Source organism: Lathyrus oleraceus, chromosome 5 (assembly GCF_024323335.1).
Source record: "Lathyrus oleraceus cultivar Zhongwan6 chromosome 5, CAAS_Psat_ZW6_1.0, whole genome shotgun sequence".
NCBI lineage: Eukaryota > Viridiplantae > Streptophyta > Magnoliopsida > Fabales > Fabaceae > Lathyrus > Lathyrus oleraceus.
Genome location: NC_066583.1, coordinates 239,604,115 through 239,676,203, shown reverse-complemented (window position 1 = coordinate 239,676,203; position 72,089 = coordinate 239,604,115). Strand labels below are relative to the sequence as shown.

The 72,089-nt window shown below is 37.7% G+C and overlaps 2 protein-coding genes and 1 non-coding gene across 3 annotated transcripts; all 3 read left to right on the top strand.

Moving 5' to 3' along the window:
• The first annotated feature begins 21,487 nt into the window (after window positions 1-21,487).
• Window positions 21,488-22,390, top strand: LOC127079957 (uncharacterized). Its single transcript, XM_051020304.1, has 4 exons — window positions 21,488-21,670; window positions 21,734-22,108; window positions 22,166-22,259; window positions 22,305-22,390. The coding sequence occupies exons 1-4, from the start codon at window positions 21,488-21,490 to the stop codon at window positions 22,388-22,390; spliced, it is 738 nt and encodes a 245-aa protein (XP_050876261.1).
• A 13,289-nt stretch (window positions 22,391-35,679) lies between these two features.
• LOC127089745 (small nucleolar RNA R71) lies at window positions 35,680-35,786 on the top strand. The gene has a single exon (XR_007791300.1). It is a non-coding gene; the product is annotated as a small nucleolar RNA R71 (small nucleolar RNA).
• Window positions 35,787-50,137: 14,351 nt separating this feature from the next.
• On the top strand, window positions 50,138-51,248 carry LOC127083372 (VQ motif-containing protein 22). The gene has a single exon (XM_051023686.1). It carries the CDS (start codon window positions 50,236-50,238, stop codon window positions 50,872-50,874), a length of 639 nt encoding a protein of 212 aa, XP_050879643.1. The 5' UTR covers window positions 50,138-50,235; the 3' UTR covers window positions 50,875-51,248.
• Window positions 51,249-72,089: the final 20,841 nt, after the last annotated feature.

Here is a 72,089-nt window from a genome sequence, read left to right as displayed (position 1 = left end):
TGCTGGGGAAATGATCACCATTTTCTGGACCCTGGCAAGGCTGTTGGAGATGCACAGCGCAAAGAACTCTGTGGGGAAATGACCCGCCACACGGTGTTCTAGCAATAACGAAATACCGAGACTCTGATTGGGGAGAGAACGGCACTGAAAACCTGTTGTTGGGGAAAGCGATAGTGGTTCTGGAAACCATAATCTGCGAGAGAGGCGAGTTAGTAGGGGAAGCAAACACTGATACGGTACCGAGATTCTGCTTCAAGGAAAGAGACCATGGATCTGGCGTCGAGATCATCGATCTGGCATCGAACCCTGAGGAGCAGTCGCGTCTGCTGGGAAGATACAGTCTGGCACTGTTAACTCCGCTGGGGATATATATTCTGAAACAACCGCTTGGGGGGGGGGGGGGGGGTACCGCAGTGAGAGCCTGCTGGGGATCGAAGAATCCAATGCTCTGATCAGCTCTGCAGGGATAAGATACCAACTTCGACTGTTGGGGGAAAACATTCGCGATCATCGGCTGGGAACCTTAAGGAAATGCCCCGAGGGTACCTGTTCTGAATAGACGATTTAAAGCACTTAACATTTACAGCAATTTTAAATGTTTATTAAGCATGTACCTGTAAAGCTCTTATGTTTCATGATGCAATGTTTATCAAAAATTCGGACGTCATTTTTGCAAACAAAACAGTAAAATGAAAATGAAAACAGAGATATACTGAATAACATGATTTTATTGATTGAATGGCCTCTGAATAGGCATTTACATCAGGAAGCAATCCCTGGAAAGAGGTAATCGCACAAAAGATAAAAACAGAAATTAATCTAATGGCAATGTGAAATGGATTTCTATTGAGTTCCAATTCTGCTATGACTTGCTCGTCTTCAAGATCCTCTAGATGATCAGCTTTCTGAAAAGAGTGATTGGACTGTTTCATATCCTTCAAAAGTTTCCAGTCATTGACACGAGATGAGATTCAGAACTACTCAGAACGCAGTCATTCGTTTAATCCCTAACTTTTGCCTGGATCTCCCTTTTCGGGTTTTCAATCCACCGGGATACCCATTTTTGCCTAAGTTGCCTTTTCAGGTTTTCAACTTACCGGGTGTACGATCTTTTCATTTTTAATCCCTAATTTTTGCCCGAACCTTTTCATTTTCTTGGTTCGTCGGGATGCCCATTTTTGCCTGGACTATTCTTTTTACTGTCCAGCGGGTCTATTTTATGCGAAGTATTTTTTAACTGCGTCTGAGTTCACAGGGGAAGTGAAGTTTTCACCGTCCATAGTTGCAAGCATTAAGGCCCCACCATCAAAAACCTTGGTGACAATATACGGTCCATCATAGTTAGGAGTCCACTTGCCCTTGTGATCTGTCTGAGGAGGAAGGATCCTTTTCAACACTAAATCTCCAACTTGGAAACATCGAGGACGCACTTTCCGATCAAAGGCTCTCTTCATCCGACTTTGATACAACTGCCCATGACAAATGGCTGCCATTCGCTTCTCTTCGATAAGACTCAACTCATTGAACCTTGTCCGAATCCATTCAGCTTCGTCTAACTTGACATCCAATAGGACTCTTAGAGAAGGAATCTCCACTTCAACAGGTAGGATTGCTTCATACCATACACAAGGGAGTAAGGGGTTGCCCCGGTCGACGTACGTACTGAAGTACGGTACCCATGCAAGGCGAAGGGTAGCATCTCATGCCAATCTATGTACGTAACAACCATCCTCTGCACAATCTTCTTTATGTTCTTATTTACTGCCTCAACAGCGCCGTTCATCTTAGGGCGATAAGGGGAAGAATTGTGATGCTGAATGTTGAAGTTCTGGCACAACTCCTTCATCATTTTGTTATTGAGATTAGAACCATTATCAGTAATGATTCTTTCGGGAATCCCATAACGATAAATGATTTATTTCTTAATGAGTCGGGCAACCACATGTCTGGTGAAATTCGCAAACGACGCTGCTTCGACCCACTTGGTGAAATAGTCGATGGCAACAAGGATGAAGCGATGCCCATTGGAGGCGGTCGGCTCAATCTTTCCAATCATATCGATGCCCCACATAGCAAAAGGCCACGGCGAAGATATCACATTCAAAGGATTTGGCGGCACATGTACCTTATCAGCATAAATCTGGCATTTATGACACTTCCGAGCATATTTGAAACAATCAGATTCCATGGTCATCCAGTAATAACCCGCTCTCAACAATTTCTTAGCCATTGCATGTCCTCCGGCATGAGTACCGAAGGAGCCTTCATGAACTTCCTGCATTAACATGTCTGCTTCGTGTCTATCCACGCATCTGAGCAAAACCAAGTCGAAGTTCCTCTTATACAGCACATCGTCTTTGTTCAAGAAGAAACTGCCTGCCAATCTTCTCAAAGTCTTTCTATCATTGTTGGATGCCCCTGCAGGGTACTCTTGATTCTTCAGAAAGCGCTTGATGTCGTGATACCAGGGCTTGTCGTCAACTACCTGTTCAGCAGCAAACACATACGCGGCCCTGTCGAGGCGCATCACATCGATCCTGGGAGTGTGGTTCCACCGAATCACGTTGATCATGGAGGATAGAGTGGCAAGAGCATCTGCCATCTGGTTCTCATCACGAGGTATGTGATACAGCTTTACTGTTATGAAGAAAGTCAATAGTCTTCTCGTGTAATCTCTGTAAGGGACCAGATTGGGCTGGAGGGTGTTCCAATCACCATTCACTTGATTGATCACTAGAGTTGAATCTCCGAAGATGTCCAGAGTCTTGATTCTCAAATCAATGGCTTGCTCAATACCCAAGATACAGGCTTCATACTCAGCTTCATTATTTATGCACTCAAAAGTCAGACGAGCGGTGAAAGGCATGTGGGCACCTTTCGGAGTAGTAATGACAGCGCCAATTCCACTTCCGATGGCATTGACAGCCCCATCAAACAACAAAGTCCACTTTTCGTCTGGATCAGGTCCCTCCTCAAAAACTGGCTCTTCACAGTCTTTCATCTTGAGGAACATGATGTCTTCATCTGGAAAATCAAACTTCATCGGCTCATAATCATCAATCGGCTGCTGAGCAAGATAGTCTGACAGAATACTCCCTTTGATGGCTTTCTGGGATGTATACTGGATATCGTACTCTGTCAGTACCATTTGCCAACGAGCAACCCTTCCGGTGAGAGCTGGCTTCTCGAATATGTATTTGACTGGATCTATCTTGGAGATCAGAAAGGTTGTGTGAGACAACATGTATTGTCTCAAACGCTTAGCAGCCCATGCAAGTGCACAACATGTCTTTTCAAGCATCGAGTATCTCGACTCGCAATCTGTGAATTTCTTACTCAGGTAGTAGATGGCATGCTCTTTCCTACCTGTCACGTTGTGTTGACCGAGAACACAACCCATGGAATTGTCTAGTACTGTCAAATACATAATCAGCGGTCTCCCTGGGACTGGAGGCACAAGGATAGGAGGATTCTGCAAATACTCTTTTATTTTCTCGAAAGCCTTTTGACAATCTTCATTTCACCTGATAGCCTAATCTTTCCTCAACAACTTGAATATTGGCTCACACGTGGCTGTTAGGTGAGAGATGAACCTTGCAATGTAGTTCAACCTCCCTAAGAAACCACGAACTTGTTTCTCTGTTATTGGCTCAGGCATTTCCTGTATCGCTTTCACTTTGGCCGGATCCACCTCAATCCCTTTTTCACTAACAATAAAACCCAGCAGTTTCCTAGATCTCACCCCGAAAGTACACTTGTTCGGATTAAGCCTCAGCTTGAATTTCCTCAAACGCTCAAACAGTTTTTGCAGATTCACCAAATGTTCTTCTTCTGTCTGAGATTTTGCAATCATATCATCAACATAAACCTCGATTTCATGATGAATCATATCATGGAACAGAGTCACCATCGCTCGTTGATATGTTGCTCCGGCATTCTTCAGACCAAACGGCATCACCTTGTAGCAGAAGGTGCCCCATGGGGTTATGAATGTTGTCTTCTCCATATCTTCTGGTGCCATCTTGATTTGATTATAGCCAGAAAAGCCATCCATGAAGGAGAATATCGAGAACTGGGCCGTGTTATCCACAAACATCAATGTGAGGTAATGGGAAATCATCCTTAGGGCTAGCTCTGTTCAGATCCCGGCAGTCGACACACATCCGTACCTTTCCATCCTTCTTAGGTACTGGAACAATGTTTGCAACCCATGGCGGATAGTTTGTAACTGCTAGGAACCCTGCATCCAACTGTTTCTGCACTTCTTCTTTTATCTTGACAACCATCTCTGGTCTTGTTCTTCTGAGCTTCTGCTTGACCGGAGGACAACCTTCTTTGAGAGGCAAACGGTGTACCACAATATCTGTGTCAAGCCCTGGCATGTCCTGATAAGACCAAGCGAAGATGTCAACATATTCTTGCAGCAATTCAATCAACCCCTTCTTCATATTATCTTCCAAAGCAACCCCTATCTTGATTTCTCTCTTGGCGTCCTCGATGCTGAGATTAATCACTTCAACAGGCTCTTGATGCGGTTGAATGGCCCTTTCCTCCTGTTTTAATAACCTGGTAAGTTCTTCAGGGAGTTCACAGTCTTCATCACCCTCTTCTTCAGCTTGAAAGATTGGATTTTCAAAGTCGAAGCGAGCCATAGCAGAACTATTATCAATAGGACCCGGTGATGTGCATCTGTATGAGTGATGGTATGTGCTTATGAGTGTGAACAAGGAAAGAAAACTAAACAAAACATTGCCAAATATTTTTTGATTTTTGAAAACTACAAAAATTGAAAGACAGTGAACAAAATATTTGAATGCAAAAAGAAGTCCTTTATTTATGATAAAAAATGCAAGTATCCACATAGATGAGCCCTACAATGAGTCATTACGCCCTGGGCGGAACGTAAGACTTGGATATGCATGAATAAACAAGAAAAATTACTCCTCCGGAAAAGTGACTTGGACAATCTCCTCAGAAGACCAATTGTTGATGACTTCACCCGGGATCCTCGGACGCACCCAGTTACCGATGTCGCAATCACTATCCCCATCTTCATCATTGACCGCAGAGACCTAGCCATATTGGATGACGCCAGCGCTGGAGGAAGTAATCGGCCCCTGACGAGTCTGAAGTGTTGAAGTACACACATCCGAAACATCGGAATTAAGTTCAATTACATCAGAATCAACCACATTGGAAAAAATAAATACATCATCATGGATTACATAATCAGTAGGAACAACATCTGCGAATTCATCAGTAGCATCTTCAAACACTTCTTCCTCAACCCCTTCCGCAGACTCTTGGACAGACAAATCTTTAACCTGGAGGATACCTTTGTCGAGCAAGACCTGGATACCCTGCTGTAGCTTCAAACAACCTCCACTCTGAGTAGCACAATCCAAACAACCCTTCCCACAACCGGGGAAAACATCGGCCTTCAACAAGTATCCCTTGATATCCGACAACGGAGTCTTCAGCTTCAACGTATCTTTGACGGATCTGGCTTCCCCTTCCGTCATATTAACATTTGCACCACCATGCTGGGGCATGGGATTGTTTACGACATTCGGAGCCGGTGCAAGGTCGATGGCCTTTGAATCTATGAGGTCCTGAACTACGTGCTTAAAAGCTTTGCAGTTCTCAATATTGTGGCCAGGTGCCCCAGAGTGGAAGCTACACCTAACGTTGGCGTCGTAACCCATCGGAAGTCTACCAACGGGAGAAGCCAGAGTGTGTAATTGCACAAGTTGTAGTTGTTGAAGACTAGAAAGTAGCTGAGCGTACGACATTGGAAGAGTGTCGAAACGCCGGTCCATCGTCCTTGGCCTCTGTTGATAAGCGGGTCTGTTACCCGGTTGTTGTGGTTGGTACTGAGCTGGTTGACGCTGGGGTTGTTGTTGTTGTAGTGGTGCTGCAGTTGGAATGGTCACAGCCGCAACATACGGTTGCTGATGATAGTTCTGAAAGTTATTCCTCCGGTTATCCCTGTTCTGATAAGAAGATATGGCACTTGCATCCCCTTCTCTCCTCTTCTGTCCTTGAATGAACGGCTTCTTCACCCCTGATGAAGATCCACCTCCACTCTGGGTCTTGTATGTCTTCAGGTAATTCTCCACCCTCTCTCCGGTAGAGACTACATCAGCAAAGTTGGAGGCATTGCAACCCACCAGGCGCTCCAAATAAGGTCCGGGAAAAGTGTTCATGAACATGTTAGCCATTTCCTTCTCCAACATAGGAGGTTGAACACGGGAAGCTATCTCCATCCAGCGTTGAGCGTATTCCCTGAAGCACTCATTGCTTTTAAGAGACAGATTTTGAAGTTGAGTTCTGTCTGGAGCCATGTCTGCATTATACTGATACTGCTTCACGAAAGCCTCAGCCAAATCCCTCCAGCAGCGGATGTGGGCTCTGTCCAGCCTCATATACCATTCCAGGGATGCCCCAGCTAGGCTATCCTGGAAAAAGTACATAAGCAACTTTTCATCGTCAGAGTATGCAACCATCTTTTGAAAGTAGGCTTGCACATGGGTCTTCGGGCAAGAGTTGCCACTGTATTTGTCAAATATCGGGACCTTGAATTTCGGTGGCACCCTTACGCCTGGGACCAATCCCAAGTCAGCAATGTCTACTCCCAGAGGATTCTGTCCTTCCACTGCCTTCAACCTCTCTTCCAGTCTCCGAAACATAGGGTTCATACCATGACTCATACCAAAGTCCTCATGAAGCAAGGGGAACTGATCCTCCTGATCATCATGGACGGGTTGCTGACCGGAGTTGACAAGTAGGATCGGGGTAGGCCCCGGTCCACTGGGTTCATTAATCTCTCCAGCTGGAGGATCAATCAACGTCTCTGGTTGAGTAGTGGTGGGATTCCTCTGCATCATCTGCCTGAGCTCTTGTTGTCCCTGAGCCACCCCTTGAACCACATCCATGAACTGATTCATGTGAATCTTCATCTCGGCGAGCTCTGCTTGTAGGCTTTCCATTACTCTCTGGTGGTTTCTGCGTGTACCGTACCGGTGAATGCCTGAGTCAGCTATCCTGCTAGTGGAACACCAAACAACTGAGAACACTGTGGCGGTACCTGTTATGCAAGAGATGCTGACGGATATGCCAATGCAATGACATGTTTATCAGTTCCAAAGGGTATTCTAACCCCTTGATTCCAGTCTCACATTTGATAAACGGTGTAAGAAGAAAACCCCGACTAGAATCAAGAAGAAGATATAAACCCCTGGGAATAGATAAACATGTGTTAGACGATATGAATGCAAAATGATGTGATGCAATGATGTGAATGCAAAACGATGTGATGCAGTGCAGTGACATGGGAATCAGGATTGCTGGATCCGCTTGAACATCTGTCAGGTTGCACTGTCTGAAGAGAAACCCACTGAAGAATGTAATACAAGATCAGAACTCTGCTCCAGAAAACCGGGTTAGTTGGAGGTTAAGGTTTCCTGAATTTAGCCCGCCCCTCACTGGTAGGTTCTAAGAACAGAAGTTCGTCAACTTCAGCCCTTCAGTCGCGAATAATACGTTTACCACTGAAGGTTTGGCATTATTACGGGATAAAAGACCTCCACTGACTCCCCTCAACAGGACATCCTAATACCAAGTTCTCAATCTCGGGGTCCTCGGATTGATCAGCGAGAATGCGCCCACCAGAGCTAACATAATCACGTCTCGGACGAGAGGCCTCGACTGAGTTCTCGGGAAATGGTCACCAGAGTCGACGATTTCTAGAGGAACATCTGCCGTTATGGAACACCCATAGGACAGAATATATCCAAAAGAAACCTCGTCTGGATGTGGGTCTTCATGAACGACTTAACGTAGCAACACACCATGCAAGCCTCATGATTATCCACTCTAAAACCTGTGTGTACACTCAAGCCTGGGTAATGGGCTTATCTCTTATAGAACACCCCATCCCAACAAACAAACAAACCAACAGCAGAGCCAACAGATACAGTAATGATATGTACACAATGTAATGAAGCAGGTAAATGCTGAAAAATAAATAACTGTACAAAAGAATGAACACCCAATAAACAAACAACCTACAAAAGCTAGGAGGGACTCGCTCAGGGAAACCAGGGTCCCCAACAGAGTCGCCAGCTGTCGCAACCTGAAAAAGGAGATGCGAAAAAAACAACCGGCGAGAAAAGAAATGACAGAAGAGTCGCCACCGCGTGTTATTCATCCCTAAGGAGGGAAAGGAAATGCTCGAAGTAAACCTGGAAAAAGGAAAGGAAAAGACAAGGTCTCGCAACCAAATCTTGGGTTCGGGAGTCGATTATGCGAAGGGAAGGGATTAGCACCCCTAAACACCCGTAGTACTCTACCGGATCCACTCTTGTTGTTCTTGTCTAAAGGGTGTGGGTTCATCTAATGTACTATTTATTAAAATAGGGGTCAAAAGAAAATGACTCGCACGGATGTCGCATCCACTGCATACGTATCTCATCTGAATATGAGAATCAGAGTCTTCGTAGCTCGGCTACCTATGGGTTAAAGAGGAGTGTGCTCGCTAAGACATCGCGTCTTATGCCTACGTATCTCATCTGGAATGAGAATCAGAGCAAACCGTAGTTCGGCTAACTACGGGTTAAGGGTTGTGTTTTTTAGATGAACGGCGTTACTACGCAATCTACCGGATGCTCGACCTTTGGAGACTTACTCGCCTGTAGTAGAAGAAGTTAACGTGTTCTTAGGAGAAGAAAAATCAATGAGTTTGTTTGGGTTTTAGGAATGCTCATGCAAAAAAGGAAGTCCTAGACGAAGGAACAGTGCTACCTTAATTGACATGCAAACGATAGACTATACGAAGCCTAGCAATCCTATGGGGAGACGATCACACCATACAAAATAAACATGCATAAAGTAAAATGCCACCAAGGGGGCTCAAACCTACATGGGTAGGGCTTTAGTCAAGAGGGGTCATATCAACCTCGACAAACAAGCCATGGAATAGGTAATCAAATGGGCTCTTAACCACTGACATTGAACGTCAGGGTGAGAAGATCAAAAGGGTAATGAGGATAAGACCTCATAGTTCTTAACCCTGGACAGGGTGAGCTCATGACAAAAAATGGGGATTCAGAAAGGTGGAACCCTCTCCACTGACTGACCGGACAAAAGATCTTGGGCTTTTGTTCTGAAGCATCAGCACGTAGTGCGAGCATAAAGAACGACACACTGAATAACGGGGGATTGATTACTAATCCCTTTTATCCGTCAATTGCCTCTTCGTGGAGGTCTTTAGCACTGGTGCCTCCTTTTGGAGGTCTTTGGGCACAAAAGTAAACAAACAAAAGAAAACATTGCCTCCTATCGAGGTCTTCCAGCTAAGAAAGCGGTAAAATGCGGGAAAGATAAAGGGATCAAGAGGTCTACCACACGGATAAAGATCCGAAGTAATAACAGCTAAAGAAATAAGAAACCCAGAGATCTCTCGAGCTGGCACCATCAAAGAAAGCAAGTCAATATAGGTAATCGGAATAAATATCCAAATGGTATCCCACAAATAAAGTGGAATGTCAAGCAAGCTATCCTTTTAGGGTTCATGTGAGCCCTCACAAAAAACTCAACAAACAGGTTAGAGAAACAAGATGGAGTGCAATCAAGAATTGCACCAAACAGAGAATCACATGAATCATGCCATTAAAGTTCACAAAAAGCTCACAAAAAGCAACCAAGGGTAGGAGGCCTAAACCTCTTGTCAAACAAATGCATTAAAAGGGTATCAAAACTCAAAGTCAGGGGGCAAGTATCCACACATCAAGACATGACATACATACTAAAACATGTGCCCACATGCAAAACCTAACGATACCCACTCTTCCAAATTCACCCATAATACCTCCTACATTCAGAAATTTCAGGTTGAAAGTATAAAGTAGTGGAAATAGGGCATACATGATTGGGGAGGATCGATTGAAATTGAATTGCACCGTTGGCTTTGTAGAACAATCTTAGGGTTTATATGAGAGGGAATTGGCTCTTTGCAGATGAGTTCCCTTCAGTCTCTGGAGGTTGTTCTGAATTAGTTCGAATCTCTCTAGGGTTTTGTTCCAAGGAAACTTCATAGTGTTTTCAGCTTTCACCAATTCTCTCTCTTTCTTTTTCCTTTACTGAAATTTCAGGATTTATAACTTGATTTTCGTGGCTTTGTGGGCTCAAATGAGAGAGGTCCAAGTCCAAGATTTTTCTGTTATATTTTATTTATTTATTTATTTATTTATTTATTTATTTATTTATTTATTTTTTTATTTTATTTTTTTATTTTATTTTATTTTCTTTTTTCTTTCTTATTTTTTTATTATTTTTTTTCAAACGCGTGGGCTTCGCCTAGCGAGCATGACAGTTCAAGAAATTCCTCTGAGCGTAGGTGATTCTGGTGGCTTTTCTTGGGACTCGCTAGGCGACCCATTCTGCTCGCCTAGCGAGCATGACAGCTCATGAACAAACTTTTGCTCCTTCAAGATTAACGTTTTGACTGATGAATAGACCCCATTTGAACATGTTGGAAGTATCTCAAGCCATTCCCTTGTGTTGGCTGATCACCCAGATAGGACCCACAAAGTGTCTTGGATGATATTCAAGCTTCTTGGATCTAATTCCGATTGACATGATGAAATGCAATATGAAATGTTAAATGACCTAAAAATGAATGCATGAATGAGGGGGGCAAATTTTGAGGTATTACACTTTTCATCTGACATCTTCTTACCCAGGGCTCCTGAGACATTAGCAATTTCAAGGATATTCATATGGAAGTCATGAATACTTTCATCTTCTTTCATCCTCAAATTCTCAAACTTAGTATTAAGCAGCTGCAATCTGGACATCTTGACTCAAGAGGTACCTTCATGAGTGGTTTTGAGAATATTCCAAGCATCTTTAGCCACCTCACAGTTGTTCACCAGTCTGAAGATGTTCTTATCAACCCCATTGAATATAGCATTCAATGCTTTAGAGTTTCCAAGAGCTAGTTCATCCTCCTCCTTGGTCCATTCTTCCTCAGGCTTCTTATCAGTTGTAACTTCTCCTTCCTTCACAGTGAAGGGATATTCCTAGCCTGTTAGAATAGCCTTCAAAGCCTTATTATCCAAAGATTTCAAGAAGGCTACCATTCGAGGTTTCCAGTAGTCATAGTCAGATCCATCCATAATTGGTGGTCTGTGTACAGATCCTCCGTCTCTATCCATAGTACCAAAAAGTAACGTCCCAAGATCTCACCCAGAACTAGAGCAGGATGCCTGCTCTGATACCAATTGAAATTCTGGTATCAGATATGAGATGTCGAAGGTAATGTCACGACACTAATATCTGAACAACAAGTAAAATATAAACAGGATAAAAACAAAGAAACAATTGAACAAGCGACACAAGCAATTGTTAATGCAGTTCGGTGCAAACTCACCTACGTCTGGGGGATACCAAGCCAGGAAGGAAATCCACTAAACAGAATTAGTTCAAAGACTCTCAGTAAACAACTTCAAGTTATAGTCTTTTCACCTAATCTCTACCTATGTGACTTCCATCTAAGAACTCTTAGATATGAGACCCTACTCACTCCCCCTCAATCGCAGCAGTGATATAAGAACAAATACAAAAAGAAAGAAGACACGCTTCAAGGACACATACTTGATCTTGCTTAAAATCTTCAACCAAGTAAACAAACACTCGTACTTCAAAGCTTAGAGTGGACAAATTACAACACAAAAGTCAGTCCAATTCATACATCAACACGATGAATGAATGGCTCACAATACAAACGTTCACACAAGACTAAAACCCTAAAACTGTCTCACTTCATTGTTCGTTTCTTGTGTATCTAAAACAGGTTTTACATGGCCTTTAAATAAAACTTTTTGAATGGGCCTGGGCAGCATGAAACCCTAATTCTATTTTAATTGCGTATCTCCTAAGAAACAGCAGCTAATCATTCCTTTTTGGAAAATAGATCATTCTGGTTTTAAATAGAATTACTCCTTGAATAGCGCATGCAATCTCCACATAAGCACACAAAGAATTGCATGAAAAACGCAACAACAAAACACATAACATTCAAACTGAATGTTCTGTGTGCACATGTCTTAACATCGGGTCTGACATTTTGACTAAATCCTGCACAACCATATTTAAACATCCTGCAGGAAGATGATATGACATGTCAAGACAACACACATGATAACTTGTGATAACTCTAAGTTTTACCAAAATTGATGCCAACACATAGAACCAACAGTAAGGCTCCAAAGTTATACAATTCTTCAATCCAAGCTCACCATTTCCTTTCTTATGAATATTGTGCCAAGCACATATATCCTAGGTTTCAACCCTTGAGTGTCTTTCCCTTTTTGGAAAAATAAACCTTCTAACAAAGTGTTATTAGGTTTGTCTTTCATAACTAACCCAAGTTGACGTCTTGTCAAAGTTGGATTGTAGTTGATTCCCCCTTGTGTAACAAGAAGAGGTACATTAGAGAATTCCCCACAACTATCAATAATCTTGACATCATCGTAAACAGGAGAATAACAAGCTATGTCATCATTGGTAAGGTACATAAGTCTTTGAGACCACCTTAAATAATCCTTGTTTTCTTCGAAGATAGGAGATTGTTGCAAGTGCGAAATAAACCACTTGTATAGTAAAGATGCACAACAGACAATAGTTCAACCCCCTTTAGAAGTCCTATGATGAATGGAGAAATAAGTATCACTGAGCAGAGTTGGAATTGGATTCCTAATCAAGAAGATCCTTATAGCATTATCGTCAACAAAATCATCAATATTGGGAAACAAGACCAAACTGTAGATGAGTAAGCAAGAATAGTTTCAAATCCCACCATGCTACCAGCATTAGAAAAAGAAAAGGCTTTTTCAATCAAAGTTTTCAAAGTCAATCCTCCGATACCTCCTTTGATAGTTAGATTGCCATCTATGCCAGACTTCCTCAGATGAATGGCTTCGGTATTAACTCGGGACTCAAGAATTCCTTCCACCCACTAAAAGGAACTCTATTAGAAACTGGTATACCCAAAAGGTAAGCATACTCCTCCATGGTGGGACACAACTGATAATCGGGGAAAGTGAAACACTGATTAACAGGATCATAGAACTGAATCATAGTACAAAGAAGGCCATCCTTAACATTAGTAGATACAATAGATAAAAGTCTCCTAAAACGGTCTCTAAAACCCTTAGGATTATCCAAAAAATATGATAGCTTCCTTAATTCCATGAGATCGAGACATCTGAAACTGTATTTCCAAGTATTCCTCCTTCAAATATCCATGATCAAAATATATGCGACGTTTGAAAAAAGAGTCTCTAAGTTCCTTGAATTTTTTTTATAAATTCCATGAGTGCATGATGCAACAATCACTAACAAGATCACACAAAGCATACAAATAAGGTTCAAAGGTTCGGAGTCACGAGCATGAAGCCAAGGGTAAGAATCAACCCACAATGTATGTACTAAGGGTATAATACACTGTAGAACAAGGTTCTAAAAAGTTCCCAGAGTCATGATTCTATCTTTTAGATATTACCGACTTAAATGACTACTCGTCAACCAATAATATTCTCAAGAGAAACTCGTCTAAGTGTAGTATCGCGTAACAACTAATTCAAGTATACACCTGAATAGCCACTGCACCACATCCTAAAAGGCCAATATGGGTTAAGGGTTCTAAGGTCATCAGCTTCTCGGGCTCCCATGTCAGAAAAAGTAATACCAACTATGACTACTCGTGTGACATCAGCAATCCCAAAGGGGCCTCCACTGAGTGGGGGATCTCAAGTTAGCTTATTAAGGAATAACTCCACATAAGAAATACATGACTATACCACCCTCCTATCATAAGATCTCTCAAGTTCGGGTATAAGACTTATCTTACCACACAGAGATCACCAAGAACCGGACAGAACAAACAATAACAAACAACATCAAACATAATATACACAAAAAACAAAGATGGGCTTAACCCACTAGGTCCTACTCCCCAACAGAGTTGCCACTTTTCTGTAGTAGTAAAAATTTTGAGATTAAGATATTGATTAACTTAACTCATAAAGAAAGAGTCGCCACCACGCTTTTATTGTTTCAAAAGGAAAAGGGAAAAAGTACGAACAAAACCCGAAGAAGTTTTAAATTAAAACTAACAAAAGAGATAAGGATATGGGGGTTGGTTATGCAAAGGGAATGTATTAGCACCCTAACCATCCATGGTACTCCATGGGAACCTCTTTGAAAATATGTATATTTTGGTTTGAAATGGGTGTTGTTTGCAAAAGATTGGAGAGATGGGAAAGGAAGTATATTTTTCTTATATTTGTGTTTGCCAAGACTTTTGAAGTCTCATGCCTACGTACCAACAAAGTGCAATGGAGGATCAAAACCTCGTAGTTCGTGGTAAAAGTAACAAAGGTGTTTTTTTTAATGAAAGTAAATTTTTTCATTTTAAGGAGAATACTCAACTAGTCACCCACAAGTATGAGAACTTTGCATCATCATGAGAAGGGCTCCAACTTGGATAAGGATCAATAAGTATGCCACTAACTATCTTGGATGGAAAAGAATTATCATCAACACTATGGAGATAGGAGAATTATATCTCAACTATGGAAATTACTTATGTCTAATTCCTTGAGAAAAAATTTAAAAGGAAAAGGGCACAAAATGATTTGAGTGAGTTATGCATTTTTTAAGACTTTTGAACTGAATATACTTAAGATGAATTAGCACTTATTAAGAAAAAGGTTTTGAAAATCACTTGACATAAGTCAAGGTTTACTGAGAAAAATGATCCAAGTTGAAAAAATAAGAAGGTTTTGAAAAAAAAGGAGAGATTTTGAAAATTAAAGAAGGAGGGAAGAAAAAGAGATTATCCAAAAGCGTAAAGTAAAAGCTAGGGAGGAAAGATCTAACCAAGAAATAGCAAGTTTTGTGACATAAGTCAAGCAAGAATTCCATCCTTTGGGTTAAGCCTTTAGTAAGCCAAAATAAGCAAATAATAATCCAGGTATCAGATGAAACCTGAGTAACTCAACCAAGTCTCCAAAAGAAATTCTATAGTCAAAGGTACCGGATGAACTCTAAGATCTCAAATTACAAGTCCCAAAACAAAGGTCAAGATCCTAATTTTAAGTCCATAACTCCATAATAATGCCAAGGATAGTAAGTTTTGGTTCTTTGTGTTGGCACCAATTTTGGTAAAACTTAGTGTTATCACAAGTTATCACGCGTGTTGTCTTGACATGTGATATCAGCTTCCTGCAAGATGTTTAAATATGGTTGTGCAGGATTTAGCTAAGATGTCAGACCTGATGTTAAGATATGTGTATACAGAACATTCAGTATGAATGTTATGTATCTTAATATTGCGCTTTTCATGCAAAGTTGTGTGTGATTATGTGAAGATTGAATGTGCTATTCAAGGAGTAATTTGATTTAAAACCAGATTGTTCTATTTTGCAATAAGGGATGATTAGTTGTTGTTTCTTAGAAGATACGCAAGGAAAATAGAATTAGGGTTTTATGCGGCCTAGGCCCATTCAAAAACTTCTATTTAAAGGCCATGTAAAACCTGGTTTAAACACACAAGAGACGAACGATAAAGAGAGATAGTTTTAGGGTTTTAGCCTTGTGTGAGCTTGTGTATTGTGAGCCATTCATTCATCTTAGTGATGTTTGAATTGGACTGACTTTGGTGTTGTGATTTGTCCACTCTAAGCTTTGAAGCACGAGTGTTTGTTTACTTGGTTGAAGCTTTTAAGCAAGATCAAGTATGTGTCCTTGAAGAGTGTCTTCTTTCTTTGTAATATTTGTTTTTATATCACTGCTGTGATTGAGGGGGAGTGAGTAGGGTCTGATATCTAAGAGTTCTTAGATAGAAGTCACACGGGTAGAGATTAGGTGAAAAGACTGTAACTTGAAATTGTTTACTGAGAGTCTTTGAACTAATTATGTTTAGTAGATTTCCTTCCTGGCTTGGTTGCTCCCAGACGCAGGTGAGTTTGCACCAAACTGGGTTAACAATTGCTTGTGTCGCTTGTTCAATTATTTCTTTGTTTTTATCCTGATTATATTTTAGTTGTTGTTCAGATATTAGTATCGTGACATTACCTTCGATATCTCATATCTAATACCAGAATTTCAATTGGTATCAGAGCAGGCATCATGCTCTGGTTCTGGGTGAGATCTTGGGACGTTACTTTCTGGTACTATGGATAGAGACGGAGGATCCGTACATAGACCACCAATTATGAATGGATCTAACTATGACTACTGGAAACCTCGAATGGTAGCCTTCTTGAAATCTTTGGATAATAAGGCTTGGAATGATGTTCTAACAGGCTGGGAACAAACCTTCACTCCTAAGGAAGGAGAAGTTACAATTGATAAGAAGCCTGAGGAAGAATGGACCAAGGAGGAGGATGAACTAGCTCTTGGAAACTCTAAAGCATTGAATGCTATATTCAATGGGGTTGATAAGAACATCTTCAGACTGGTGAACAACTGTGAGGTGGCTAAAGATGCTTGGAATATTCTCAAAACCACTCATGAAGGTACCTCTAGAGTGAAGATGTCTAGATTGCAGCTGCTTACTACTAAGTTTGAGAATTTAAGGATGAAAGAAGATGAAAGTATTCATTATTTCCATATGAATATCCTTGAAATTGCTAATGCCTCAGGAGCCCTGGGTAAGAAGATGTCAGATGAAAAGCTTGTGAGGAAAATTCTCAGGTCACTTCCCAAGAGATTTGCCATGAAAGTGACAGCCATAGAAGAATCTCAAAATATCTGCAAGATGAGAGTGGATGAGCTAATTGGATCCCTCCAAACATTCGAGTTGGGAATGAGTGATGGATCTAAAAAGAAAGTCAAAAGCATAGCCTTTATGTCAAACACTGAATAGAAAGAGGAAGACAGTAGTCAGGATACTGATGAAGATCTGACAAATGATGTAGCATTACTTGGGAGACAATTCAACAAACTCCTGAAGAGGATGGATGTAAGGTCAAAGTCTAATGTCAAGAACAACTCATTTGACATCAGTAGGTCCAATGATGCTGGAAGAAGAACAAAATCTGAGGAAAAATCCAAACAGGGCAAAGGAATTCAGTGCCATGAATGTGAAGGGCATGGACACATTAGAGTTGAATGTGGGACCTATCTCAAGAAACTGAAGAAGAGTCTTATTGCTACTTGGTCTGATGACAATTCTGAAAGTGAAACATAAGGAGAGTCTGCCAATCTTGTGCTTGCCTTGACTGGAAGATGGGATTCTGATGAAGACTCCAGTGATGATGAATTAACCTTTGATGAATTAGCTACTACCTATAAGAAGTTGTGTTTCAGAAGTGAAGAAGTGTGTCAACAAGTGGAGAATCAGAAGAAATTGATAACCCAACTAGAGGATGAGAAGACAGAACACTTAGAAACCATTTCTAAGTTGAAGATTGAAGTCGTGTTCCTGAAATCCAAACTGAATGAGATGACGAAGTATGTCAGAATGCTAAATAGTGGATCTGACACCTTAGACAAAATCCTCTAGACTGGAAAGATGGCAGGAGACATGACTGACCTTGGGTTCAATGAATCCTCCTAATTGTAGTCCCCCTGGTAGCAAACCAAAGATGTCACATCAGGTGTCTCAACATCACAAGGAAAGACAACATAAAGGAAAACACCAAAGATGGAGATGTCATTACTATGGGAAATTTGGCCACATAAAACCATTCTTCTTTAGGCTGTATGGTTATCCTAGTCCTACTCATCATCAACCTAGACCCAAACAACACATTCCTGTTAACATAAAACAGTGGGTTCCTAGGGCTGGTGCTACTAACTTAATAGCTCACACCTCCTTCAGAGTCTCAGCCAAAGAAGATTGGTACTTTGACAGTAGATGCTCCAGACACATGACTGGAAGCAAAAACCTGCTAATTGACCTCCAACCTCATGCCACCAGCCATGTAACTTTTGGTGATGGAGCAAAGGGTGAAATCAAGGGGATTGGAAAGTTGAACTGTCCTGGAGTCCCTAACCTTGATAATGTGTTGCTTGTTAAAGGATTGACTACAAACCTGATCAGTATCAGTTAACTATGCGACCAAGGTCTAAATGTGAACTTCACAAAAACTGAATGCTTGATTACTAATGCAAAAAATGAGGTGATCATGAAAGGAGTCAGGTCTAAGAACAACTGCTATATGTGAAATTCTCAAGAAACTAGCTATTCATCAATGTGTGTTCTAGCTAAAGAAGAAGAAGTGAAACTATGGCATCAAAAACTGGGTCATCTGCATCTTAAAGGAATGAAGAGGATTATATTTGTTGAAGTTGTCAGAGGAATCCCCAAATTAAAGATTGACGAAGCAAGAGTTTATGGTGAATGTCAGATTGGAAAGCAGACAAAGATGTCACATCAGAAGATCAAACATGACACCACATCTAAAGTGCTGGAACTTCTCCACATGGACTTGATGGGACCTATGCAGGTGGAAAGTCTTGGTGGGAAAAGGTATGCTTATGTTGTAGTGGACGACTTCTCCAGATATACCTGGGTGAATTTTATAAGGGAAAAATCTGATGTGTTTGATGTGTTCAAAGATCTTTGCCAAAGACTTCAAAGAGAAAGAGAGAGTCGTGTTATCAGAATCAGAAGTGATCATGGGAAAGAATTTGAGAACAGTAAATTTGCTGAATTTTGTTCATCTGAAGGAATTGGTCATGAGTTCTCTTCTCCCATTATTCCTCAGAAAAATGGTGTGGTGGAAAGGAAGAATAGAACTCTCCAAGAATCTGCTAGAGCTATGATTCATGCTAAGAAGTTGCCTTACCACTTCTGGGTCGAAGCTATGAACACGACCTGTTATGTTCACAACAGAGTAACCTTGAGGAAAGGGACCCCAACCACTTTATATGAAGTCTGGAAGGGAAGAAGACCTACTGTCAAATACTTCCATATGTTTGGTAGTAAATGTTATATCTTGGTTGATCGTGAACAAAGAAGGAAAATGGACCCCAAGAGTGATGAAGGAATATTTTTGGGCTACTCAACAAACAGCAGAGCCTTTAGAGTTTTTAATTCCAGAAAAAAAGTTATGATGGAATCTATCAATGTTGTTGTTTATGATCAAGAGATTGATGTCACAGACGATGTTGAAACATTTCTGAATGATGCCCCAGTTGATCTCCTGGACAAAAGTAATGAGAGTGATTCCATTCAAGCTGAACCTGAAGCTGATAAAGTTAATAAGGGACCCTCTATCAGAATTCAGAAGGATCATCCTAAAGATCTCATTATCGGAGACCCAAATAAACGGGTCACCACTAGATCAAGGGAAGTGATCTCTCATGCCTGTTTTGTGTCCAAGATTAAGCATAAGAATGTCAAAGAAGCCTTAACTGGTGAATTTTGGATCAATGCCATTCAAGAAGAGTTAGGCCAATTCAAGAGAAATGAAGTGTGGGAATTGGTTCCAAGACCTGAAGGGATAAATATTATTGGTATAAAGTGGGTTTACAAGAATAAATTTGATGAAAAAGGTGTGGTTACTAAAAATAAAGCAAGATTGGTAGCACAAGGATACACTCAAGTTGAAGGAGTTGACTTTGATGAAACATTTGATCTTGTAGCTCGCTTGGAGTCCATCAGATTATTGCTAGGAGTGGCATGTATTCTGAAGTTTAAACTGTTCCAAATGGATCTGAAAAGTGCCTTCTTAAATGGCTACTTAAATAAGGAAGTGTATGTTGAACAACCTAAAGAGTTCACAAACCCAAATCTTCAAAATCCTGTGTATAAATTGAGGAAAGCCCTTTATGGGTTGAAACAAGCTCCTAGAGCTTGGTATGAGAGACTCGCCGTGTTTCTCATTGACAATGGATACAGGAAGGGAGACATTGATAAGACTTTGTTTGTCATAAATGAAGGAGGAAAGCTCATGGTGGCTCAGATATATGTGGATGATATTGTGTTCGGTGGGATGTCAAGTAAGATGGTTCAACATTTTGTTGAGCAAATGCAGTCTGAATTTGAAATGAGCCTTGTTGGAGAACTAACCTATTTTCTTGGCTTGCAAGTCAAGCAGATGGAAGATTCTATCTTTCTATCTCAAAGTAAATATGCCAAAAATATTGTTAAGAAGTTTGACATGGAGAATGCAAGCCACAAGATGACACCTGCTCCTACTCATCTGAAAGTGTCTAAAGATGAAAATGGTGTCAGTGTGGATCAAAGTCTCTACAGAAGCATGATAGGGAGTCTGCTATATCTCACAGCAAGCAGACCTGACATTGCTTTTGTTGTAGGTGTATGTGCTAGATATCAAGTTGAACCAAAGGTGAGCCACATAAACCAAGTGAAAAGGATCCTGAAATATGTCAATGGCACTAGTAACAATGGGATGCTATACACTCATGGATTTGAATCTATGTTGTCTGGATATTGTGATGTTGATTAGGATGGAAGTCCTGATGATAGGAAAAGCACATCAGGAGGATGCTTCTTCTTGGGGAACAATTTAATATCATGGTTTAGTAAGAAGCAAAATTGTGCGTCTCTGTCTACTGCTGAAGTTGAATACATAGCAGCTGGAAGTAGTTGTTCTCAACTGGTGTAGATGAAACAAATGCTGACTGAATACAATGTCACGCAAGATGTCATGACATTGTACTGTGACAACCTGAGTTCTATAAACATTTCTAAGAATCCTATTCAGCACAGCAGGATAAAACATATTGATATCCATCACCATTTTATTAGAGAACTCGTGGAGGATAAGATTGTAGCCTTAGAGCATGTTGCTACTGAGATGCAGTTAGTTGATATTTTTACAAAGGCATTAGATGCAAATCAGTTTGAAGTCCTGAGAGGAAAATTAGGGCTTTGCATTTATGAAGACTTGTAGCAATTAATATGGAGTGGGAAAAGTAAGCAAAGTAGTGTCTATGTGGCTAAAATAAAGCGCCCCCATTATGGTAAATCATCACCTAGTTTTGGAAATACCATCTATTACCTTTTCACACGCAACCCCCACAACCTCACTACATACTCCAACTCTTCCAACTTCCTGCTACTTCCTCACACTCCTCTGTTAGGGCAATTTAATTTTTCCACAGAAACGTCAAAATGTCACAACATCAAACTACTTCTACTTCAAAAACTACTAAGTCCACTCAAAAGGTTAGCGCTCCTTCCATGGACTTTCACGATGATGAGATTTTGGATGTGGTTCCTCTATCAGTTATTCCCTATGAGGCCCTTGATTTGAACCATCCCATGGATGCATCAGCTTCTGCATGCCCCAATCAAGGTAACATCTCTAGTATCCCTTCTAGCTCAACTAATGCCACTAGTTCTAAGGAAGATATACACCACACTGATCGTGTCATAAGAAACCTAGTCACTAGAATCCTTAATGAAGGACATTCTGTGAAGGGAGTCTCTACTCCCCTGTCTAAAATGTACCCCTCTCCTGAGGTTGAACAACATAGTGAGAAGAATTACGATTCTTCCAGTTTTGAGAAGGACATGGCTGCTGAAGGTTTGTGCTCCCTAGGGCAAACTGTGTCTGGTAAAGGAAAATCTATGGCATCTAAAACTGCCAATGCTTCCCATTCTGAGAAGCATGATGTTGCAAACAATGTGATTGACCTAGAGGATGATAAGTCTGATGATCAAGAGGATAACTTACTTCATCACTTAAAGCCAAGCGTGGCTAAGCATATGAAGACTAGAAAAGGAAGATATGTGGCTGAACTGATGTCATCTAGAACAACTAAGAAGGCTGTTGGTGTTGGTCCTTCCAAATCTGGGAGCAAGGTTGAAGTGAAGAAGAGGAAGGTTAGAGAAGTTTCTGAGTCTGAAGAGGATGTCGAGGAAGATGTCTCTGACATCTCTTCTGTGAAGAAGACCCCTGTGAAGAAGACCCCTGTGAAGAAGTCCCCTGTGGAAGTTGTTGTTGTGCATTTGGATAATATTTCTTTCCATCTTGAGGATGGAGCTGCCAAATGGAAATTTGTGATCCAAAGAAGGGTGGTTGTGGAAAGGGAGTTAGGAAAGGATGTTGTTGAAGTCAAGGAGGTCATGGACCTAATAAAGACTATTGGGTTAATGAAGAATGTGGCTGGGTTCTCCTAGTGCTATAAGGGTTTAGTTAAGGAATTCATTGTCGACATTCCTGAGGATATTGCTGATAAAAACAGCAAGGAATTTTGCAAAGTGTTTGTGAGAGGTAAGTGTATCACATTCTCTCCCACTGTCATTAACAATTTTCTAGGAAGAAGAGTTAAGGGTGCAGGTGAATTGGAAGCTATAGACAATGAGGTCTGTAGAGAAATTGCAGCAAGACAGGTGAAAGGGTAGCCTATTAAAAAGCATCTTCCTGCTGGGAAGTTGACTGTCAAGTATGCAATATTGCATAAAATAGGAGCTGCAAATTGGGTGCCTAACAACCATATTTCGGCAATTGCTAATACCCTTGGAAGATTTATTTTTGCTGTTGGAACCAAAATGAATTTTGACTATGGTAGATTTATGTTTGAACAAATTATCAAGCATGCATCTACTAATTCAGTTAAGCTGCCTATTGCCTTTCCCTCTATGATTTGTGGGATTATCCTGAATCAACACCCTGGTATTTTGAGTTCTAATGACTTACCAAGTAGAAGAAAACCTGCTCTATTAGTGCACTATAAATTGTTTGAAGGAAGTCATTTCGAAGACATTGTCATGACATCTGATATGAAAAAGTCAGCCTCAAAAGTTGGAACTATTGCTGAGCTGAAGGAGACTTGTAAAGAGTTGGGTGAAGGGATAAGGGTAGCAACATCTAGGAAAGAGTCGTTGGAAGCCCTGATTGCAAGCTTGGAGCAAGCTGAAGGTGAGAATATTGAACATGCTAAGGAAGCTGAAGCCCACACCTCTAGTGAGAGGTCTGCAAATAATTATGCGACAAGTGGCAATTCTGTTTTTGATGCTGATGAAGCTGCAAGCTCAAGCTCCTCTGATTAGCTCCTTTGACTTTGGTCCCTAGTGATGTGATGGTGTTTATTGATGTGATGGTTTTTGTTGCTGTTTTGATGGATTTCCTTGATTTTGGCAATTTTGTTTTGATGTATTCATGTTTTGTTGGTTTGTATCTCAGCTTGCTTACAGCTGAATATATCCTTGGTTTTGTAACCCTTAACTTTTGACATTTTGGTTTATGACTGAATAGACATTTATTTTGTCTCTGTGGTCTCTTTTGACTAAAAAGGGGGAGAAGTAGCTATAGCTATAGATGATGTTGGATGTTTGATACAAAGAGGGAGAAGAGGGGGAAGTGTTCTGTCTGTGTGAAGCAGATTGGTGCTTGGTGTGGACTAGCTGAAGGGGCGGTGTATTGTGTTCTGAGCACAAGCGCATGTGTGTTTACTAGTTGCTATTTTTGCTATCAATGTGTGTATGTTTACTTCTGCTGCTACTAAACTGATACTTTGATTGATTTCTTGTGAACATATGATCTAATGTATGTTTTAGCCAAAAATTTCCAAAGGGGGAGTTTGTTAGTTCTTTGTGTTGACACCAATTTTGGTAAAACTTAGTGTTATCACAAGTTGTCACGCGTGTTGTCTTGACATGTGATATCATCTTTCTGCAGGATGTTTAAATATGGTTGTGCCGAATTTAGCTAAGATGTCAGACCCGATGTTAAGACATGTGTATACAGAACATTCAGTCTGAATGTTATGTATCTTAATATTGCGTTTTTCATGCAAAGTTGTGTGTGATTATGTGAAGATTGAATGCGTTATTCAAGGAGTAGTTTGATTTAAAACCAGATTGTTCTATTTTCCAATAAGGGATGATTAGCTGGTGTTTCTTAGAAGATACGCAAGGAAAATAGAATTAGGGTTTTATGCTGCCCAGACCCATTCAAAAGCTTCTATTTAAAGGCCATGTAAAACCTGGTTTAAACACACAAGAGACGAACGATAAAGAGAGAGAGTTTTTGGGTTTTAGCCTTGTGTGAGCTTGTGTATTGTGAGTCATTCATTCATCTTAGTGATGTTTGAATTGGACTGACTTTTGTGATGTAATTTGTCCACTCTAAGCTTTGAAGCACGAGTGTTTGTTTACTTGGTTGAAGCTTTTAAGCAAGATCAAGTATGTGTCCTTAAAGAGTGTCTTCTTTCTTTGTAATATTTTTTTATATCACTGCTGTGATTGAGGGGGAGTGAGTAGGGTCTCATATCTAAGATTTCTTAGATAGAAGTCACACGGGTAGAGATTAGGTGAAAAGATTGTAACTTGAAGTTGTTTACTGAGAGTCTTTGAACTAATTATGTTTAGTGGATTTCCTTCCTGGCTTGGTAGCCCCCAGACGTAGGTGAGTCTGCACCAAACTGGGTTAACAATTGCTTGTGTCACTTGTTCAATTGTTTCTTTGTTTTTATCCTGTTTATATTTTAGTTGTTGTTCAGATATTAGTGTCGTGACATTACCTTCAACATCTCATATCTGATACCAGAATTTCAATAAGCACAAGTCCATGGATCAGGATAATCAAGTTTCCTTTTTATGTTTTTTCCTTTATTAATGTATTATTTATAATGATGTGTATAAAGTCCAAATGGACAAAGAACAAATGAAAAAATCACAAATAATATGATATGGAATGCTAACATAAAGTATAAAGTAAATGGAATAAAGATAAAAGCATAAAATAAATGACATTTGAGGTAAAAGTTCATACAATAAAGTGTTAGTAAAGGATGTTAGTCATCAAAGATGAAAGATGGTTTGGCCATTTTTTGGAGAACACCATACTATCCACTCACAAGCATGAAAATATGAGCCTATACATCATTTATGAGAAAAGCTCCAACTTGGATAAAATCAACAAGTATGCCACTAGCTCTCACAAATGGAAAAGGAGCAACATTTTCACACAATACCATGAGGAATAGAAGACTTACAATCTCACTTATAAAAAGGCCTTTGCTTTTGGGACACATTTAGCGCTATGTTAAGCAATCGTAATTAGACTTATGTAGAAGTCACAACTATCTGAGGTCGGTACATAATAATGTTTGTTTTAATACATGCTATAGATATGATATGCAAATCATTCTCCTAAAGTCATGCCACTCAAAAAAAGAAAGAAAGGGGGTGATCAAGCATAAAGGCTAAGAGAATAGTCCATTACTTCAATCCACACTTCATGACACTTAGGACAAACTTATGCATCAATCCAAAGTACCTTACATAATCCATGATCAATTAGGAGGTAGATTTGAAATGATGAAAGTTTATCAAGTACCAGTCCATACATCATGAATAAGATGGACACAAGTCATTCAATTGATCAAAGGGAAAAGAAGGAGATGAAGAAGAAAGAATCAAGAGAAGTCACATCCAAATTGGACCAAAAGTTTGATCAAGTCATCATCAAAATCAATCATTCATTTTGATGGATTAGGGTTTTCACCATTCAACACCCAAGATCCATTGAGTTTGATGAGACTTGAAGTCCACACCATCATGATCCAAGGACAATAGAAGTTCACAAGTGTTCACAAATATAAAATGCAATTAAATGAAATAAAAAATACACCAAAAGTATTTTTAAATGAATTTTAAAATAGAAATAAAATAAAAAATCCATAAAGTCCTTCAAGACACTAAATAAATGGCCAATAAAATTACGAAAGGTTGGAAATGAAATAAGAAGCATATAATAAATTTTTCAAAATTCAAAAATGCAAAAAAGTATTTTTAAACCAATTAAAACAAAGGAGAAAAGAAAAAATTCATGAAAAATAGAAAATCAGTTAAATAAAATGTGAAAAAATAAAAATCAGTTGACGAAAAATAAAAAAGAATTTTAGAAATTATTTTGGGATTTTTTTGATAAAAAATGAAGTTACTATGAATTTTAAAAGAAAAAGAAATTAAAAATAATAAAAGAAAAAGAATTAAAACCAGAAAAAACACGAAGCGTTGGATCACGCATCATTAATTAATGTGGTTGATCCAACACTCCATATGTTAGAGAACACGATGGAATACGCTGCAAGTCAAACATATGATCCAGTTTAAATCCAACCAATCAGAACATTTTGTTCCTCCAACGTGTCTGGCTAAACTCAAACAACCTAAGAAAACTCCGGTGAGCTCTCACCGGAGTTTCATCATTTGGTAAACTCTGATCGTCTTCTCCGGTGAGCTCTCATCGGAGTTTCATTGTTTGGTAAATTCAGAACACGAGACCACCACCATTGTGATCCTCTTCTCATCCTATATTCAACCTCATGCTCCAAATTCATTTATATAAACTGAGCAAATGGAATTCCAGATAAGTTTTAGAAACAAGCAAGCCACGAAAAATAAAATTAAATGATGAGCACGATCAATTAACACTAGAAATTGGATGCCGAAGGTGCCAATGGAATCAAGAAATTGGATTGAAACAAGCTGAAACTCAAAACACGATAGTTGAATTTTCTAGATAAATTTCAAGTTGCAGTAGGGATTTCTTGGCTCTCCAAATCTTGGAAATGAATGCATTAGCTCCTTCTGTTTATAAGGAATGTGATTGGATCCAAATACGTGTGAAATGATGCAGAATTCGTGCAAAATGAATTTGATCAGAATGTGAGAAAACTGTGACTTGAAAATCCTTAAAACTAAGCCAAATGATGTGTTTTAAGGGTCAATTAACTTCTAGAGACTTGGTTAAACATGTTTAGGTCCAAAATTCATGCTAATTTGGCTTGGAATTGAGGTTAGTGAAGTTCAAAACTCTGGCAATGGCAATTTCTTCAAATACAAGTCACCATGTTCAACCCAATGGGGCACCCTACTCAGAAGGCTTTTTGATTCCATTATTTTTGCAATGTATTAACATCATGGAAAAGATTATAATGTGCCAAGGAGGATTTCATTTGGAATCTTTAGCACAAAGTTATATCATGTTGAAGTTGGCATGAAAATTTGATCATATAACTTAGAAACATTTGAGTGCTTCATGGCTAAAAATGACTCGTAATGTCTCAATTAATTCAATATCATTTTTTATTCTTTGGACCAAACACTTATTTTCATAAATCTCCTACATAAAGCATGACCAAGATGGTGTTAACCGCCTGAACTATCTCATTAGGTAAGAATACAAGGTTTTCGACATAATGAGTATTCAAATTAACTCGCATGTTTAGGAGACTCAAGGCGTTAAAACGATATTGATCTTGCACACAAATTTCCAAAGATTTTACAATCAAACCTCAATGTCATTCCTAACTTAGAACTTTATAATCATGAAATGATTTTCATGAAAGAAAAAAAAATTGTTATGGCTCAAGAATCGGGAAGATCAATAAATAGTGAAACCACGCATAAAGACTCGACAACACATGCATTGACTCAATTAACACTAAACAATTAGATAAAAATGGAAATGAATGAAATAGTAAATCTACCTAAGAAAGATGTAAATAAAAGCGATAAAGTTCCTCCCCACACTTAAACTGAACATTGTCCCCAATGTTTCGATAAAAGGTGAAAAAGGAAGATAGAACCTGGATGGAGTGCTCAATGACGGTCTCGGCCTTGTGCTCATCCATACATACCATGTTAAGGAGATGGTATACCTATGTGCCTCATGTACTCAACTAGGTACTCTGTACCCACATGCATGCCCTGCATTTCTTCAATCAGGACCGATAAGTTTTGCTCGGTCCTTCCCGCATAGTCGTGTTGTTGCTCCTGTATCTGCTAGATCTGTGCCATCATGTCAACCTATTATCTCTGTATATCTCACAACAACTGGTCGTGTTTGGCATCTACATTGTTACGGTTCCACGGCTCACAGAGGACATCGTCAAGTGCGGTCCTGATACCGACATAATCATATTCCTCTTGGGACTGTTGTCGAGGAGAGGTACCTGCAAAAGTGTTAAAAGGGTTGGGTGCGGTGTGTGCACGTGTAGGTGTGTCAGAAAAAAGTGGGAGCATCTTGCTCCATCTCATCATATTCATTATCGATCTGACCACCTTGGTTATCCTGCACAGGTATATCGTTAGGGGCAGGATGACCGGGTTCAGGGGCGGTCAGATCATAAAGCCAATTGTTCCTGTTATGCACATTTGTGCGCGTGTGGCAGGGTAAGAAGACACTTCTAATCTCGTGGTTGCCAACCATGAGAGAGTATCTTCCGTCCTACCTGGCCTTAATTAAGTGTTAGGCTCGACAGGAATCGATATCCAGGGAGGGCGTCGGTAGGGGTTGTAGAGTTGCAAGCTCACTATCTAAGCCTAGTGTGCAGGCTATGAAGGTAACTATACCTCCTATACAAAAAGGGGTGGCCCCTCTTGCACAAAGAAACTACAAATGATCCAGCATGAAAGGAGTCTCATTGACTTGTGTCGGTGCGAATGTGGCGTATAAAAAGAAAAGCTCTTTGGAATTCACCCTACCATTGTTTATTCGGCCAAAAATTATGTTGGCTAACATGCAATGCACATAGCGTATGGTCGGGTTATGGATATGTGAAGCTTTTAGCCCTTACCAATCGAAAGTCCTCTCACATGTCAATTGTTCCCAAAAACGGCACGCTTCATACTGCCATTCTTCTGCCAAGGGGCAGGCATAAGTTATACCGTCCCCATGGGGAAAATGCAGCATGTCCCCAAGAGTATCTTGGCTCAATTAGTAATCCCTATTAAACATTCTAAACCTCACCGTGCCAGAAGAGTATTGATCTACCATAGGTGTATAGCAAGTGAAAGAACTTAAAAATTCCAAAGTCAACCTCTCGTAGGTAGCATCATTTAACGAACAGAAATGTGTTAAATCTAATCTATCTAGTATCCATCGTACACCACTGAATAGTCATAACTTACGTAAGCAAGATTCTTCAGTATACCTTGTTGGAGTTACTGAGTGTTCGTATAACTTCAAGTACCTCCCTTTTTGTAATTCTCCAACTTCACCTTCACTGAAGACAAGATTTGACAAGTCTGCCGTTGGCCTTCTTGTTCTAGCTTGGACTATTTGAGGCATGATATGTGTGAAGAATAATTTTAGAATGGGGTTCAAATGAGAGTTTAAATAAGTTAAATAGAGAGGGAATTTGAAAGGTTGAAGATGAAGGGTGTTACTGGGGGGGTGGTTAAGGTGAGTTGGGTTTTGGAAGTTGAAAAAGTGGGAAAACATGGGGTTGTGCGTTTAAAATCACGTTTTTGCGTTTCGGAGGTTTGTGGCGAACGTCATAGGGTTGTGGCGAACGCCACAAATCTTAAATGTGGAAATTTCGTTTTACCCCCGTGGCGAACGCCACAAGCTTCAGAAACATAATTTTTTTGTTTTGTGGTTCAGAAAAAAATTAAAATGCATAAAATGATATCAAATAATTCAATATAAAATAATATGTGATAAAAATAAAATAAAATGACATTAATAAAAAATATAAAATATTCGCTATGTTTTATGTCGATAACACGACGCAATAAAAAAATCGATGAAGAAACATAAAATAAATGTCTTGAAAGGAAATCCTAAATAGAAAGCATGAAATGGTATCCTCCCCTACACTTAAAAAAAGCGGTGTCCATAATACTTCAGTGTCAGGCAGGAATGCGGAAAAAAGAATCTCGTAGATCAGCCACTACGATGATCGGTAGGATCGGTAACAGGGAGCCTGGAATACACCACTTGGTAAAGATGATCAAAAATTTCATTAGCAATGTCCATAAAGCCGTAAAGGTCTTCGTGAATGGTAGTAACATCAGCTCTTATAGCAGCGACTTTGGTCTGAAGGGTTTCCAGTGCCAGATTGTGGTTGTTATTAGAGGTGGCATGAGCAACAGAAACAAGCGTAGGTGTATCAGAGAGAGGGGGGACTACGACATTCATAAATATGAGGTGTTATAGGAGGTGAAGGTGAATCACCCTGGCTTTCTAAATCATAAATCCAATTGTTACGGTCGTGTACACTAGTTCGCTCAATGTTGGGCAGGGTGAATTGGTGAACTACTTCATAGCTGATTAACAGCTGGAATTCCCTAGGTCCAAGGTTTCTTATTAATCTTCTATTAAAATAAAAGGTAATGTCCATTGGTCGGGTGCCTCCTATAGGGGTTATGCGAGAGAGTGTTGTTCTTAGGGCTAAGTTGCAGCAATCATGGCGACTTGTCCATCAATCAGAATGGTACCATGAGTAGCATGGGCAATCCTATTTAGGTTTGCAAGCATGAAGGTTGCAGCAATAACTGGCCTAGACTGAAAAACACAGAACAAGATGAATAATTCATCTCTAGACACACTAGTACTACTTTCTGATTTTCCAAAAAGGGTGTAAGCTAAGATCATATGCAAATAGCGAATAGCGGGGTTATGGATTTGGGAAGAGTGCCTAGAATCGGGTTCAGTTTGTGTCTCTTCAGAAATTTTGGTCCATAAACAGTCAAGTTCACGGGTCATAAATGCATCCACTTGTGCTATAGGGAAAATGTTGGGTCCATTAGGAAATCCTAACAGATCATCCATTTCACGATGGTTAAAATTATAGGTATACCCAAAAAGCCTAAAGCACACTCATCCTCTATTGAATCCCCTCCCTTGGTTAGGCTCATAGAGAAAGGAACTTAGGAATTCTAGTGTTAGCTTGTGGTATATTGAAAATCTCTTCCTAGTAAACCTCTCCCACCCAAGTTGGTTAAACATAAAGTCGATGCTCTCTCTTATACCTAAGGTAGTCATGGTATGTCCATCAGGGTATTTGGTCAGTGCCACCTCTCTCTGAAAAAGAGTTTCATAACGTTGCCTTTGTGCCACGTTTCTAAAAGTAACAACCATATTATCTATGTTCTCCATTCCTAAAGTTAGTATGAAGTTAGTAGCCTGAAAGGAGACATGAAAAGAGTTAGTACTGATCAAAACAAGTAAACCTCTTATTGGGGAATTAGTAATTAGTAATCATGGGTTGCCTCCTACGCAGAACATTGTTTAATGTCGTAAGCTCGACACGGATTAAAAAATCATTAAGTTGTTGAGAGAGTTGGTGGCTCGCCTAGCTTTAGACTAGTATACAAATCTTTATTGTTAACACAACGATAGTGTTTTAGGCGTTTCCCGTTCACGACAAAGGCTTCATTAAATTTACCTTTTATTTCTATAGCTCCATTTTGAAACACTTTGGTAACTTCAAAAGGGCCAGACCACCTAGAACATAATTTTCCTGGAAAAAGTCGTAGTCGGGAGTTAAATAGTAGGACTAAATCCCCCTCGTTAAACTCTCTCCTTGAAATACCTTTATCGTGCCATTTTTTTGTTTGTTCCTTATAGATTTTGGCATTCTCGTAGGTGTCCAATCTCAGTTCCCCGAGTTCATGTATCTCTAAGACTCATTTTTCACCCGCGGTTGCATAATCCATGTTTAGGGCCTTAATGGCCCAGTAAGCCTTATGCTCTAATTCAACCGGGGGGTGGCAAGACTTACCAGAGATTAATTTAAACGGTGTGGTTCCTATAGGGGTCGTATAGGTTGTACAATATGCTCATAAAGCTTAGAGGACCAATATTTCCTAGAGGTCGCAACTGTTTTTTCTAATATTTATTTAATTTCCCTATTGGAAACTTCGACCTATCCACTTGTTTGTGGGTGGTAGGGTGTTTCTATTTGGTGTCTAACTCCATATTTAAGTAGTAGTTTCTCGAAGATCTTGGAAATGAAGTGGGATCCTCCTTCGTTAATGACGAGTCTCAGTATACCAAATCTAGGAAAGATTTGATTCTTAAAGAGCTATATCACAACTCACACATCGTTTGTAGGTGAAGCTATTGCTTTGATCCATTTTGACACATAGTCTACAACGACGAGTATGTATTTGTTACCAAAAGGGGATGGGAATGGGCCCATGAAGTCAATGTCCCACACATCGAAAACTTCTACTTCCAAGATACCTTTTATAGGCATCTCATTTCATCTAGAGATGTTCCCAGTGCGTTGGCACCGATCGCAGCATATAATCACGGAGTGGACATCTTTCCACAGATTAGGCAAGAAAATTTTGGATTGTAAGATTTTTGTGCAAGTTCTCGATGTGCTAGCATGCCCCCCATAGGGTGCAGCATGGCAATGATGTATGATGTTGTCGACTTCCTCCTCTAGGACGCAACAACGGAAGATACCATCGGCGCCTATTTTGAAAAGGAGTGGCTCATCCCAATAGTAGTGTTTCAAGTCGTGGAAGAATTTCTTCTTCTGTTGGTAAGTTAGCTCTGGAGGAAGTACTCTGACTGCTAGGTAGTTGACAAAAGTCAGCACACCACGATACGGTAGTTTTAGTAATTATGGCCTCTACAACCTCATCGGTTTCAGCGCCTTTATAGGTTAAAGGGTACTCAGTTATGTTACTTTCGATTTGAGCTACAAGTCAATCATACGAGATATCATGGTTGATTGCTTGTTGCTCGATTTTCATATTCTCGAGTCTAGACAGGTGGTCGGTAACAACGTTCTCAGTTCCCTTCTTGTCCTTGATCTCCAAGTTGAATTCTTGCATTAAAAGAATCCATCTTAAGAGTCTTGTTTTGGCGTATTTTTTATTTAATAGATACCTGATTGTGGCGTGATCACTGTAGATAATTATTTTAGCTCCCACTAAGTAGGAATGAAGTTTATCTAACGCGAAAATGACAACTAGGAGCTCTTTTTCAGTCGTGGCGTAGTTCAATTGTGCTTGGTCCAAGGTTCTCTGACCCAAGACCACGCCTACAGCATAATCACTCACGCCACACATTATCTCAAAAGGTATGCTCAAATCAGGTGGTTGCATGATAGGCGAAGTTATTAGGCCGTTTTTCAATAATTTGAACACCTCCAGACTTTTTCATCAAAGACGAATTTCGCGTCTTTCATTAATAAGTTGGTTAATGGTTTTATTATTTTAGAGAAATCTTTAATAAACCAGCGGTAAACACCGGTGTGTCTTAAAAAGCTTTGTATTTCTCTAACAGTTTTCGGGGGTTGAAGGTTTTCTATAACCTTTATTTTCGCTTTGTAGACTTCAATCCTCTTATCAGACACTATGTGCCCAAGTATTATCCCTTGTCTAACCATGAAATGGAATTTCTCCCAATTTAGCACGAGATTAACCTTCACACATCTATCAAGTACCATTTCTACGTTTTTAGACAACCTTCAAAACTCTGCCCACAAACGGAAAAATCGTCCATAAACCTCCATGATGTCGTCTATATATAGTCTACAAAAATTGACATCATGCACCTTTGAAATGTTGCGGGAGCATTACATAGTCCAAACAGAATTCGTCTATAGGCAAATGTACCATAAGGACATGTGAAAGTTGTCTTTTCTTGGTTATCAGGATGGATGGGAATTTGAAAGAATCCTGAGTAACCATCCAGATAGCAAAAATGAGAGTGCTTAGCTAATCGTTCCAGCATTTAATCGATAAAAGGTAAGGGGAAGTGATCCTTGAAATTGGCTTTATTTAATTTTTTGTAATCGATGCACATCCTCCATCCAGTTAGTACACGTTTAGCTACAGTCTCGCCCTTTTCGTTATCGACAATCGTAACACCACCTTTCTTAGGTACTACATGTACTAGGCTGACCCATTTACTATCAAATATGGGATATATGATATTTGCCTCTAATAACTTCAACACTTCTTTTCTTACAACATTGCTCATAATCGGGTTTAGTCGCCTCTGGTGTTCTCTAGAAGTTTTCGAATCTTCTTCTAACATAATGTGATGCATGCATATAGAGGGATTAATTCCTTTTAAGTCTGAGATGTTGTAGCCTAGGGCATTAGGTTATTTCCTTAGGATATGTAATAGTTTTTCAGTTTCTATTTGTCCTAAATCGACGTTGACTATTACTGGTTGCTCAAGCTTTGTGTCCAGGAATTCATATCTCAGATTTTTCAATAGTGTTTTAAGTTCTATAAATGGTTTCTTCGGGCATGGCATTGGATTTGGAGTTAATGCTAGACATTCCCTTAAACTGTCATCTATGGATGGTTCTTTGTATTGGCCATCCTCAAGAATGGGTGGTGCTGGGATTTTTAGGATTTTAGTATCCTCGGATGGTTCCATTTTTATTTCTTTTATACACTCATCAATGATGTCCATAAAATAACATGTGTCGTCTATGGCAGGTGCTTTCAGAAATTGCGATAAAATGAATTCAACCTTATCCTCTCCCACTTTCAAAGTCATTTTTCCTCGTTTCACATATATAATGGCAATGGCAGTTGCTAGGAAGGGTCTTCCTAGGATAATTGGGATGTTAGAATCTTCTTTGATGTTCATTATTATGAAATCGGTAGGGATGAAGAATTAACTGACTCAGACAGGAATGTTCTCTAGCATTCCTATGGGATACTTAACAGAACGATTTGTTAGTTAGAGAGACATTCTCTTTGGTTTTAACTCTCCCAATTTGAGTCTTTCGCAGATGGAAAGGAGCATCAAACTCACACTAGCTCCTAAATATCAGAGGGCTTTATCTATTACAAACTTCCTTATCACACATGGTATGGAAAAACTACCAGGATCTTTTAGTTTAGGTGACATGTTATTCTGAATGGTAGCACTACACTATGTGTTAAGCGTCATTGTCTCATCATCCTCAAGTTTCTTCTTGTTAGATAAGGAATTGGTGGTTTATATGATGGTGGAGGTACGTATGGGTTTCGCCTTCTCAACTTCCTCTTTGGTTTCATCTTTTTCCTCTGGTTTACCAGGTTAGCCCTTTTTCTGAGTCATCGACGGAATTTGTGTTCTGGGATCAACTACTCCATCTAACTCCGTCCCACTTCATAATGTGATAGCATTAGCTTGACCTTTCGGGTTAGGTTGAGGTTGACTAGGGAAAGTTCCAGTTGGAGCTGTGGTAGTTGCTTGTTGCTGGGCTACTTAAGAAATTTGAGTTTCCAACATTTTGTTATGAGTAGCCAAAGCATCTACTTTAGTTGCTAATTGTTTCACTAATTCTGAGGTATGGACGTTCTGGTTCATAAACTCCTTATTTTGTTGTGTTTGAGAAGCAACAAAGTTTTCCATCATTAACTCAAGATTATATTTTCGAGTCGTTTGAGGAGAGACTTGAGGTGCGCTCTGAGTTGGCTTCTGGTAACTAGGAAGTGGTTGATTTAGAGCATACAAGGTGTTGTTATTCTTATAAGAGAAGTTAGGATGGTTTTTCCAACCTGGGTTGTAAGCATTGGAGTACGGGTTTCCTTGAGCATATTTTAAGTGGTCAGGTGTGATGCCTGCTAATAATTGGCATTCGGAAACGTTATGTCCAGGTACTCCATATATATCACAGCTTGGGGCTACGACAGCCACGGTGGTCGTAGGAGTTATGGTTAAACTTTTAATCTTTTGAGTCAGGGCGTCTACCTTAGCATTGATGTGATCCATGCCACTAACTTCATACATACCTCCGTTTGTCTGAGGTTTCTCTATAGAAGTGCGCTCTCCTCCCTATTGGTAGTGATTTTGTGCCATATTTTTAATGAGTTGATAAGCCTCTTCATATGGTTTGTCCATTATAGCATCGTCGGCTGCAGCGTCTAAGTTTAATTTGGTGTTATAGAAGAGACCACCATAGAAGGTGTGGATAATAAGTTATGGTTTGAGTCCATGATGTGGGCAAATCCTCAGCATGTCCTTATATCTCTCCCATGCTTCGAAAAGCGATTCGTTGTCTTGTTGCCTAAATTTTTTGATTTGGCTTCTTAGCATAGCCGTTTTACTAGGTGGGAAATATCTGGCTAAGAAGACCTTCTTTAATTCGTCCCATGTAGTTATGGAATTGGACGGTAAATATTGGAGCCACGCTCTAGATCTGTCTCTTAAAAAAGGGAAAAAGACGTAATCATATTGCTTCGGGATTAACACCATTAGCTTTTACTGTATCTGCATATTATACGAATACTGACAGATGGAGATTCGGGTCGTCTGTAGGACTGCTAGAGAATTGGTTTTGTTGTACAGCTTGTAACAGCGAAGGTTTCAACTCGAAATTGTTCTGATAGATGGCAGGGGCAGCAATGTTGTTGTGTGGTTCATCCTAGATAGGGTAGCATAGTCCCTTAAAGGACGGTTAGCGTGGGCAGCCATATCGGGTTCGGGTATATCAGGATCAGGAAGGTTGTACTTTAAACGGAAATGTCTAAGTTGGCATCTTAGTCTAATATAACGCTCGACTTCGTATATCGGTTGTTCTAACTTGTCTTCTTGTGAGTGAGTGTTTGGCATGCAACTGAAACGAATAAAAAGGAAAATAGTTGCCTTAGTCTATACCGTGCAATAGTGGAGTTACGATATTGACTTAATTGGTCCCCGACAACGGCATCAAAAACTTGATTGTGACTTAGTATGTCTATCGAAATGGCTAACTGCAAGTGCACAGTCGTATCGCATAGTTTTAAAAAGATATCAAATCCAAAGGACCAAAAATCAAACTATCGTTATCTAAAGTTACTATGTAAAGCTAAGGCTAATGATTACTTTGTTTTTCTTAGATTGACTAAGAGAGACTGGGAAATAAAATTTACTCAGAAATAATAATATAATTAAAATATTCAATAAAGAGGCATCGGTATGTAAATCACATCATTCTTCGAGGATTCGGTAAACAATTAACATTAAAATAAGGTAAATCATTTTTCAGTAGAAAATATCAAATTAAAAGACTTTGCCTCACACTCTTGTGTTCTTGGCTTGGGCTATACTCTTAAGCCAAAATGGTTTGCTCTCACTCACCCACCTGAATTAAAAGTAATTTTTGAAAATTGATAAATCCTAATTAATCCTAAAACGCTCTCTATGTGTTTAGATTAATGCCTAGAAACCACTATCCAATTAAAATCTCAAACTCTCGCTCTGTTGATTTATAACCTTATTTACTTTTCACTCTCGTGCAAAAAAACTTTTTTCAATTAGAATTGGAAATCAGAGCCAGAAAAATAACTCATAAGAATTATCATTAATTATTATTGAATCCCGTCGGAACGACGGTCCTTACATACCAATGTCGAAAGGTTTAGCCGGACATGATTTTAAAGTTACTCATACAGATATAATTATTAAACATAAACATAATCAAAATTCAGAATTGGAAATTAAAGCGGAAATAAAAAATTAAGCAATTAAAAGAAACCTTATGAATAATAACAATTGGATTAAACTTAGGAGGATTCTTCGAGTACAAATAATAACTGGAAAATTACAACGATGTCGGGACTCTTGATCCAAGCAACTTGTAAAAGTAAAAACAATGGTGCAATAGCCTCCCGATGTGGAAGAACCATCACTTTTTAGAGTATTTCTGCTTAAAACTAAGAATCAAATTTACACGATAAAAACTTGGATGCATTTTTCTTCTGATTCAGCCTTTTTATATTGGTGAAGTAGGACTGAACTTCCCTAAATTCGTGTGGAAGTGGTGGAGAGGAAATAGGGAGCATTCTTGACCATGTTTTATGCGGTTGCTGAAAAATAACATTGTATGTCTGTGGCGGACGCCACAGGGCCATGGAAAACGCCATGGTACTTAAACTCTAAAGAGACGTGGCAAGGGGCATGGCGAATGCCACAAGCCCAGAACTTGCATTTTCAGCATTTCTTCTTTTCTTCCCTTTTTCTTCGTTACTTGTCTTTTCTTTACTTCTTTCTCACACATGAGTTTTGCATCAACAAATACCTGAAACAGGGAATAAACACCGGCATGATACAATAAAACATACATAAAATCATACTAAAATGCATGTGAATCGAGTAAAGTAAATGGTATAGTTTCACGTTATCAATATGATCTTGTTTGTGTGCAAATGATGCAAATGATATGTGGGATCTTAGGGTTAAAATTAGGGTAATACAAACTCCATAAAATAAACATAAGGAAGGATCATAGATCAAGATCTAGATCTATACTAAAGGTTGGAGGCAATTTCCTTGAAGATCATGCCAAAGGTTCACGATCCATCCTTTTATCTAACTTCTCTGATACTTCTCCCTTCTAACATAGTACTCACTATGGAGGTGTCAAATATACGAAGACTTCATAGTTAATTACATTGGGATATGACAAGCTCATAGTTAATGTCGGGCGTGGACCAGGTCGTGAAACACCTTCTATAGGTGCCAAAGGATATCTGACTGATGTATGGCCTTCCTCAAATCAGATCTGGTGTTTCCCTTATTGCCTGGTCATGTACTTTCTATGAGGGCCAGCCCTACGGCATCACCTCGGGAAGGGAGATGTGTGGACATAGATATAGTTCGCATGGTAAGTGCAGTAGCTCCACCGGATCTGGGGTTCAAACGAGGTTGCTCGTAAATAGCATCCCTAAGTAACACCTCCCAACCTGGATAAGATGATGATCATATCACCGCAGTCGAGCCATCAATGGTGAATAGGACTCACCGACTATAAGCTCGGGGAGAAGGCATCTTGTATTATGGAAGTTGCCTCAATCCTCACTCAACTTTGTCGCTCCAAAAGAAAGACTGGATGGGAAAACATTTTGAGCCCTAACTAGAGGTCAAGTAGGCAGATCTCTCAAGGAACATTGTTCACACTTGATTGTCCTCCTGGGTTCAAGAGGAGCCTATAAGCAGATCATTAGCCACCTGTCAACCACTTGTGGTAGATAACCATTCTAGAGCAAGACGGGAGCGAGACATTTTCTCCCAGTGATCATAAAGTGGGTCACCAGAGAATTCGACAAAAAAAATTATATGGTCCTAAGATTTTAACAGACGTCCTCAAGCTACATCCTCAATAAAGTCGGCCTCCCAATGATATGCCGGCGGGAAAAGATATGGAGGGATGCTCTGACGTCTCGTCCAACCAAAGAAGATACCATAAAGAAGAGAGCACACGTTCTAGAGCTTCTAAGGAGGACATGCACCGGAAACTCGGGACATTGTATGACCATAATAGGGTTATTATTGAGGGTCTATTTATCCATTCATTCCATTGTTTCCTTGTAATGAATTCAATTTATTATTAGTATAAATATTCATTCATCTTATCTTTCTTCCTCTATTTAATACTTCCTTATCTCTCTTTCTTTTAGAATATGCAAGACAGAGGTAACAAAGATTACATACATGGTCCCGTATTCGATATAGACTAAATAGATTTTTGCATATCTGATATGGCTTAAACGAATTCTTCACATGACTTCTGATCTGATACAAATTAAACATGTGATTGTGCATCTGATATAAACTAAACGGATTTTCACGTATTTGATATAGACTAAACGCATTTTCGTGTATCTGATATAGACTAAACGCATTTCTGCATAGCATACGCACCCTATTTCGGATCTAGCCAATCCAAGGGCGTAGGCAGTGGATCCAGGAGACATCCACCTCGATCTGATCGAAGCCTTGAGGGAACGGGAGAGAATCCTAACCTTTGGTTAGGGAATAGTTCTCTATGACGTGGAGCACAATACAAACATATGACCATATCACATCAGTCTCGTTTGTCTTAAACCTCACCTCAGGGAACACTAGAAATCTGCTAGATGCAGTGCCCAAACTAATACATTACTACAACAGACACGATATACATCGAACATATATAACAACTTAAAATGGAAGCTAACATCATCCAATATGCCAAATCACAAATCACAAAGCAGAAAAGCTCGAAGAACATATTTTAAATTAATTGCAATAAAAGGCTCTTGTTCTTTTTTATCATTATAAAAGCATGCAACATTTTTCACCTGACATGGAGAAGACTCAAGGCTCCCATGAAGAACACCGGCTATGCCATCGGGATAGAAAAAACTTAGCATTGTATGGATAAAAAGCAGGCCCTGGAATTACAACAATTCGCAAACAACCAGAGGTACAACATAATAATAATAATAATATGGAGCCAAGTGCAGGGCTCTGTCGCATCCTGCGAAAAATCAACCGGCGAAGCTCAAAATAAAAACACACACAGAGCCGCCACTGCGCGTTATTTATCCCAAGATAGGGAAAGGAAACGCTCAGAGAAACCTGGAAAGAACATGGTCTCGCGACCAGAGAGAAAGGGTAAGGGAGTCGGTTACGCGAGGGGAAGGTATTAGCACCCCTCACGTCCGTCGTACTCGACGGGATCCACGTCCTAGAATAAAGAAAAGGTTGCTAAACATCACACACACACACGGGGAACGCAGGTGGGGTTAGGAGGAACGAGCTCGATAAGGTATCGCACCTTATGCCTACATATCTTGTCTGGAACAAGAATCAGAGCCACTGTAGTTCGGCTTACGCACGCCAAACAGCACAAAACATACAAATAAGCAAGGGTGGCAAACATGGAGCCCGACAACCACTGGATGGAATTACGTCGGCATCCGAACCAAAACTCACTCAAAAGGGCAAACTTGGAGCCCGACAGCCAATCACTGGGCTTACGTCGGCATCCGAACCCAAACATACAGTCAGATAACAAGTAAACGCACGCAAAAAAGAAAAAGGTTGCCCGGAGTGGTCTCGCACGACCACCTGCCTACATACCTCGTCTGGAACGAGGATCAGGGCGATGTAGTTCCCCTGAAAGGGACTAAATTACTAGCCAGAACAGAAGGAGACACAACACTAGGGAGACTACGACTCGAGCCTAGATGTTGTCATGCACAGTCATCCCTAAGTTCAGTTTTCTATCCTACTTGCATAAGCAAACTACCCCTATCCAGGAAAGAAGTAAGCACACAAGCATACATCATAATTCAAGCATACATCCAATGAGAACAAGCATCTCAAACAGATATCCACATAGCACGCACTATAACCAAACAAGTGGCTCACACAATAGGTTTGACTGCCTCAGCAAGTCGTCTGTACGGGTTGTGTTTGCTCTTAACCTTGCCATTACGAGGCTAAGGTGAAGCAGATGAAAGGTGAAGTGAGGATCAGACCTCACAGCTCTTATCCCTAACCAGGGAGAGCTTCTGACAAATGAGCATGGGTCCAGAATGGGGGAACCCTTCTATACTCAGAGACTCTGACACAATGTGCACTGTACAAGATCTTGGGCTTGTGATCTCAATGCTACAACCATGTAATGGGAGCAAGGAGAAGACTCACAGAATAGTGGGGGATAGATTGCTTATCCCTAACTTCCACCAATTGCCTTATTTAAAGGACTTTCACCTGCTTGGCACGAAAAATAAACAACCACAATCATTGCCTCTTAAGGAGGACTTCAGACATTTGCCCGGCCCGGTAACAGCCGGGTCTCCCAGACTACATGAAGTCAAGAGGACCTACCTCAAGCGGTTTACACAACCGAGCAGCAGCTACCAAGCAAGTTCTTAAAAGAACTAGAAGCGGCTAAAGGTACCTGTACAAAAGCTAACCAATTAGCAACTCAGACAAACAGTCAGAAAACAACAAGTGTTCAACCAATCAGACTATACAAACTAATGCACAACAAAGCAAGCTCAAAACTCAAGCCCAAGCTTCACAACCTACAAAAACAAAGTTATGTTAGTGTACAAACATCAAACAACATCAATTGCATTTAACTTGATTCATTCTCCATGTGCATTGTGCTATTCATCCTGAAAAATCAAGCAAACATTAGCAACTAGACCACTAGGCCAAGCCTAGGGTCCAAAGGTGACAAAGATTCCTAAACAGCAAGGTATCTCTAACCAAACTCAAATTAATGTCAAACAAAAGCCAACACAATTAGTCCCATGTCCATATCATTCATTATATTTATTTCATGCACAAAACAATTCAAACTAGTTCAAATGGAGCACCAAACATGCAAACAGAACTATTGCATTCAATTCCATATCAAAACAATTCTAAAAATTCTCAAATAATTTACACCTAAACAGGGGATACTCAAGGTCTAGCATGTCAAATTTTAGCCTAATTGGACCAAGGGAACCATGTCAATGAAAATCAACAAAAACAGACACAATTACATGCTCCAAATCACAACATCAACACATGCTTCCACTTCAAAAATTCATAACTCAATGAAAACAATAAAGAAATGAGTAGGACCAAAACAGGGATGTTCTATCATGTGTCTATTACAAGCATACCAAATTTCATGATCATACAATACAATATGAGCATTTCACATCAAAATTACAAACATGTACCGCATGGACTTGCATATTTGGCTAACAGAAATGAAAAATCACAATCAATTTGAAAATGCATTGTAAAATTCCACAAAAATTTATAAAATATCTCAACATGTTAATCAATCATCATGCAAAATTTCATTTCATTCCAACAAGCCTAGGTCACTCAATTAAATCCAGCAAGTTGACACAATGAGGTGTGACACAAATTGTCACACCTAAGTTCCAAAATTCATATCTCAATGGCCAGGTATCAAAAATTCATGAAATTTACATATAAATGAACATCAGCCAGTCAACAATCATCACAAAAATTGTCAAGAATTTATTTTACATTATGTGCATTTTATGAACAAAATGGTAGAATGTATCAAATTTGAACACATGTGAAACAAACCTAAGTCAATCCAAAAATATACCATGCACAACTTTGACCAATAGGTCAAACAAATTCTACACTCAACAACAAAGTCAACACAAAAATTTCCACATTTTTCTGAATTTTCTATGATTTTTTATGAATTTTTAAAGGTGTTAATGAATTTTTTAGAATTTTTTATGAATTAAATTAATTAATTAAATTTCCAATGGCAATGTTACAGGCGGGGGCGGTAAACACCGCATTTGAATTTTCAAACGGATTTATGGATCAAACGAACTAATTCTCATCGTTTCCAGTCAGAAATTTCCAGAAATGCAACGAACACTCAAGAACACGAAAATCTCAAATCAACACCAAAATGCACAAATGAATAGCCGTTAGAACCGTCTCAACATGTGGAATACGAATGTGAACTCAATTTAACCTAACAGTTGCTATATCACACGAATCGATCATGTTAGGGTTTTGGATCGAAACTTCCAATCAGAATTTCATGCGCTACAGTTCATCATTCACAAATCTAAGAGCATCACGATGCTCTACAATCAACGAACTATACGAAGCATATAACAATCGAGCACATCGTGACATTCGAGTTTTTGGAATACCTGATGCGCAGTGCTGTTCTTGGTGATCTTTGCGCTCAATTCAGTGAAATAGATGGAGCATAGGCTTGTGGAAGTAGGATGCAAAGCTTAGATTCGATGGAAATTGCTTCTACCGCGCCAAATCGTGATTCACCATTGATGATGCCATCTTGTACAGTCGAGCTTTGCACGGTTTTGGATGATGAAAGCCACAAGCAGTCCAAGGAGATGATGATTGAGGATTGATGCAAAAGGAATTTCGAAGATTGATTGCAAATTGATGAAGTTTGATGAGTTTTGGTATGAAGTGTTCTTGAGAGAATTTTGAGAATTTGGAGAGTTTTTTGATCTGATTCTTGGAATTGTGAATTCTGTTATGCTTGGAAAGTGATTATGATTATATACCAATACTTAATTACCACCTAAACATGTTTAATCAACCATTTGGAGATGATTAGTGAAATTGGTTCTTTTCAAGTGAGGGCAAAAAAGGAATTTCACATGCCAGCTCATTGCCACCTATTTGACAGCTCACACACTCTCTAAATGACATGTGTGAGCTGTTGCAACTTGGTGCACTCTCATTGGATGAGTATTTTTGAAATTCACCATGTGGTAGCTTAATGTCCAATTTTGCACTTTCATTTTCCATGTCAATTCTCAAATTACAAGCCTTTGCCATGAAATGATAATTCCAACAAGTTTCAAATACCATTTGTGAGGTGTAGCAAAAATCCCCACTCAAAAATTCCAATTATTTCACAAGTTGGACAATTTTGCCCTTGGTCCACTAAACTGTCCAGTTGAAAATTGACTTTTTGCATTGACCACTTTTGGAAAAATCCAATTATGAACCATGAAAGTACATGTCAAATGGAGTTTGTGCATATAAAGAACTTGCAATTTGGACAAACCATGTGGAAGTTATAGCCTCCTGATTATGGGTCATTTCTGAATTTCACTGAGCCATAATTTTCCAACCATACATGGGATTTTCAAGTTCTTGGACTTTTTGGAAAGGTAAGAACAAGATCCACAACTTTCATGTTGAACAAATTTGCATTTGAAGCTTCCTTGGACACGTGGTCTTGAGGTCCAAAACTTTCCATTTTTGGAAACTTCAATTACAAGTCACTTTCTATTTTTGGCAGTTTTTGTCCTGACTTGATCTTCTTCATTTTTAAGCTTTGAGATGTCATATAACACTTGTTCCAACATGAATGAAGTGTATCCAACTCATTTCCACCTCCAAATCCATCGGATCATGTACAGTTGACCACAGTTGACTTTTTCATCTGATAGATGAAATTGGCAATGCATAGATCAAATTGAGCCCCAATCTCCAACTGAAATGGCTCAAGGGTGAAACCCTAGCCTCAATAAGCACAATATAATCATAGAATGAACCCCATAACCATCATAAACCTCATCTCCTGATCCATCCCTGACCGGCCCAATGCAGCTGATTAGGGTTGACCAGTGGTCAAAACCCTAATCTCAAGGAATCTTCTTCAATCTCCTGATGACACCCAATCATGATGATGATGATGTATCATTGCAATTAAGATGAAGATCAATGTCCATTGAGAATCATGAAACCCTAATTCACAGCCCAATCCTCAGATGGCTAATGATCAGTCAATAAACCCTAGGCTTGCACTTTGACTTTCTCATCCTCTGACCAAGACTTGGGAAGATAGCTTGCACAATGTAACCACATGATATGCAATGCCTAATGACCTAAAATGATATGTACAATGTTAATGCTAGTCCCAAGAGAGGAGGGCAAATTTTGAGGTGTTACAGGCTCTAAGCTAAAAAAGCACATGAATAAGAAAGGTAAAAATATTTTTTATAAATGTTAATAATTGTTACACCCAAGGAGACAAGCCTAGGAAACATTATAGAAAATAAAATAATAGAGAGGAATAAATAAGAAATAAGTCCAAGCTTCCAAAGTCGTGGCACCAGGATCACCTTCTAGAATCATGTTGGAAGCATCTGGGAATAGATTCAGTGCCTCGGCCAAAATTATGGCATCAAGACAGAACTCATTCGCCTGCTCCACAACTTAGTCATGAATCCCAAACACGACTTGCATAGTCCGCTGAAGGGAATTACGAAACGCCTACCTCAGTTTGGAAACCTTGACTTTAAAGGCTTTCAAGGCTTCGACATGAGCCTTGGCTTCCTGAAGAAGAGTTTTTCGATACTCCTTCGCCAGACGAGTCTTCCTCTTAACAACATCATAAGCATTTAAATATCGTTTCTCCGCCACTTTGAGGACATCCTCTGGCTTAGTTATCCGAGAAGCCAGAGTAGAAGCAAATTTGTGGATTTCCACCTCCTCTTACAAAGTGTCAGCAACCTGAACATTCTTCTACAATGCAGCAAGATCCTCCTGGAGAGTAGAACACATCAGTTTCATAGCTTCACATTTTCCTTTCCAAGTGTCCCTTTCATTGGTGATATTGCCTTAAGCCAAGACGTCTCCCTACCAGCAAAAACAAGAGAGAATTAAGAAGTAGCCTGATGAGTAATCTCGGAGGCGAGTTCCATCTCCCCCCCCCCTATGAGAGATTTTGAATGGATAAACCTGACATCTGGAATCGCATGAAGGGAGTTACCTCCCAATAAGGACCATCCCTAATGACATGAGTTTGTTTTGGAAAACCCTCTTCCTAGAAGGGTTGTTGATCTTCATCCCATTCCTTTTTTGTTTAAAATAGAGACATGGATGAATCCTCCACAGTCAAAGTGGTCGCAACATCCATAACTTGATATACCTCAAGCGCCAAAGTAGAAGTCCTGGTAGCCAAAATTGGAGCATGGGTTAGAGCAGGAGCAGTGGTCGTCGTAGGAGGAACCAAAAACTAAATACCTTGAGCATTTGCAAGGTTATAAAACAATTTTAGCTTGTCCAACTGATACATGTTATCTACATAATACAATCACACATATTAAAAAAACAAAGTCTTCTTCCTCGCCAAATATTTCTCTCATCTCCTCCTGAGTGACTGCACTCACAATGGCGTAAGTGTCAATTTTCCTTTTTTCCCTTCGGTAGGTGGCACCTCGCTTGAGCCAAACCCTTCCTCATAACCGAGTTCGTCAAACCAAGATCGTATTTCCTCCTTCATTTCCATCTCGCCCAGAGAAAGAAATACAATAAGAATAGGTGTCCCGTTTAAAGTGAGGAGAATCGGGAGGGAGGTAGAAAAACGAGATGGGCCACAGGCGTGGGAGGATTTACTAGCAAGAAGCACTCCAAAGAATCATCCCAATCTAGAGTAAAAGGGTCGAACCAAGAATTTACCTAGTGGAAGCTAATGAGACCATGATTACAGAAGTTGTCCTGAGAGGTGCCCCTTAGGTGGAACAGATCAAGGAATAATCCAAGGGAAGGTTTCCAAAATTTATGCTCAGCACGCAGCTGGAATACCCTCATGAACACCCAGGACCCCAGATGAAGATGGGAAGGGACAACTTTTAAATACTTCAATATGGCTACTTCGGAGTCAGAAAAGGTAACCACAATCCTATTCATGTGAATAGACACTCGTAGAGCAAAAACCCATAGTCATCAAAGGAACAAAATATCCTATTTTACGGTCCTAGTGGAAGAACCGATTGTTCAAGAGGATCGCCGACCACAACTCCATCATCATATATGGTAGTCTCAATGCTTAGAATAAATGGAGTGCAAATACTTCTGCATCCACCCGGTCAAGCATCTTTGCGTCCGATCGATTTCAAAGATCTAAGTGGTCCTTCACCTTAGCGTCTTTGGATTCACAATTATCGGTCCTCAAGTCAAGCTGAATATAATCCTTAGTATGTTCTTTCTTATTCCAGTTCATTTGTATCTTCTTCTTGGTTTAGATGGAAGGGGGCATATGGGCCTCGACGTGATTAACTTCTCCGCCAACAGTTGATAAAAGGGCTTATAATGAGTCGGATGAAGAAGTTCCTTCCTCCAAGGAACTTCCAAATACCCTTTCTGAGTCAAAATCGTCATATAAATGTATGATTTATGGTTCCAGATGATTGCGCCTAAGAGAAGGGAGATGAGAATCAGGGGATGTCCTCATTATAGAGGCTTGCAAAAAAATTCCTTTAGAATTGTTCCCTAGCTCAACTGTAATATCACTTATCCTTACTAGAAAATAGGAAACGTTGAAGATAAAAGCTTGAGTTTAGAATGGTACCTGATTATGTGAGATTTATAAAGCAAGAGAAGAGGTAGAAAAACAAATTCTTTGAGAAAGGCACTAAAAATATCTCTTCGATTAGTACTCTCAGAGAAGAGGGAAAAAAGACGTTTTCTTAGAAAGTGACTGTAAGTTTGAATGTCAAGGGTTACAAAAAAAATTCAAACACTCGATTCCTCCAATTTATAGGGAGTTGCAGCTAAAGGATTCAGACCAACTGAAGATAGAAATTACAAGATCAACGACAAGATTTCTCCTCGTGGTTACATGCAAACTCGAGTGCACTTGAGTACATTATAAACTGAACCATGCCCTAGATAGTTACGTCAATACACATGTCATAAGAAGACTATGAAACGTTTCAATGATGGGAGTGCATTTAATGCATTTTTTCTCCATTACTTTCTCAACTGATTTCAAACGTTTCAGTTCTATTTCACATCAGACAACATCCTGGAGGCTGGTCAATATCACTTAAGGCTTTCCTTGACTCCTTCAGTGCCAAGAAAAGTCGTGGGGCAACTATTTTGGGCAAGCCAGAGGCCCAAATGACCAAGTCTCAAATAATCTCAAATCCGCTCCACTTGATCCAATGTATAAAAACTAATTCACATGTTAAGGGCAAGGTAGATTCTCTAATCTCCCACACATCTTGAATCTTGAAGTGATTGGACGTTGGAGTGCTAACCATACAGGTTCACCCTGCACCGTCGTGACGGAGATCAATATCATCGTTCAAGATCATCATTTCTCTAACTACATGCATTTATGGTTCATGGACGGAACAATATTGATGGTTGGTTGCACAAAATGATGTAGATAAATAAAAGTATGTTGGTAAAAGAAATAATAGATGTAATTAAAAAATCTAAAATTTTTATAATAAATAACAATTTTTTTAAAGAGTCTTATATTTAAGTTGGGTCGAGTTAGGTTTTGTCAAGTTCAAGGTTGCCCCTCTAAAAAGTTCAAAGCCTAAGTTTGGTCTGTAGTCTATCATAGGCTTGTTTTTAGGTTTGAGTCTAACCTTTTCGAAGATCTAATTGACTACTAACCTACTTAAAAACTATTTTATTTGAACATTTGTAATTAAGCAATATAACTAATGTTACATAGACTAATAAACTAAAAGATCAATGAGACTAAATATTTGTTTTCATTGACTCATTTGAGTTTACTTATTAGCATAAGTTTTATGATATTATTTGTTTGAGAGAATTTATAAAAATAACTTATGATAACGACTCAAAACATTGTTCATAAATTTTTTTTTTAATTTTTTTTTATAATTTATTCAAGATAGGTAAGCATTATTTTTGGTATTTTAATTCAAAATACAAAATACAATATAATAATAATAAATAAAGTTATTCATGTTTATTTAAATATGTTAACTTAATAGGCTTAAATATTTTTTTATAATTTGTAACCTAATTTTTTTAAAATTTAATAAACTTATAAAGAAAATTATGACTTTTTTAACTAGAAGGTTAAAAAATTTCTTTTTGGTCGATCATTAATTGTTTTTTTTTATTTTAACAAAAATAAATATATTCAGTATATTTTTATAAAAACATAGCATCACTTATCAATGTTTTTAAAATAAATTACCATGTTTTTAATATATCATTTTCTTTTCAAAAAATTATATTAATAGAAAGATATATTTTTAATTAACAAATGTTAAAAAAAAAGTTAAAACTATATCATTTTCCCATCTCATTCATTTCTCACTTTTTGTTTTAACTTTATTTCTCTTTATTTTCTTCTCTTAACTCAAGTAATTTGTATTAAAATACAAAAGTATTTAAAATAAAAACATCTTATTTCTCTTTAAAATATAAAAATTTATTTAAAATAAAAATATAATTATTTTATAATTATTATATATAAAATTCATAATTTGTATTATTTTATAATTAAGTAACTCATTTGAAATTGACACGTGTATTTAAATATATTTTATATTATATCAAATTGAATAACATTCAATAACAGTGCACACAACTTTTCATCCCACGCGTCACTATCACGACAATAACTATTTAATTTTAGTTAACACCTATCTTTATTTAAAAAACAGATTTTGTATTTTTAAATGTGCTTTTTTTTCTTTCTTCATCTCACATGTCTCTTTTTCTATATGATTATTTTATACAATTGAATTTATATGACCATTGTTCATTTTATAATTAAATAACACATTATAAATTAACATATATATCTAAAAACATTTTATATTATATCAAATTGAATATCACTGCACATCATTAATTTTTTATTTCAAAGATCACTAGCGGGATAATATATATTTTATTTTAATCATTAATTATTTTTAATTAAGAAATTAATTTTTTATTTTCAAATATATATATATATATATATATATATATATATATATATATATATATATATATATATATATATATATATATATTTCATATTTTATTAAATAAATTTATCCTCCTTGCATGGATATTTTACTAATTAGAAAATTTCATAAAATTCAAAATTTTCATATTTTAACAATAGAAAAAAAACTCGTGATTCACATAGGTTATTAACAAAAGTATATATATATATATATATATATATATATATATATGATGCTAAAGAATTATAAGTTCAACTTTTTTAATACCCCAAAAAATCTATTGTCACATGTCAGATGACTAAATCACATGGTGCCGCCTTAGGAATGTACTACTGTTTTTCCCAAATCCGAACTAGGATTTCCCCTCACGTTCACACTTTTGACTAAAATATTACTTACGTATATTTCCGAAAACAAAAACAAAAAGAAAAATCCACCATATATACCCAACAAGACACACATGTTTCCTTCCCTCTAACTCTTCTTCTTCCTTTCCTTTCCTTGTACGGTCACTTGACATGTTCCAAACCATGTCCGATCCACCAAATGATTTTTTCCAATTCTACCACCAAAGTTTCCCCAACCAAACCCCTCCCAACTACACCACTATAGCTACCAACACCACCCCTGCTACTACTTTACCCCCGGAGACCATAAACCCAACCTCACCAACCTCCGCCACAAATTTAGGCCCTGACGGCCGTGTCTCAAAGCCCATACGGCGAAGATCACGAGCCTCAAGGCGAACTCCCACCACTTTACTAAACACAGACACTACCAATTTCCGTGCCATGGTGCAACAGTTCACCGGAGGCCCGATTGCACCTTTTGCAGCAGCAGCATCGTCGTCACCACCTAATTTCTCAACTCTGGCCGGCCTTGGACTCGGCCCACGGGCTTCTTCCCACCCTATGAATCAAACTATGATGTCCCATCCTCTCTACCAGCATCAACAACAGCTTCAACAATATCAACAACACTACAACATGTATAGTGGCACTAGCAACGTTAATACCCATGTAGGAGGAGATGAGAATCTGTTTTTTCAGAGACTTGTAAGCAACCCAAGACCTCCAAACAATGATAGTGATATCAATAATGCTGATATTCATGGAGGAGGAGGAGAAGGAGGTTTTTTCCCAAGCACTTCTTCTTGAGAATCGATTATCTCCGGTAGGAAAAGAGATAGTGATTTTCTTTTCTTTGGTTTTCGTTGGTCGCATGGGGTGGCGGAGGCATGAAAGCGACGTAAATTAAAGCAGACAAATTAGGTTGCTAATTTGGCCTAAATTGTTGACCAACTATTTTATTTTATTTCTACAATATTTAATATTTGTTTTTAATATTATTATTAATATTATTGTTACTATAGTCACTATTAGTATTACTATTTCTTTTTTAACTTTTGTAATAATAACTTTTGGGATTTTTTTTTGGTGGGCACTAGGCTATGCTTCTTCTAGATCTCTTTGCTTGGCGTTGCAAACACGTTTGTTTATTTATTTATTATTACTTTTTTTGGTGTTGTCAAGCACTTGATTTGTGGACTAGTTTTTTTTCTTTTTATTATAATGTGCTGACTTTTCCTAATTCCATGAACAATGACCACGCTATATTTTGTTTGATGAATGATCAATAGTAGTACAATTGGGACCCTTAGCCATCAATGAAAAGTCGTATCTTAGTAGTACTATATAGATGGATTAAATAATGTTACTTTAGCAGTTGGAAATGTGGAATTTGTAGGCTACCCTTACCAAATTCCATTGACGTAGGTGACTCATCACATAGCAAGTAGGAGTACTAATTAAATTTTCACTAAATTTTTTAAATGACTATTCGGTTTTTAATCCGGAAAGTACCTCAAGATAATGTCGAGAGTTGATTGGACGTAAATGCAAAATGCAAAATTTAAGAGAGCATAGATGTTTTATCAATATATTTTAACTCTTACTTCTATTTTGGAATGTTCCCTAGGTCCACGGATAAGACCCGATAGTTATTGTCACATAAAAAGACGTTCGAAAATGTTTAAATTTTTGGTCTTCTTTTAAAATATCATCGATCTCTTTTTCGAACGGGTCAAATATCGAGCTCACAAAATCATGGTGACATCGAAGATTACTCGATCCATCGCTCATTGTAGAAGATAATCCAGTTTTAATGACCTCTTTGTTTGTTCCTACACAAGAAGATTTTGTTCCTCTGAGAGATTATTAGGGAACATTACAAGTCATCTCGTTCTTCCAACATTTGCAATATCTTAGCCAAGACCAACCTTCAAAGTAACCTCTGTTGCAATCGTTAATGCCTGTACAGGAGATTCTCCCAAACCTTCGCCTAGTGCAAGTTAACCTATGTGTGCAAGGAGATGTCGATATATTGAAGATTGTCTATAATTCCGTACAACATCAAAACTCTCAAGCCCTAGCAGGCAAGATACTTAAGATTGAAGAGAATTTGTTGTACACCCCTCTAAGAGCCAACACCATGCGCAATGTAGATTCGCGCAGTAACCAAGAATTCATATTGTAGCCAACTTTAATAGTTGTAACTTCATAGCACATGAAGATCTCGAGATCATTTTCCTCGTCGCTCGTCATCGCGCCACTCCTGAAGATGAGGGAGGCACAAGGCATGGACATGAGCCTCTGCGCAGAAGAAGGACATGTTCTCCATACGCACTATTGACAGCAAGATCCCGAGGTCCCTTAAGAAGCCCACAAAGCTTGATAGTTAGGACGGAACGGGGGATTCAGAAGAATATGTCGAACATGTGGACAACATATTAGATTATTACCACACTTAGGGAGTTATGAAGTGGAAGCTCTTTGCATTAACCCTTAAGGCAACTGTTATAACCTAGTTTAAAATCCTCATAGATAGGAAAACTTTGTCAGCGGGATCGCGCTTCTAGAAAGTATGACCTCAAATTATTGATGGAAAACTTTGTCATAACTTAAATTTGGCAAAACGAGGATTTCAAATACTAGAATTTGCACATAACAAAGTTCTTACACAGCTGGCGTCTAAGGTTGACTCTATATCCACACATAATAAGATGTTAGAGACTCAAGTCTCTCGAGTAACGCAACAACAAGCTTCTTCGTATGCCCTTTCCAGAACATTTATGAAATTCTAGTTAACATACTTCCGATGTCACAAGGGTTGTTATGACATCCAATTCTGCGCAGACAAGAATTATGCAGAACTTAAAATGTAAGTGCAGTAAATAACACAAGTAATTGTTTACCCAGTTCGGTCCAACATGACTTACGTCTGGGGGCTACCAAGTCAGGGAGGAAATCCACTATCAGTAGTATTAATTCAGACCTTAAACCAACTGTTTAACCCTATCACTTAATACCTACCCAATGCAATTTCAATCTTACACTAAGATCAGAGTTCCTACTCACTCCCCCTCAATCACCTCAGTGATTACTACCTTTAATCAATATTAAAGACAATTATGAAGTCACACTTCAAACAACTCTTGATTGTGCTTAACGGCTTTAATCAAGATACACAACACTCACGCTTAAAAGCTTAGAGTGACACAACACTTACAACTCAATGAACACCCTATACCAATCATCTACGTGATAATAGCTTGGCTTACAAGATACGTCTAATACAAGACTCACAAAAATACAGCAGTGAAGTATGATGGACACACTAAATCTTCACACCTCAAAATCCCCAGTTCTGAATGAAGGATTGCCATCCTTTTATATTGCGGCACTTGGGCCTTGTACTTGTATTTTCCTGAAATTTAGGTCACGCGAGTTCCCCTAAATTCCACAACTAGGTTACTAAAAAATAGGTTATTTGTTAGGTTCATTAATTGTAGCTTGGTTGTTGGTTTCCTGGATTTTCTCTCAGATGTTGAATCCCTGAAGAATAGCCTGAGAAAAATGCTGAAACAGAAAAACTAAACAACCTACAATATAGCATATGCTGTCAGGAATGAATGTCACAACATTCAGTTTGACATCCAAATCAAGGACCATATGCTAAGTCTGTTTTTCCAGAAAACAGACTGTACAAACTTGATGTACTGTACAGAACCAAGCTGTCTATACTTTAGTATCAGCGTACATTAATAAATGTCAAAGCATCCAATTTGACATTCACACATAGAGCCTTACATCAGGTCTGTTATCCTCTTGATAAGCAGACTGAGCTGCAAACTGAAATGTAGCAGAAAACCAATCTGCATATTTTTCAGTATATGCTGTCAATGATGAATGTCATAACATCCATTTTGACATTCAGTCAGTAGGCCTTATGCCAGGTCTGTTATTTCCTTGATAAACAGACTGAGAATACATACTGAGTTATAGCAGAACACCAACTGTTCTATTCCTCAGTATCTGCTGACAGGGAAGAATGTCATAACATCCAGTTTGACATTCAATAAATCATGTATTAGCTAAACCTGCAGTATACTACTCAAGTATGTCATGACATCAGCCAAGACATCAGAGTACAGCTAGATATTCTAACATACAATGCAATCAAACAAACATCTCCACAGCATGTCATGACATCAGTCAAGACATTAGAATCCAGCTAGTATTTTACCATACAATGTAGCCAATTAAACATCTACAATTTATGGGACAATCTGAGTCAAATCCAAAAGGGCATTTGAATGTGTTGTTATGTTACGAAGTGGCAAGTAATAAGAGGGCGTTAGTACGAAAGATGAGGACAAAACTGAAAAGAGTGCCCCAACCTAACCTACCAGTGACGATGCAGAAGAAGAACAAGAAAAACCCTATGTTGCACCTCCACCCAACAAATCACCAATTCCATTTCCGCACATATTTTCTAAGGCAAAGATAAAGGAACAATTCAAGAAAGCTTGTAGAATTTTTGGAAAAAGTTACATATCAATATTTCATTCATAGAGGCTTTATCTCAGATGTCTTCTTATGCTAAATTTCCTAAGGAAATTCCATACAATAAAGACAAACTAGAGGATAATGAAAATGTAGCGCTGATCAAAGAATGTAACCCTATTATCCAAAATAAATTGCCTTTGAAGCTAAATGATCCAAGAAGTTTTTCAATTTCATACATTATAGGAACAATGAGTTTCGAGAGAGCTTTATGTGATTTAATGGAAAGTGTGAGCTTGATGCCCCTACCGATATAAAGGAAACTTGTTCTCGGTGAGATGAAGTCCAATAATATATCTTTACAATTAGCGGACATGTCTATAAAATACCTAGTAGCAATACTGGAAGATGTGTCAATAAGAATTTGCCAACTTTTCATACTCACTTATGGAGATGGAGGAAGAATCTTAAATTCCTATTATTTTATCTAGACATTTCTTAGCCAACTGGGGCTATAATAGATATGAAAAGAGAAAAGCATACCTTTGAGGTATGAGATGAGAATTTTGAATTTATTCTTTCAAAATTTATGAAAAGTCCATCATTTGTGGGGATGGAAATGTGCAGGATTTGGACATGGTACTATAGTACGCATCCCCATACCCGTGTTTTGAAGAAATCCTCGTATTCGAGCGCATAACCATATGGTCACCAATGTTTCTACCTGTACCAGTACCCTATGCGTACCTAAGTACTCATACTTATACCCATTACCCACATTTTTAGTAAAAATAATTTGTTTAATTATAAAATATCATATCATTTTAAGTTATGAACAACATTAAAAAAACAAAGAGTTTACTGTTGAACTATGAAATAAACAAGCAATTATATTAAAATGTATAATAGTTTAATAGAGATATATTTTTTCTTTAAATTGATAGACATGCATTTTTATATAATAATACACAAAAATATGTATTTGGTGGGTATGGGGAGGGCAGGTACTAATTTTCTTGTACCCGTGCTCATATCCACTTATTTTAGTGGGTAATCATATGTGTTCATTCTCATGCCCATTTTGCAAGATTTTACTCTACTCGTTATGGGCATGTTTTGAGGGTATCCACTAGGTATGAACCAAATTGGAATCGCTAATCATTTGTATATTCTTGTTGTCAAGTCAATATGATCGAATAATGTGTTAAAGAGTATTCATCTAACCACATCTGACTGAGGGTTATAGGCGTTTTTGATAGGTAACGCAAACCATGAGAACGAATAAGCTGAAGCATATGGAAAGTTATTGGATAAAATCCCACTTCTAAAGACTAAAACTTCAAACTACTTATGACATAAAGTTAAACATCTATATAACAACAAACTCCAAAAGTATAGCATAAATTGTTACCTCAGAGCCTTGTATATGAATTTTTAAATGAGGATTCAAATCATCATGTTACTATAAATTCAAAGTTAGGGAAAAAATGAAACAAAAAAAGTACCCTAAAGTCATTAGGTACACCATTGAAGACTTAAAATGAATAATTCCCTTTATCTGCATGCAAAATATTTTGTTAGAAGAAGATTATAAGCCCTCACAATAGCATCATAGGATGTTTACCCTCCAACATCGTATATGTAGTGAAAAATGAGGTGTTGAAACTCCTTGGCGCCGATATAGTTTATCTGATTTTTTACAAGAAATGGGTTGGCCATGCAGAAGTAGTACCAAAGAAAATGGGGGCAACTATTATAAGAAATTACAAGGATGAATTAGTAGTGATTAGAACAGTAAGAAGTTAGAGAATATGTTTTGATTATCGAAAATTGAATAAAGCCTTCCGAAATGACCATTTTCCAATCTCGTTCATCGATCAAATGTTGGAGCGTTTAGCAAAGCATTCAATTTTTTTACTTGGACGGATATTCGGGAGTTTTTAAGATCCCAACTCATCTTAGCAACCAATAAAAAATAATGTTTATGTGCACATATGGCACAAGCGCTTATAGAAAAATTCCCTTCGGTTGTGCAATGTGTGAGTGCAACTTCTGTTAGATGTGTTTTGTATAATGTTAAAACTAGGATAATTTAGTGTTAATGTATATTTAACGGTATCCTCTAATTCTCTATGTGCGTCTTAGTATTAGGAAGCATAAAAGTATTTTGGAACAACTTGGAAAAGGTCCCATGCATCAAACATGCATGAAAAATTAATTTTTGTGAAAAAAACATCATTACAAGTCGACACATGCAATTACAGATAGACCTATGGAAAAAATTTCTTAGTTATAGGTCGACATGTATGTTGCAGTATTAAAGCTTGTAGCATCTGTCTCATGTGCCGACTCTTCAGGTTGACACATAGGGAGCACATAACAGTCATAGATCAACACATGACTTTAGATAGGTCGGCCTATGCATCAAATTGGTCGACACATGAATTTTATAGGTCGGCCTATCTGATGTATTTTTTCAAAAATTCATATTTTTCTCAAGTCCTTTGCATTCCTTTTTGCCCTAAATCACCCATGCATATATATACTTCATACATTGATCATTTACTAGTAAGGTTTCTAGAGTGAGTAAAACCTACATGAATCCAGGATTTCAAAGCATTCTCATTGTCTTCAACTCCATCTATGCATACACATAATCAAACTACACATAAACATTTTTTTGATTGGATGCCATCTAGATTAGGGTTGATAACGTCCAATTAGGTTTGTTATACCGAGACTATTGGGTTGAGAACTTTGAGGGATTCAAATCAAAAACCCAGTTGGGGTTTCCCTTCAAGATTGTTTATGGTTTTAAGGTTTTGAACAAGATTGTGCAATTTGGATTCAATCAAGTGAAGGCCTTGGGAAAAAGGGTGTCTTGCAATGGATTAGCATGATACGGTGGATCGTGTTGGCAAATCTTGGGTTTCAATAAGTGTGCGCTAGGGATTAATTCAACCAGGTGAAAGCCTTATGACAAGGAATGCCTTGCAAGGAAGTAGAAAGAACAGGTGAATTAAAGTGTCATTGTTATTTGCTTGATCAATCTTTGACCAAGGGTTTTGGAGGTGATATAGTCAACATCAAACTTAGGGTTTGTAGAGTTTGATTTCTTCATCTCATGTATACACACATTTTTCAAAGTAAGATTTATTATAATATCTCAATTCAAATTTGAATTGAGGGCAGACATACCCATAGTGAGGTCGATTAGGGAACTACCTAAACAAATCCTTGTGTACTCTCTATCTCTTTTATTTTTGTAGTTGCAAATCATCGATTGCATTGATCATTTGATCAACATTGTTTGGGTCATAGTTTTGAAGGCATTTTGAATTTCGTGTTATTGTGTATATCACAAACCATTTGGTTGTGATTGGATTTCTAAGAATAACAAACCCCACATAACGTTTCAAACATTATTGATCCCACACTAAGTGTTCGACAAATTGCTTGATTTAAGGTTTTATGTGTTTGGATCATTGGAGATAGACTTTTCCTATTGTATTGTATTTAACTAGTTGTGAGTAGTTGTTTTTAATTAACTTGTGTATTATTATCATATCATTGAGACCTCTATGCATATCCGATCTTTTTGATAGTAGGTTCGGTTAGACGATTTTTTATCTGGGAATTTTTTAAACTTGCTTATGCGCTATAAACTTTTTTAAAACCAATTTTGGTTCAAATTTTAAATTTTAACTTGTAATCTTTTCAACCCCCCCCCCCCCCCCCCCCCCCCCTCTCGATCTTGGCCTATCGTTTAATAAGTTTAACAAGTGGCATCACGAGCTCCAATTTATTTCGTGCTTAAGATTTGCTTATTAGATAATGGTTACCAAACCTAAAAGGGTGTATAATAGAGCACTTACTTTTACCGGTGAAAATTATGGCTATTGAAAAGCTTCTATGTGTATATATATATCAACTTATTTGATAAGGGTGTATGGGACGCCATCATCAATGGTCCTAACTAAATTACAATGACCAATGGTGAAGGCGTCATCGTACCAAAACCGAAACGTCAATGGAATGATAATGATAGAAAGTTCTGGTCACATGATTGGAAGGCATAAAATATTCTCGTATCCGCTTTAGGTGTTGATGAGTATTATCGTGTCATCCATTGTGAAACCGCCAAACCTATGTAGGATGCATTAGAAGTTTCTCATGATGAGAAAAATAATAAGGTCAAACAAGCTAGAGTCAACACAATGAATCAAGAGTTTGAACTCTTTCATATGAAGCATAGTGAAACCATTTCCAACATGCAAAAGAGATTCACATGTCTTATTAATCGGTTGAATGATCTAGGTAAGCCTATTTCCAATGATATTGCTACTAATAAGGTTTTGAGATGTCTTAATAGGGAATGGTAACCCAAGGTCACCACTATTAAAGAGGCTAATGCTCTTAAAGTACTTGATCTCACTACTTTATTTGACAAATTGGAAGAACATGAGCAAGAACTCTCTTGCTTGAAAAATCACGAAAAAGAGTATGAAAAGAAGATGAAGAATGAGAAAGGTAAACACAAGGAGGAAGTAAGTAAGTCTATTGCTCTAAAGACTTCAAACTCAAAGCCCTCAAAATGTGAGCATAGTGATTATGAAGAAAGGAATGACAAAAACTATGATGATGATGATTTTGGGTTATTTGTTAAGAAATACCAAAGGTATATAAGGAAGAACCAAGTCAAGCACTCTGAAAGGAACTTAGCCAAATTTAGAAAGGAATCTAATTTCTCAAAAGATAATAAGAATAGGAAAGATAAATTTAGAAGCTCTTGTTATAACTGTGGTGAAGTTGGTCACTATAGACCAGAATGTCCCATGATTAAGAAAGACAAGGAGAAAGCACATGAGAAGGAGTCTAGAAGAGCATATGTTGCTTGTGAGAGTGCAGGTGATTCCTCAAGAGATGAAAGTTCTACTTCAAGTGTAGAATCGACCCGAATTTTTCTTATGGAAAATGGAAGGAAGAAGAAAAATGTAAGTCCTTCTAAACTTGAGATTACTAGTGATTTATCTTATTCGCAATTACAAGATGCTTTAGATAATCTTCATAGAGAGGCATTAAATGATTTTAAGAAGTTAGTTTCACATGAAAAAATATTTTTACAATTAGAAGCTAAGGTCTTAGACTCGGAAAATAAATTGGAAGTAATTAAGCTATATATGTTAGATGTTCAAAAGGACAAGATTGAGGATGAAAAATATTATAGGTTTAGTTGTGAATCTTGTCATGATTGGCAGGAAGAAATAAATGTTCTTTGAGTCAAATTAGACAATGCCTTACAAACAAAGATTTCATTAGCAATTGATCCATCTACGTTTGGAAGGTCTTTGAACCATTCACACAAAAAGCATAAAAATTTCAAAAGGGGTTCGAATGGAAAAAGCTCATCTCATCATAACATATCTTGTCATTATTGTTGCAAGAAGGGGCATATCATTGAAAAGTGTAAATTTAGGAAAGTTTTTGTTCCTAAAGAAGCTTCTCAATGGTTTCCTAAATACAAACTTGATTTCACTCACTCCCAAGGACCCAATGAAAATTGGGTACCTATTTCCTTTGTTTAATTCTACAACAGGTTGAATGTCTTGACTCTACGAAAAAGATGTAGTAAATTGATAGTGGATGTTCGAGACATATAACGGGTGGCATATCTCTATTCATTGACTTTGTGCCAAAGAAGAAGGGGTTAGTCACTTAGAGAGATAATAAAAAAGGATCTATACTTGGAAAAGGTTGTGTATGTGATCCCTCATCTCTACTATCTTTGACGTTATGCTAGTTGATTGTCTTAAACATAACCTTGGTTAGAACTAAGTGTCTTGCTACCATGAATGAAAACTCTTAGTTATGGCATAAACGCTTAGCTCACATCAACTTTGATTTACTAAATAAAGTAACCTCAAAAGATTTAATGATTGGTCTACCAAAATTGAATTTTAAAAAAGACCATCTATGTGAAGCGTGTCAAATGGGGAAGCAAACAAGGGTCTCATTTAAATCTTGAAATATAGTTTCAACCTCGAGACCGCTTTAGGTTCTTCATATGGACCTTTTTGGTCCCTCAAGGACCAAAAGCATTGGTGGTAACTATTATGGCTTTGTGATTGTAGATGATTACTCTAGATTTTGTTGGGTTATGTTGTTGTCTAGTAAAGATGAGATCTATCCAGATTTCAAACAATTTGCAAGATTATTTCAAAATAAGATGAACTTGAAAATTGTTTCCATCCGAAGTGATCATGGAGGAGAATTTTAAAACCTCATATTTGAGAAGTATTGTGAAAAACATGGCATTGAGCATAAATTCTCCATTCCTAGAACTCCATAATAAAATGGGGTTGTGGAGCGGAAAAACTGTATTTTAGAAGAGTTAGCGAGAACTATGCTTAACGAAGGTAATTTACCAAAGTATTTCTGATCTGATGCTATTAGCATGGCGTGTTATGTCTTGAATAGCATTCTAATACGTCTTATTCTAGATAAAATACCATATGAACTACTTAGAGGTAGAAAACCTAATGTTTCTCATCTTCACGTTTTTGGATGTAAATGTTTCATTTTGAACAATGGAAAGGATAATCTTGGCAAGTTTGATTCGAAAGCCGATGAGGGTATCTTCCTCAAATAATCACAATCTAGTAAAGCTTATAGAGTTTATAACAAAAGGATACTTGTTATTAAAGAGTCGGTTCACGTTACATTTGATGATGTCATACCCCAAAATTTGCCCGTTAAGTGTTCAGGACATTTTTCAAGACATTCTAATCCATTTTCAAGACATTAATCCAATGCACAAGTTACCAAATCCAGAAGATGACCTAAACTGGCATGCTCGCTAGGCGAGTAAACCCTTCGCTAGGCGAATCCTTCGCTACCTCACTCGCCTAGCGAGCTCACGAAATACCAGAAAATGATGGGCTTAATTCTGAGCCCACCAAGACACAATTATTATAAATACCAGAACTTCACACGTATAGATAGACGGAGGACAGAGAGGGAACAAGCAAACCCTAACAGAGGCAACCGGAAAAACCCTGGAGGCTAACCAAGAGAATTCAGAACAACCCTAAAGGAAACCCTGAAGGAAACTCATCTGCACAAAGGTTATCTCCGCCCAACTCAATCTGACACCAACCCCAAGAGTGATCTGCCAATTCAACATTGCAATTCAATTGCAAACAGGTTTGCACTACCACTACCGCTTTATGCTCCCAATTTACATGTGGCATTATGATTGAATTTATAAATGTATCTTAGGTTTTACATGTGGATTTAAGTATGCATGGATGTCTTGAATGTTTAACCATGTAATTTCTGTAATGGATGCCATAGGGTTTGGAGCTTGCTGAAATCATACTGTTATTAAACTCAAAACCCGCAGTCGTTCGCTAGCACATCGCTAAGCGAACATGTAGCGAGTGTTCGCCAAGCCTTCGCTAGGCGAGGCAGTAGCGAACATGATAGTCGATGATTTCTTTCCGTTCTGTTCTGTGCTTATCTGACATATTCTATCATAGCTATGTATTATTTGCCTGACATTATTACTGCTGTGATTCCTTTGTTCGGTGCAACTATTGATCGCACCCCATTTGGTATTCTGACCTGTTTGCTGAATTATGTGAGGGCTCACATATTCCCGAAGAAGGTAGCTTGCTAGGTATTCCACTTTATTTGTGGGATACCCTTGTGGAGATTCATTCTAATTACCTAACTGATTACAAATGTTGCCTTTGAATATATGATCTTGGCCCTCTCTTTGTTGCCTTACGGTATTACGGTCATGTCCCGTGAATGTGGGGATACACTTAGCAAAGACCCTTCGATTAAATCATCATGTCACTATAAGATAAATCATAGTCCCTCGGATGTTGCCTGCGAATATATGATTTTGTCCCTCGATGGCCCGTCGTTGTAGCCTACGGTTAAATGATGATCGTCCCTTCGAATGCTAAGGTATCCTTACAAATGTTGCCTTCAATGACCAATCAATGACCCTACGATGTCCCTTACATCCAAAGGATAAGACTACTTACTTCTCAATAGTAAGGACAGCTTTACCCTCATAAGGATAGGAAATACCCATAAAGACCTTGGGTAGGTATAACTCTTAAATGCTGACTCACAACTTAAAATGCTTTTCACACCTCACACTTTGCACAACATCTATTAGAAAATCACCACTTGGTATACATTCGTACTAGAATCATTGCCAGGTTATATTTTTCTAAACAACTTTCAAAATTAAACGAGATAAATACTTTGTATACATTCGTACAAGAATCATTACAAAGTTAAACTCTCTTTTCAAAATATTTTCTAAACAGTTCTCAAACACTTTTTCGGACAAGTAAAACATAAGTGATTAAGCAATTAAGAGCCCATGGATAACCATGGATACAAAGGGTGCTAACACCTTCCCTTTGTATAATGTACCTCCCGAACCCAAAATCTAATCAAGGTATTTCCTGTTCTTTTCCGCCTTTCCTTATTGGATAAAAGAAAAGTCGGTGGCGACTCTTGCTATCCGCGACATTTGCTTTCCAAAGCAAAAACACACTAAGTCAGTTCACCGTATGACAGATGAGTCTTTTCCGAAAAATGTTGGGAAAGGTGTTTCTTTTCATGATGTAGGTGTATCTTCAGAAGATATTCTCAAGGAACCCGATGATGGAATTGATCAACCTAAAGTGGTGGAAAATGAGAGAGTTGAAGATGACGATTGTGAAGAGGAGAAGGTGGAAAAATCTAACTACAATAGATGACCTTCCTTTGACTTGGAGAACATCCAAAGATCATCCTATTGATAACATTATTGGAAACATCACCAAAGGTGTGACAACACACTCTAAGATAAGTAATTTTTGTTATCATTTTGTTTTCGTTTCACAGGTTGAACCTAAAAACACTAAAGATGCATTACTTGATGAGCATTGGCTTATGGCCACGTAAGATGAACTAAACCAATTTAAAAGGAATGACGTTTGGGACCTTGTCCCTCATCCAAAACATCATCAAGCAATGGCATAAGATGGGTTTTTAGAAACAAGCTTGACGAAAATGGAGTGATAACCCAAAACAAAGCTCGACTAGGTGCTCAAGGTTATAACCATGAGGAGGACATTGAGTATGAGGAGACTTATGCTCCGACCGCTCACCTTAAGGTTATACGCCTTCTACTAGCCTGTGGACATGAAAAGTGTGTTTCTAAATGGTTATATTAATGAAGAGGTGTATGTAGCTCAACCTCTCGGTTTTGAAAATCACGAGTATCCCAATCATGTTTTCAAATTAAAACGTAATTTGTATGGTCTCAAACAAGCACCTAGGGCTAGGTATGAGAGACTTAGTAAGTTTTTGATTAATTAAGGGTACTCAAGTGGGAAAGTTGATACTACTCTTTTGATTAAGTGCCATGGAAATGATACTCTTCCTGTTCAAGTTATATTGATGATATCATTTTTGGATAAACTAATATGCAACTTGTTAAAGAGTTTTCTAAGCTTATGTAGGGTGAGTTTGAGATGAGCCTAATGGGTGAGTTGAATTACTTACTAGGTATTAAAATCAAGCAACTTGATGAAGGCAAATTCGTTTGTCAAACCAAGTATTATAATGACTTGCTAAAGAGGTTTGGCATGGAAGATGCAAAATCAATTGGCACTCTCATGCCTACAAATGGTAACTTAGAAAGGAATGAAAATGGTAAGGATGTTGATATGAAAAATTATATAGGTATGATAGGTTCTCGTCTATATCTCACTGCATCTAGGTTGGATATTATGTTTAGCGTCTGTATGTGTGCCTGGTTATCAATCCGCTCATAAGGAATCACATTTAAAATTCGTTAAGCGTATTCTTAGGTATCTTCATGGTACTTCTAAGTATACGATTTGGTATTCCAAGGGAAATGATTTTCATTTGGTAGGTTATATCGGTTATGATTTTTCCGATTGCAGATCGGATAGGAAGAGTACTAGTGGAACTTGCCACATGTTTTCAAATTCCTTAGTTAGTTGGCATAGCAAGAAACAAATTTTTGTTTCTTTGTCAACTGCCGAGGTGGAATACGTAGCAGCATGTAGTTATTGTGCTCAAATTTTATGGCTTAAACAACAATTACTTGATTTTGATATTGAACTACAACATATTCCTATTATGTGAGACAACATTAGTATCATTAATCTAATCGAAAACTCGATGCTACATTCTCGCACTAAGCATATTGAGATTCGTCATCACTTTCTAAGTGATCATGTTGAGAAAGGTGACTCGTATATGAGCATGTTGATAGTAAAAATTAACTTGTGGATATTTTTATAAAACCACTTGTGACTGAACCATTTTTCAACATTCAAAAGGAATTTGGGATTCTTGACATCTCAAATTTTATCTAAATATGATTTGTCGCATGCATTATATATATATATATATATATATATATATATATGTTTGTGTGTGCGTGTGTGTATGTGTTTTGTTCATATAACCTTCTTTGGAAGTTATACTACATAAGAGTGCATTCTTCCTCAATTCATAAGCAAGGTACTATCGTTCCATTTTCCCTTTATGGGTAAGCTTTTCCTTTTACATGTTGTTATGTTTTGAATGATTGATATTGTTGACGTATAAGATAGTTCATGAATATTCACTTCCAAAAATGTCTAATTGATGTATGTCAACTTATATGCTAATAATGACTTTATGTGTATCTTCTTCATGCTTGAAATATATATTTGGTGTATTGGCTTGTTCTATTGTCTCATGAATTGTGATTGAACCTGTTATAATGTTAGCAAAATTCTTGTTGTGTGACATTTTTATGTTTTCATCTCTGCCTTTGGTTTGAGTGGTGGTATATTGTTTTATCGCCTTGCTAGAGCACATGTGTGTGCAGCATTTCGGAAGCACCAAAGGCATATTTCACGTAATCATGTCACTTTTGTAGCAACTCAAGAGTTTTTTATCATATTGTATCCTTCATTTTTCATGTTTGTGTTATGTTATTTGGCATAAGTTGTGACAATTATGTTCTATTGTTTCAATATTGTTATTTATTTAAATTTAGGATTTTTTTTAATATGTAAATCATTATATGCGAGTGTTATCGGAATGACACTCTTATCTTTGCCAACCCCCTTTATGTGCTATATTGGTTTATGCGTGATTAAAGATACTTCTCATGGATTGCTTCGTTTCTTTTTTATGTTGTCAAAGGGGGATAAGCAAGATGAATTTGGGATGCATATATTCAGGGGGAGATTTTCATTGCAAACGCATCGTCTCAAGTTTTTCCATCATTAAAGAGGGGGAGTATGTGATTTCAACTTCCGTTAGATGTGTTTTGTATCATGTCAAAACTAGGACCCTTTATGTGCATCTTATTCCGTTAATGTATATTTGACGATATCCTCTTATTCTCTATGTGAGTTTTAGCATTAGAAAGCATAAAAGTATTTGGGAACAACTTAGAAAATGTCTCATGTATCAAACATGCAGGAAAAAACAATTTTTGTGAAAAACATCATTACATGTGACACATGCAATTACAGGTCGACCTATGGAAAAAAATTCTTAGCTATAGGTCGACACATGCATTCTATAGGTCAATACATATGGGCAGTATTAAAGCTTGTAGTTTATGTCTCATGTGCCGACTTTTCAGGTCGACACATAGGGAGCACATAACAGTCACAAGTTGACACATGACTTTAGACAAGTCGACATATGCATTGAACATGTCGACACATGACTTATATAAGTCAACCTATCTGATGTATTTTTTCAAAAATTCATATTTTTCTCAAGTACTTTGCATTCTTTTTTGCCCTGGATCACCCATGCATATAAATACTTGCACACATGCATCATTTTTTAGGAAGGTTTCTAGAGTGAGTAAAACCTATATGAATCCATGATTTTAACGCATTCTCATCATCTTCAACTCCATCTATGCATACACACAATCAAACTACAATAATCATTTTTTGATTGGGTGTCATCTAGATTAAGGTTGATAACGTCCAATTAGGTTTGTTGTACCGAGAATATTGGTTTGAGAACTTTTAGGGATTCAAATCAAAAAATTGAGTTGGCGTTTTCCTTCAATATTGTTTAAGGTTTAAAGGTTTTGGACAAGATTGTGCAATTCGGATTCGGTCGAGTGAAATCCTTGGGACAAGGGGTGTCTTGCAAGGGAGTAGCATGAAACGGTGGATCGTGGTGGTAAATCTTGGGTTTCAACAAATGTGTTATTGGGATTAATTCAACCGGGTGAGATCCTTGGGACAAGGAGTGCCTTACAAGGAAGTATCAAGAACAGGTGGATTGAAGAGGTATTGTTGGTTACTTGATCAATCTTTGATCAAAGGTTTTAGAGGTGATAAAGTCAACATCAAACTTAGGGTTTGTAGAGTTCGATTTCTTCATCTCTTGTATACACATATTTTGCAAAGTAAGACTTATTATAATATCTCAATTCGAATTTGAGTTGAGGGCAGACGTACCCATACCGAGGTCGATTGGGGAACCGCCAAACAAATCCTTGTGTACTCTCTCTCTCTCTCTCTCTCTCTCTCTCTCTCTCTCTCTCTCTCTCTCTCTCTCTCTCTCTCTCTCTCTATCTATATATATATATATATATATATATATATATATATATATATATATATATATATATATATATATATATATATATATATATATATATATATATATATATATATATAAATTTTGTAGTTTACAAATTGTTGATTGCATTGATCATTTGATCAACATTGTTTGAATCATAATTTTGATTGCGTTTTGAATTTTATGTTGTTGTGTAGATCATAAACCATTTGGTTGTGATTGGATTTCTAAGAACAACAAACCCTACATAACATTCCAAACATTGTTGATCGCATACTAAGTGTTTGACAAATTGCTTGACTTAGGTTTTTGTGTGTTTTGATCATTGTAGATAGACTTTTCCTATTTTATTGTATTCAACTAGTTGTGATTAGTTGTTGTTGATTGACTTGTAGATTATTATCATTGCATTGACACCCCTACACATATCCGAGCTTTTTGATAGTAGGTTCGGTTAGATAATTTTTGATCCGAGTATGTTTGAAACTTGCTTCCGCACTATAAACTTTTTCAAAACCAATTTGGGTTCAAATTTTAACTTGTGATCTATTCCCCCCCTTAAGATCTTGGCCTATCGTCTAACACAATGCACCTGCGATGTTTCAGCGTTGTATGATGTCACCCTTTTCTAATTTTATATAAGATATAATGGAAGTTTTAATGGATAAAGTTGTGTTTTATGTATCAATTTTTTATGTTTGTTATGTCAATCTAGAAAAAGGACTCTAGAGATGCATAAAATTCAATTTAATCTTGAATTGGGAAAATGTCATTTCACGGTCAGGGAAGGAATTATACTTTGACATCTAGTTTCCAATAAGGGAATAGAGGTATATAAATAAAAATTAGAGGTAATAGAAAAATTAACATCTCTGACCTCTTTTAAAGAAGTTATAAGCTTTATTGGCCTTGTAGGATTTTATCGCAGGTTTACTAGAGGTTTTTCTAAAATCTTTAAATTACTAACAAGATTTCTTATGAAGGATGTTGAGTTTATATTTGATGAGAATTGTCTTGAATCCTTCTAAAAAATAAAAGAAGCATTAATCTCTCCATCGATTATGCAACCTCGGTATTAGGGTATCCCTTTTGAGATCATGTGTGATTCCAGCGACTTTGCTATAGGCGATATATTATGAAAAATGATGGATAAGAAATGCATGTCATATATTATGCGAGCATGACTCTAGATAAGGCATAAATTAATTATAGAAACACGAAAAAGAAGCCATTTCCTATAATGTTCACCATTGATAAATTTCATTCTTACTTGGTATGATAAAAAGTTATAGTATAGCCAGACCATGTAGTGATTAAGTATCTCCTAAACAAAAAAGATGATAAACCTTGACCTATTTAATGGATTCTTCTACTTCAAGAATTCAATTTAGATATTCGGGATAAAAAGGGAGCCAAAATATAGTTGCAGATCATTTACCAAGGCTAACTGACACGAAAAAGGAAGAATTACCCTTGGACATGAATTATCAATAAAAGAGTAAATTCTTCTCGGATCTGAAGCATTATTTCTGGGATGAATCTCTTCTCTATAGAAAAGAGTATGATGGAGTTTTCAGAAGGTGTATTCCTAAGAAAGAAATGGAAAGTGTAATGACCTGGTGCCATGCTTTCGCCTACATCATTCATGCAAGCGCATTAAAAACCACTACAAATATACATCATGCTTACTTATATTGGCCAAGCCTCTGTAAGTATATATATATATATATATATATATATATATATATATATATATATATATATATATATATATATATATATATATATATATATATTCATTTGTTAAGAAGTGTGAATAGTATCAACACACTAGTAATATCTTGAAAACAAATAAGATTTCGTTAAATAATATCTCAGAAGTAGATATTTTTATGTGTGGAGTGTTGATTTCATGTGGACATTTCCCTCGTTGATGGGGAAACAGTTAATACTTTGGTGGTTGATTATGCAATTAAATGGATAAAGAAAATTGCTTCTTCTACTAACGATGCCCATGTTGCTATTAAACTATTTAAAAAGATAATTTTTATGCATTTTGGTATTCGCATATTGGTGATTAGTGATGAAGGTTATCACTTCATCGTGAGATAACTCTAAAACAATATTTAAGAAGTTTAGAGTGAAGCATGGAGTTACAAGTCCTTATCATCCACTAACTAGTGGAAAATTGGAAGTGTCTAATAGTTTCCAATAGAGAAATAAAGAATATCTTAGAAAAGATAATCTCTTTCTATAGAAAGGATTGAGCTCTAAAGTTGGAAGATGCACTAAGGACCTATAAAATGACTTATAAAACATCCAATGGAATAACTCTACTCAGATTAATATATGGAAAATTTTGTCATCTACCTATCAAGATCTATCAAAAATATTTATGAGTAATAAAAGCCATTAATCTTGGTGCCAAGACCGTTAAAGAGAGGAGAAGGTTGCAACTAAAAATTTTAGGATAGTTGAGACTAGAGGCTTATGAGAATTTCAGGCTTTATATGGAACGAACCAAGAGGTGGCATGAAAAAAACATCCCCATAAGAGAGTTCAAATAAGGGAAAACTATTATTGTTATTCAATTCCAGGTTGAAAACCTTCCCATTAAATCTCAGTTCTTGATGGGCGGGTTGTAGCGGTAAATTCATGACCGTTGAGCTATCGATAAGCTAGACGTCAATAAAATCAGAGTCGCCACCGCGCTTTTATTGTTTTCAAGGGAAAAGGGAAAAGTACGAACAAAATCCAAAAAGATAAGAAGTTTTCAAATCAAAACTAATAAAACGTCAGAGATTACAAGTAAGGGGGTTGGTTACACAGAGGGAATGTGTTAGCACCTAAAGTGTCCTAGGTACTCCTAGGGAGCCCTTTCTTGTGTGCATATGTGTTTTTGTACAAATGATGTTTGCAAATAAATAGAATGGGGGGATGAGAAAAGAATTCATTAATTATATTTTTGTGTTTGACAAGACCTTCGGACTTATGCCTACGTACCAACATAAAAATGAGGGATCAAAACCTCGTAGTTTGCGGTAACAATTTCAAAGTGAATGAGTTGCTTTTAACAAAATTTAAGTTTGAAAGACACAAAGGGCCTAAAATGGTTTGAATGAGTGTTAGTTATTTTTGGCTTTTGAAATTTTAAGTCAAGTATATTTAAGTTTATTTACAAGTTTGTTTAAGAAAAGAAGTTTGAAAATGCAATGGTATAAGGCCAAAGTTTCTAGTTTGCAAAATGGTCAAAGTTTAGAAAAAACAGACACAAGCAAAGAAGCTTTTAAAATGAGGGAGAAATTTTTAAATTAAAGAAGTGGGGAGGAGATGAAGAGACTAATCCTAAGCATAAATTTAAAAGTTAAGAGATGAAAAGATCTAACCAATGGGTTGCAATCCAATAGACAAGAATATCATATAAAAACCCAAGTTCCCTTGGACTTTAGAATCAAGCAACAAATAATACACAAATAGCAAGTTGAAGAGCAAGACATCAAATAAATATAGCCACATCCAAGCTTAGCAACTCCATGATCTTCTTCCAATTTTGCCCATGTATCAGATGACTCCAAAGATGGCATAAGTCACAGGTTCATAATAACAACTTCAATGATCATGTTGCAGATGAATTCAAATGGATCTTCAATATTGTATCAGATGAATGTTTACTTCACAAGCACTTGGTTTCATGAAAGTTGGCATTGGTCAAGTCCTTTGCATAGGGAGTGTTGCCTAAATTCTAAGTCCAACAGTCTCAGATCAAACCAACAGCCCACACAAGATATTTTTTAGGGCTTTTTGTTCTTATTATGTACATTAAGGTCAAAGACCACACAAACAATCACAATATACACAATCACAATATATCACAAAAATATGGTCCAAGTAGACAAAGTGAAAATGACATTAACATAAACAGCTTGAATGGTATGAATAATGGAAAATGAATATAAGCTTAAAAATTAAAGTGCATTAAAATTAAATGACTTGAAATTAAATGTTAGTTGTTAATGAATTAGGAGTTAGTATTGTTTTTGCTTTGCTTTTGTTTAAGTCATTCTTTGGAGAACACTCAACCCACTTATCACAAGCATGGATCCTTGAACCAAGACATCTTCCAAAGGAAGGAAAAAAAGGCCAAGTTTCCACATAATACCATGAAAGATGGGAGACTTACAATCTCACTAACTAGAATGCTATGCCTTTTGTGTCAAAATTTAGCGTTATGTTAAGCAATCATAATTGGACTTACGTAGAAGTCATAACTGTTTGAGGTCGGGTAATAGAATTTTGGTGTTAATGCATGTTAGAGACATAGTATGATTAACTATGCTCATGAAATATACCACACACAAAAAGAATATGCAAAATGGGGGACCTAATCTCATTCACACTTATGTTTATTTTGCAATCAACTAGCCTTAGGATATAGAGATATCATAGGTCCATGACATGGATGCATAAAGAAGGGGAATGAGATGAAGAGGGGGGGGGGGGGGGGGGGGGGGGGGGGGATGGATCAAACACAAATTGGACAAAGGAGGACTTTTACCAAGTTAAGATCATTCATTCATTTTGGGAGATGGAAAGTACATTCCATCAATCCCCTAAATCCAATGATCTTAACCTAACAAAGTCAATTCAACCTTGACCAAAGCCCAACAACACAAGTCAAACTCACAAAGTCAATTAAAATGTCTCTACACAATTAATTTGGCATTTAATCTTTTAAAAATAATAAAAATAATGCATTAAATAAAATATGGTTGGTCAATTTCCTAAAACCTCATCAAAACACCAAAGAAATGGTCATGAGATTTATCATAGGTCAAACAAGGTCAAAGGACCTTGGATAAAAATTTCCAGAATATTTGGAA

Coding starts and splice junctions, on each gene's coding strand:
- LOC127079957 (XM_051020304.1), top strand. CDS start 21,488: ATGTACCCCTCTCCTGAGGTTGAACAACATAGTGAGAAGAATTACGAT. Junction 21,671..21,733: donor AGCATGATGTTGCAAACAAT/GTGATTGACCTA, acceptor CATCACTTAAAG/CCAAGCGTGGCTAAGCATAT. Junction 22,109..22,165: donor ATGTTGTTGAAGTCAAGGAG/GTCATGGACCTA, acceptor GGGTTCTCCTAG/TGCTATAAGGGTTTAGTTAA.
- LOC127083372 (XM_051023686.1), top strand. CDS start 50,236: ATGTTCCAAACCATGTCCGATCCACCAAATGATTTTTTCCAATTCTAC.